Below are 72,089 nucleotides of genomic sequence, written 5' to 3'. Positions count from 1 at the left end.
AATAGAAGGATGTCAAGTTATCATCCAAATATCCTCGATTTAATCTCTAATTATGACATATTTGTAGGGACTGTTCTTTTAAATGAGGCATACAACTATATAATTCTCGATGATAAATTTCTATGGGACCGGACCGGTCATCTAGATTTAACGTTACTAGTCCAACCTACCTGTATATAAAATAACATTTATTATTTATCTATAAAATAATAATTGAAAAGGGTTTGTAAAACGTAAAGCATATTTTAATTTATCTATAAAACAACATTAATAATTTTATTTTAATAATTAATATTTATAATTTGTATAAAAAATAATAAAACAATAAACTTTGAAATTTAAAGTAAAACGTTAGATGAGCTCTAGCCATACATGTTTTTAATTTGATCAGTTATAGTATTGAAAACTCCGTAATTTGATGTTCTTCTCATTTCTCAAGTATTATTAATCTCTGTCTATGGGTGAATCTATATATATTACTATTGAGGTTCAATCAATATTTCACATTGAAAAGATTTGATAAAAATTAGGGATTAAAAGGATATAAGATATCTCCATTGACATAAGATATTTTGGAGAGAACCCAAGAACAAGGTTACAAGGGTCTAAATCTAAAGTGAATAATATCATACCATTATAGAAATATATAGAGGCACAACAATTACCATATCAAACCAGATGAAAATTGATTATAAAGTGTAAACTGATTGTCCACGACAGATTTATAAAGTGTAAACTGTGTCACGAGTCATATGCGCATGGTTTTATTTGATCAAATGTATATAGCATTTGACGGCCATAAAATATCATAATTTCTAGGCCTTATCGACTCTTATTTTCTTAATTAATCATTATATATTGTGATTACTTGGTGATTAATAGGGTCTTTGGCCGTCGATGTTGCCTGGGGGATTGTAGTTGCAGATGATGAAGATGGCTCCGTTGTTGCACGTCACGCGCGCGCACCCGATCGCCGTCGACGACCGCCACACCACCTGAGTGTAGTGCCCGCACACCTGCCCGGCGGCGCAGCTGTTGCTGTCGTAGTCGTAGTACTGCTGCTCTCCCACCCACAAGCCCACAGCATCCGCCGCCGTCCAGTCGGCGCCCGACCCCCCGAAGAGGTTCTCGCCGTAGGGCCCGCCGGAGTGCACCAGTTGGCAGTCGCCGATCCGCTGCTCCGCGTAGCTCTGCGCGTACGCCGCCACCGTGTCGTCCCACGACACCGGCCCCACCCCCACCGCAGAGCGCGCCGAGTTGTGGGCGTCCACGAAGTCCTGCGGCGAGTTCTGCGCCATCGTCGTCGTCGGCGCCGTAGCCAGAGCCAAGGCGGCGGCGCATAGCAACGCCAGCATCAACGATGACCTCATAATTAATTCCAATTAATTGGTTATCGATAATTTCACTGGTTATCGATTCAAGAGAGCCAGGGTTGGTATTTATAGAACTTCAGTGGCGTAAAATTCCTAATTTTTCACATGGATTATAAGTTGACAAAAATTATCGAGTCTATGAAAATTCCACAACGAAAAAAAAATCAGGAAGATGCTCTTTAGATTTGTCAACGTCAATCGCCCAATTTATCACTACGTGGACACAGTTCACTGGTCTAATGTTTGTATGGAAGCAGAGAGTCGAGCGGTGAATAACTTCAATTACTTTTTATTTTTAAAAAATTTTTTAGTTGATTTATGACACAAAATTTAAAGCCATGTTATTTTTAGTTAGTCCCCACCTTAGCTAATTTAAGGATCCAATTTTTATGATTTCATCCATTATAAAATCTTTTTTTCTTGACACCTTTTTCATGATAGAGAAATCTCAAATAAATTCAAAAATAAAAATACAACAAAAATAAGAAAGTAAACCTACAATATAATGAAAACCTTATTTACTTGATTTATTACTGTATGAAAATACCTTTTGTTGACTCAAAAATACAACACTTCATTTCAGAATCCTTAAGAACTGGCGTAATCAAGTCTATCTTCAAATCATCACAAAATCTCTTTTCTAGGGTTACTTTGACGCCTTTGAAATCTGAATTGATTATTTTGACACCTCTTAATCGATTAGGTTTATCCTTAATCGATTGTCATGTCAAACGACCATTCAAAAACCTACAGAATTATTTTTTTTTCCATCTAATCGATAGGTGAGTCATATCAATCGATATGGTAGCTTCTAATTGATTACTCCAATCAATTCAGAAACTTTCTTTTATATATTTTTACGAAAATATTGTCTAATCGATTGTCCTAATCAATTGACATTTGCCTTAATTAATTATCCCAATCAATTTAAGGTCTTTTGTTCATGAGAAAAACACAACCTAAATTGACCCTTGTACGTCTGCTTTAATAATTATCTACCTATTACTTCGGATAATATCTGAAGTCTATTGTTGATTTTTACATAGTGTCTGCTAAGGTTTGTTCACCAAGTGTCTGGTAAACACTTAACCTACTTAGACTTTCCATCATGTGCCAACTCTCGTTAGACTTTTGATCACTAAGTGTCCGATCAACTTTTTGTTGGTTGCTACTCGGAAAACCTATAGGTTCCACTGTACAAAAATTTTGTACAAAGGTCTGAACCTTTTCCTAGCTACCATGTGTTCTTTTAAATTAAATTTTGGATCGCCTGCGGAACTTAACACGTTTGATCCAAAACTTAATCTATTTGTTCTTTTAGGTTTTGACTTGGATCTCCTGCGGAACTTAACACGTTCGACCCAAGTCTCCTTAAGTTATTAATTCCATTAAATATTAATTTCCATAAAAGGTTCCCAGTACTGACGTGGCGAGGCACATGGCCTTCTTGGATATGGGAGCAACCACCACCGACTAGACAAAACCTTTAATAGAAAGCTAATATTTAATTTCCTAAAATAACTTTAGGTTAACCAAAGAGAACAATCAAATCACAAGGAAAAGAAAGAAACAAAAGAACACAACTTGAAAAACATATTCGAAATTCTAGAGCGTAAGCCTCTTGTATTTGGTATTATTTCCATAAATAACTAGCATGATCGGAAATAAAATTTACTAGTTATACCTTGTAGAAAAACCTCTTGATCTTCTACCGTATTCCTCTTCTAACCTCGGACGTTGTGTGGCAGCGATCTTCCGAGACGAAATCACCAATCACCTTCTTCTCCTCCTTGCTAGGTTCGGCCAACAAAGAGGAAGCTTCACCAAGGAAGAAAAACAAAATACTAACCAAGCTCCAAGAGATGCTAGCTTTCTCTCCTTCTTCTTCTTCTTCTCCGAGTAGTATCCGGCCACCACAAGAGCTCCAATAGAAGGGTAGGGTTCGGCCACCACAAGAGGAAGAGAGGAGAGGTTGGCCGGCCACACCAAGGAACAAAAGAGGGCGAGGAATAATAGATGTTGTGTCTTGTGAAGGCACTCTCACTCCTTCTTTTATATTCCTTGGCCTAGGCAAATTAGGAAATTTAATTACAATAAAATTTCCTTAATTTCCTTGACATGATTTAATTGAGAAAAATTAAATAAAATTTTCCAATTTAATCTCTAATGGCCGGCCACTTCTAGAGGAAATAAATTAGACAAATTTTAATCAACAAATTAAAACTTCCTAATTTGTTTCCGGAAATTTTAAAAATAAAATTTCTCTTTAAAAATCTCTTCATGGTTGATAAAGGAAATTTCTATAATTTTAATTTTATCAACATGTGGATAATTTTTAAAGAGAAAATAAAATAACTCATCAATCTACAAATAAGGAAAGAGATCTAATCTCTTTCTTTAATCTTTTGTAGATCTTTTACAAGAGAGATATTTTAATTTTAATTCTCTTTAAAAAATTATTTCTTCCACATAATAAAAACTAAAATTAAAATCTCTTTTTAATTTAATTTGGCCCCACTAGCTTGGGTTCAAGCTAGGGCCGGCCACCCAATAATATACCTAGGCCGGCCCTAGCTTGGTTCCCAAGCTAGCTTGGCCGACCCCTTATTAGTGGGTATAGAAAGTGGGTATAGGTGGGTATTAAACTTATACAAATAAGAGGCTACGATAGGGACCGAGAGGAGGAATTGGTTTTGGTCTCCCGATAAAATTAAGCATCCCGTGTTCGCCCCGAACACACAACTTAATTTTATCAATGATAATTCATTCCACTAGAGAATTATCATTGAACTACCGCACCAATCCCAAATTACATTTTTGGGCTCCTTCTTATTATGAGTGTGTTAGTCTCCCTGTGTTTAAGATATCAAATGTCCACTAATTAAGTGAGTTACTGACAACTCATTTAATTAATATCTAAGTCCAAGAGTAGTACCACTCAACCTTATTATCATGTCGGACTAAGTCCACCTGCAGGGTTTAACATGACAATCTTTATGAGCTCCTCTTGAGGACATTATCAACCTAGTATCTCTAGGACACAGTTTCCTTCTATAATCAACAACACACACTATAAGTGATACCATTTCCCAACTTATCGGGTTTATTGATTCAACGAACTAAATCTCACCCATTGATAAATTAAAGAAATAAATATCAAATATATGTGCTTGTTATTACATTACGATTAAGAGCACACACTTCCATAATAACCGAGGTCTTTGTTTCTTTATAAAGTCAGTATAAAAGAAACAACCTCAAATGGTCCTACTCAATACACTCTGAGTGTACTAGTGTAATTATATAGTCAAGATAAACTAATACCTAATTACACTACGACCTTCCAATGGTTTGTTCCTTTCCATCATGGTCGTGAGCTACTGTTTATAATTTATAAGCTACTGATAACATGATCTTCTGTGTGTGACACCATACACCATGTCATCTACAATATAAATTAATTGAACAACTATATTTATCATAAATGTAGACATTCGACCAATGTGATTCTTATTTCTAGATAAATGTTTATACCAAAAGCTAGGCTTTTAGTATACACTCCAACAATCTCCCACTTATACTAAAAGACTAAGCTGCTATATCTGCTGCCATACATCTGATTCCTAACCCTTCAACATGCCCATCAAAAGCTCTTGCCTTAAGGACCTCAGTGGAAGGATCAATAGGTCATCACCTGATGCAATCTAAGCGGCAACAACTTCTCCTCGTTTATACGATTTCTCGTATTGGGTGGTACTTGCGCTATTGTGTTTACTTGCCTTATAGACTTATGGTTTCTTGAGTTTGCTTCTGCACCAACATTATTACAATAAATTGTAATAATCTTTGGACAAACCAAATCATATCTAAGTCTATCTTGAGGTTATTGAGTCATACAGCTTTTAATGGCTACCTCAGAGGCTTGCCATATACTAAGCTTCTATGGTGGAGTCCAGAAAAACACCTATGCTTATCACTCTTCCATAGTTATGACTTTACCTCCTAAAATAAACACAAAAACCCTGAGGTTGACTTATTATTGTCCCTATCCGATTGGAGGTCAAAATCCATACAACCCATAGGAACCAAATTAACTGCCTTGTAAGCTAGCATATAATCTTTAGTGCCTCTAAGGTACTTTAATATATACTTTACTGCAGTCCAATGTCCTTGTCTAGGGTTACTTTGATATCTGCTAACTATGCTCTTAGCAAAACAGATTTCTGATCTCGTGCATAGCATACATTAGGTAACTGCCGAAGCATAAAGAACTGCCTACATGTCCTCAATCTCCTTTAATGTCATCGGAGACATCTCTTTAGATAAAGACACTCCATGCTTAAAAGGTAAGAAACCTTTTGAGGAGTTTTGCATGCTTGAAACGAGCAAGGATTTTTTCGATGTATCAAGCTTGGAATAAATATATTTTTTCTTGTGATCCCTTATTACTTTGATCTTAAAAATATATACATTCTCCCAAGTCCTTTATATCGAATTATTTGGACAACCATACCCTTACTTCTGACAACATTTTGATATTGTTTCCAACTACCAAAAATGTTATCTACGTATAGTACAAGAAATACCACCACGTTTCCATCACATCTTTTGTATACACAAAACTTTATCCGTTTACTCAATAAATCCATAGGTGTGGATTACTTTGATAAACTGGATGTTCCAAGACCTTGAAGCTTTGTATCAGTCCATAGACTGATTGAGCTTGCACACAAGATGCTCTTAGCGCTTTGCAATGAACCCTTCTGGTTGCTTTATATGGATGCTTTCTTCAAGACTTCCATTAAGGAATGCTGTCTTGACATCCACTTGCCAAATAGATAAAAGGATCCGGATAGACTTAAGCATGGCTACCCGGTGAAAAGGTTTCCTTTTTCATCAAGCCTTGCTTTGAAGGTTTCTACCTTCCTGTCTATCCCTCTTTTCTATTATAGACCTTTTACACCCAAAGGCTTTACACCACTTGGTGGTTCTACAAGCTTCAGATTTTATTAGAATACATATATTCTAATTATATTATTCATTACTCTATGCCAAGATGCTTCATATTTATCTTGGAGTGCTTCGTCATATGTCCGGAGATCAGGTTCATGTCCTTCAGGGATCGAGTTCAAAAACTCTCCCAAAACATGAATCTTTTAAGGTTGCTTAACAACCCTCCCACTACGACAAGGCATTTTCTGCAATTGTGTATCATTTGTGATACGTGTTGCGATTTTCTTGTGGTATCTCATCTTGTACAGTTGGTACTAGATTAGACATGTCTTTTATTATTTTCTTAAGAACAAATTTACTTATGAGCACGTGGTTCATTATATAGTCCTTTTCTAAAAATCAGTCATTGATGTTATCAATGACCTTCTGATTTTTAAGACTATAAACCTACTTTTGTTTATCTAGGATAACTTACAAACAAGTGAACTCCTATCCAACTTATCATTATCTCTTTTTAACATATATGTTGGATTACCTGAATCCGAATATGCTTCAAAATAGGCTTACGCCTATTCAGCAATTCTATATGAGTAGAGAGTTATGACTTGGAAGACACTATGCTCACTTTCATTTTCAGAGTTTATCCTTAAAACAAATTTGGTAATTTTCTGAATAACTCATCATCTATCTAATTATTCCATAAGAGTTCTTTACCTTCTTTCTACTACACCATTCTGTTGGGGTGTACCAGATGCAGTTAGTTGGGATTGAAATCAACTTCTGATAAGTGACTCCTAAAATCTCTCAAGAGGTACTTGCCACTACGATCTTCCATAGTGACTTTTTACTTTATTCCTCCACATCAACCTTGTACTCTTTAAACTAATCAAAGTACTTAGTCTTGCGGTACATTAAGTAAATTTATTTGTATCTTGAATAGTTGTCTATAAATTAGACAAAATATTCAATACTACCTCTTGTCTGGATAGTCATAGGATCACACAAATCAGAATGAACCGATTTCGACATATCTTTGACTCCATACCCCTTGGACTTAAAAGCTTCTTGGTTATTTTTCTTCCAAGTAAGACTCACAGGTTGGAAAGATTTCCACTACCAATGGACCCAAAAGTTCATCAGCTACCAATGAATCCTACTCAAGTATAACCTAGCTTTATATGCCAAAGATATAATTGGTTCATTTCCGAAGGTTGCTTTCTCTTAAAATTAGAAGATGTGTTACTAATTTCCATTTGTTGCATCGTGGGAGTTATTGGATTATAAATTGTCAACCATCATACCAGAATAGATAACTTTCCTATTTTTCTTGATAACAACTTTGTTATCAAAATAGACACAATAGTTTAGAAACTGAAATCAGGTTCTTTCTAAACTTGGTACGTAAAGACAATTACTTAAAATCCATATTTTATTCTTATCAAAGGATAAACATCTCCCACTGCAACAGCTACCACTTTTACAGTAGTGCCCATGTGGACGGTGATTTACCTTTCATTTAGTTGTCGGGTTTCCTGGAACCCTGCAATGAATTGCAGACATGATTAATGACATCTTGTATCTACACTCCAGGTTCTGGTAGATAACACCACTGGATATGTTTCAACTAATGATTTAAATACATCTAAATTGTTCTTAGTTCTAAGAAGACAGTCTACCTTAATATCCAAGTCCTATTTCCAATCATTACAATTGGGACTAATAAGTCTTTTTCTATAGTATGACTACTAGGGATTGACAAACATCCTAAGAATCACAAAAATATTTGGTCAAGATCAACTCCTTAAAATCTCCATGAATTTTGTGTATACAAAATCGAAGAAGAGATTTTATTCATTAATTTTATTATCTCGTCAACTTTACTTTATGACGAATAAAATTAATAGTTGATCTGTCTTTGATCAAATATTTGGTCAAAACTCTTTGAATTTAAAATAAAATATTGATTCCTCAAACAATATTATTTAAATTCACCAACACCTCAAACACCGTGAATTTTGCATGCCACGTTAGTGTGGACGTATACAAATTCAACATTTGTAAAAGGAGGGTTTTACCCATTAACTATCTTGTCAACGTATCTTTATGACAAATAAAATTATCTCAAACACCGTTAATTTTGTATGCCACGTTAGTGTGGACGATACAAAATCAATCATTTATAAGAGGGTTTTAACCCTTTAATTTTATTATCTTGTCAACCTAGTTTTATGACAAATTAATAGTTGGTTTCATTTGGTCACACAAATAATAGCAGTGACTCCGATGGGAGGATACTATTAGATGTGTCTAAGTGTATACCATTACTTGACACTAAGTCCATTAATAAGATTATGCCCTTCCGTTGGGGAAGATCACACGCTCTTAATTAACTTCCTATAGTCATCCAAAATGGAAGTCTGTTCTAGTGATCCACAAACAAGCTCATCCGTTATGGAGGAAGGCACTCAGAGCCAATGCGCAAGCTTGTTTGCATCACTTACAAACCAGTAATGGAGACCATGGGATTTATTTAAAAATCCCTCTCCCACTTAGTTATTTATAAACGAGGAATTTTAACTATGCTAGCCTACTAGTCATGTATACTAACATGCACACACAGCACAATATAAAAGCAATAAATAGAAAATCTAATTTTCAACTATTATGACTTTTATCTCTAGTTGTCCTCCGTGTGTTGTCATCCCAAGCTGCTGCCATATTTGGCCACCGCCACCGGGTCTAGCTGTCGCATCCATCTTGCTACTAGTTCCGCTGCGCCTCTGGTCCTTAGAAGGTTCCACGCTTTGCAAGATTCGATCCGCGACATACATAGAATTTTACATTTTGATCCTATATTCCATAAAAGGAATGTACATGTATCTAGATCAAAAATAAAATCCTAATAAAACTAAATACAGCTCCTGCTGTATTTTAATACAATCATGCACACACAGATAAATGCCCTTGACATGTCCAAGGGTCCAATCACACACATAATAACTAAAAGTCATAATAGTTGGATCCTGCATCCACAAAGTTAGCACATCCTACTATTAACCTGCCTAAATTATGTATGACATGTGCATAATTAAACTAATACCAAATACACAGAGGCAAAACCCTAGCTCTGATACCAATTGTTGGTTGCTACTCGGAAAACCTATAGGTTCCACTGTACAAAAATTTTGTACAAAGGTCTGAACCTTTTCCTAGCTACCATGTGTTCTTTTAAATTAAATTTTGGATCGCCTGCGGAACTTAACACGTTTGATCCAAAACTTAATCTATTTGTTCTTTTAGGTTTTGACTTGGATCTCCTGCGGAACTTAACACGTTCGACCCAAGTCTCCTTAAGTTATTAATTCCATTAAATATTAATTTCCATAAAAGGTTCCCAGTACTGACATGGCGAGGCACATGACCTTCTTGGATATGGGAGCAACCACCACCGACTAGACAAAACCTTTAATAGAAAGCTAATATTTAATTTCCTAAAATAACTTTAGGTTAACCAAAGAGAACAATCAAATCACAAGGAAAAGAAAGAAACAAAAGAACACAACTTCGAAAAAACATATTCGAAATTCTAGAACGTAAGCCTCTTGTATTTGGTATTATTTCCATAAATAACTAGCATGATGCGGAAATAAAATTTACTAGTTATACCTTGTAGAAAAACCTCTTGATCTTCTACCGTATTCCTCTTCTAACCTCGGACGTTGTGTGGGCAACGATCTTTCGAGACGAGAAATCACCAATCACCTTCTTCTCCTCCTTGCTAGGTTCGGCCAACAAAGAGGAAGCTTCACCAAGGAAGAAAAACAAAATACTAACCAAGCTCCAAGAGATGCTAGCTTTCTCTCCTTCTTCTTCTTCTTCTCCGAGTAGTATCCGCCACCACAAGAGCTCAATAGAAGGGTAGGGTTCGGCCACCACAAGAGGAAGAGAGGGAGAGGTTGGCCAGCCACACCAAAAAAAGGAGAGGAATAATAGATGTTGTGTCTTGTGAAGGCACCCTCACCCCTTCTTTTATATTCCTTGGCCTAGGCAAATTAGGAAATTTAATTACAATAAAATTTCCTTAATTTCCTTGACATGATTTAATTGAGAAAAATTAAATAAAATTTCCCAATTTAATCTCTAATGGCCGGCCACTTCTAGAGGAAATAAATTAGACAAGTTTTAATCAACAAATTAAAACTTCCTAATTTGTTTCCGGAAATTTTAAAAATAAAATTTCTCTTTAAAAATCTCTTCATGGTTGATAAAGGAAATTTCTATAATTTTAATTTTATCAACATGTGGATAATTTTTAAAGAGAAAATAAAATAACTCATCAATCTACAAATAAGGAAAGAGATCTAATCTCTTTCTTTAATCTTTTGTAGATCTTTTACAAGAGAGATATTTTAATTTTAATTCTCTTTAAAAAATTATTTTTTCCACATAATAAAAACTAAAATTAAAATCCCCTTTTTAATTTAATTTGGCCGGCCCCACTAGCTTGGGTTCAAGCTAGGACCGGCCACCCAATAATATACCTAGGCCGGCCCTAGCTTGGTTCCCAAGCTAGCTTGGCCGACCCCTTATTAGTGGGTATAGAAAGTGGGTATAGGTGGGTATTAAACTTATACAAATAAGAGGCTACGATAGGGACCGAGAGGAGGAATTGGTTTTGGTCTCCCGATAAAATTAAGCATCCCGTGTTCGCCCCGAACACACAACTTAATTTTATCAATGATAATTCATTCCACTAGAGAATTATCATTGAACTACCGCACCAATCCCAAATTACATTTTTGGGCTCCTTCTTATTATGAGTGTGTTAGTCTCCCTGTGTTTAAGATATCAAATGTCCACTAATTAAGTGAGTTACTGACAACTCATTTAATTAATATCTAAGTCCAAGAGTAGTACCACTCAACCTTATTATCATGTCGGACTAAGTCCACCTGCAGGGTTTAACATGACAATCTTTATGAGCTCCTCTTGAGGACATTATCAACCTAGTATCTCTAGGACACAGTTTCCTTCTATAATCAACAACACACACTATAAGTGATACCATTTCCCAACTTATCGGGTTTATTGATTCAACGAACTAAATCTCACCCATTGATAAATTAAAGAAATAAATATCAAATATATGTGCTTGTTATTACATTACGATTAAGAGCACACACTTCCATAATAACCGAGGTCTTTGTTTCTTTATAAAGTCAGTATAAAAGAAACGACCTCAAATGGTCCTACTCAATACACTCTGAGTGTACTAGTGTAATTATATAGTCAAGATAAACTAATACCTAATTACACTACGACCTACAATGGTTTGTTCCTTTCCATCATGGTCGTGAGCTACTGTTTATAATTTATAAGCTACTGATAACATGATCTTCTGTGTGTGACACCACACACCATGTCATCTACAATATAAATTAATTGAACAACTATATTTATCATAAATGTAGACATTCGACCAATGTGATTCTTATTTCTAGATAAATGTTTATACCAAAAGCTAGGCTTTTAGTATACACTCCAACACTTTTAACCAACTTAGACTTTTTTTTCTTACCTAGCCTAGCTAAGACTTCCACTGTCGAGTTCCCAACTAGGTTTTCACTACTTACTCCCGTTAGGACTTCTACTGTCTAAATTCACTCTTTAGTTTTTTTTTTTATTGTCTAACCCACTGTTAGGACTTTTTGTTGCCTAATTTCTAATTATGACTTCATGTTGCCTAACATTTAGTTAAGACTTCTCATTATCTAACTTTTAGGTGGAACTTTTTGTTGAATAAGTGTGAATGGAGAAGAGGTGGAAGAGAAGAAGTTCCATTGTGAATGAGACTTTAGTCCTACATTGGAAGTTTCAAGGCAAGTTTGTTGGTTTATATTGATTCACATACATTGAGAATGTAAACAAATGCATGGGGAGAGACTCTCTCTCATGCGTGGGTGCGCAGGGGGGTGCAAATCCAAAGCCCGGATTGCACTGAACCAAGTTGACTCGAGCATGACCTGCGCACACGAATGCCGGACCGGTTGGGGCTAAATTTGCCCAACCGGAACAACCAACATTTTGCCACAAATCTTTTTGCTGCTTGTGTAACGGATGCATTAAAGAAAGATTAATCCAGAATCAAAATGGCCAAGTGAAACGCTGGCGTTGAGTAATGATCATTAGTTGATCATTAATGCTGTCCTTTGGTCTTGAGCTCCTATATAAGGAGACTGCGACCACAGACAAAAGGTTAAGAAGAGAACACAGTGAAGCAAGCAGAGGCTCTCCGCCTTATTCGCCTCCTCTGTGCGCAATTCCTGCTCACTGGAGTGCCCGTGATAGCATTCGGGTGTCACTCAGTTCGCCGTGACCACCAGTACTTGGTGGCGTTCACGGTCGATCGTTGTATCCTGGGAAACAGACGACCCGAGTAAACCTTGAAGCACAGTCGGAGGTGGACGAATCTGTTTCAAGGAAACTACTACTCGCATGCCTCGGTCAGCTTGCCCGGTCGGAATTTTCGCCCGACCTTACTGTCTGGTCTGCTCTACCTCTCTGTCTTCCATTCTACAGACCTGGTCATTTTGTTCTGCAGACTTGGTCATCCATTCTGCAGACCTGCTCAAACAGACCTGGTCATTCTACTCTGCAGACCTGGTCTTCCTTTCTGCAGACTTGCTCAAACAGACCTGGTCATTCTGCTCTGCAGACCTGGTCTTCCTTTATGCAGACCTGTTGCTCTGGTCTGCCGCTCTGCAGATCTGTTTGCTGTTCTGGTCTGCCGCTCTGTAGATTTGTTCTGCTGCTCTGGTCTGCCGCTCTGCAGACCTGCTCTGCCACTTTGGTCTTCCACACTACAGCGCTAGTCTGCTGCTCTGCAGACCTGCTCTGCCACTCTGGTCTTCCACACTACAGCGCTGGTCTGCTGCTCTGCCTTGCCGCTCTGCCTTGCCGCTCTGCAGACCTGCTCTGCCACTCTGGTCTTCCACACTGCAACGCTGGTCTGCTGCTCTGTCACTCTGGTCTTCCGCACTGCAGCATTGGTCTGCTGCTCTGCTATGCCCTGCCGCTCTACAGACCTGCCCTGCCGCTTTGGTCTGCTGCTCTGTAGATCTGCCTTGGTCTTCCGCTCTGGTCTGCCGCTCTGCAGACCTGCTTTTCCTCTCTGCAGACTTAGTCTTCCGCTCTGGTCTGCCGCTCTGCAGACCTGCTCTACCGCTCTGCAGACCTGCCCTATCATTCAGCTCTGCTGCGTTACGGAAACCAACTCCTTCTGGCAACCTAAGATTATCTGCTCAGGTTATTTTGACTGTAAGTTGAATTTAAATTCTGTGTAAGTTTTAAATTCAATTAAGTATCCATAAATCTCCGACATTAGATTGTTTGTGTCTAACACTTTCCCAGTCAAGTATCTAGTTCTTTCTTGACCTACTTAACTTCTCTCTTATATAAGCTAATTTGAATTTAGTTAAATTGGTCAACTTTGATTCGAGAACAATTGCACCAACAATGTTAACGAATATGATTTTTTTTGAAAAATATTATTAATAAATAATATTAAAGGTATTGGTATATGTCTAATTATTAACAGATATATAAAATTCATATATATATTGTCAGAAGCTATTATTTCCATAAGATTGTTGATCTTTTTTACATGTTCTTATTCTTCTGTTATCTATTCTATTTTATCTTATTGTTAGCCGTCTTTGTACGTGTTATATACTTGACGTTTGCACCAATTCTACAAATCACAAAATCTAATTAGCGATTTGACAAGATGATTAGCATCACCTTAAAATGAATTAAGTAAAGTTTTGGCAAAGTGTTAAGAAAATAGAGTAGTGTGGGGGACAATTTTATTAATTTGATACATTTTCCCTTACTTGCCTCCATATCTCCTAATATATTTGTGAAACCGATAACTAAAAGATTTTAGTGCATGGTCTAAGTGACAACATTTAATCTATCTAATTTATAGCATTGCTCGGTTCGGCCCAGCCCGCTGCTCTTTCTCAAGTTGTGCTACTTTGTCATTAATTAATTTTGAATTATTTTTAAAATAAAAATTGTTAATTGCTTCTATATCTACCAATATATTTGTGCAGCCAGTATATACAAGATTTTAGTGGGCAAGTTAATTAATTACAACATTTAAACTACTTGAGGTGATTAATGACACTTAATTTTCTAGTCCAATTTCTAACAATGCCAAGTGGTTATGGAAGGAACCAATTAAGTGATATGATTGAGACTTCCAGGCCCCCTTCCCACTCAATTTTCCTTAATTATAGCTAGAGTTGCAATACCCTCTCTGTGATCACGGCCTCAAGGGACGTGTGCAGGAGGATGAAGCTCGCTAGGGGACTCATATTGGGCTCTGCATTCTACTTTCTACATGAGTCGAGTGATTGTCTTATCGTCCTTCTTAAATAGTTGAGATTGCTCTGTTTTAATGTACTTTTCACCATTCCAATAGATCATCATACGTAATTGGGAGCCGCTTTAGGAGGGATTGAAAGACGTCTCCCTCTCATAAGGCTTAGGAGAAAGCACTAGTAAGCACCTCGTGCGAGGCAGAGATACCTCCAAAGCAGCCTAAGTGAACCACTAGATGTAATCCTTCAACGACTCCTGCCCTTATTGCTTCAGATTGGATATAGAGTACTGAAGGTCAAATTCTAATACTTATTGTCACTAGCTAACAAAGCGAAGCAAGAACGTGGAGCTAAAAAGCGAAGCAAGAACGTCGAGCTAAAGTTGTGGAAGGATTGAATCATGTCGGACTTCAGCGTATTGAACTATTGTTGAACCGACCCGATTAGAGTGGGAATATGGCAAAGAATGGTTGAGGACATTTGGCTAGCCAATTTGTTCTAACTCAAGGTTTCACATAAAATATTATATTTGTACAAGAAAGTCAGAAAGGGCTGCGGAAGACAGTGAAAAAGTAAACAATGGCAACCTTGGGATCATATAAGGGCCATTTGGATGTCATCTCAGATGTGCTAGTTCGTCTGGATGGCCCAGAAGATACCACAATAGATATTTTTTATTTGACTGTTGACCCTGAAGTCGTCTCTTGAGTCAACCTCCTCGGCTTTTCCGTGTTTTGCACGCACCATCCCAAATTTTCTACATTTCTAAGAATCTATAAAATACCAATGAACTCAGTTTACACCCTTGGTGTCAGTATAATAAGATGGTCTCTGATGATATTTAAATTGTCATTCAAATATTTAGCTTTTAATTATGAAAATTTTTATTTTTTTTAAATAGGATGTGCAATAAAAAAATACTAAGGTTTTTTAACCGTTTACCGTGAGTCATCTCAAGATTAGTAAATAAGATTAATTGAATTTATCAAAAATAGATTATATTAATCATGAGGTTCGTAATGCTACCTTTGATCTATGCCGCTGCCATTGCGACTGCCACCACGACCACCCTTGCTCATAACTCACCACAAGACTTCCTGAACACTCGCAACTCGGTGCATGTGGCGGTGGGAGGGGGACTGATGCCCCCTCGGCGCAACTTGATTGGCCAAAGACCATGTGATTCCCTCGATAACGTTGGCGACCTTAGGCCTACCTCATTAATGATTAAAATAATAATTAAGAATAATAATAAATATGAGATTTATCCAAATACCCTTATCAAGGATTCTCTTGTCTACTTATTATGAATCAAGGATGGTCCATAATATAATTAGGATCAGATTATGATTATGATTTGACCGTAATTAATTATGATTCCTCCATAAATTAACCTTCCTATTCATGTTATAATTTAGGTTAGGATGGGAGGCCAGAGGCTGCTCGAAGGTAGCCGGCGATGGGCGGATGGCCAAGCGCTGAGTGAGGGCGGCCTCTAGCCACTCAACCCATCCCAAAACTTGGATGGGAAGATGAACTCAGAGAAGGATAACGACTAATTACGATCAAATCATAGTCATGATTCGATCATAATTACATTATGGATCATCTCTCGATTCACAAAATATGGACTAGAGAATCTGATCTCAAATACCCCCAATGAGTAAGGTTTAATAATATTTTCAAAATGCCTCATAAGATTTTATTATAAAAGACCCTCTAATAATTCAATTTTAGTGTTAAAATGCATAGAGCAAATGCATACACAACCTCTTGCATAGAAATAGGGACAGGAGGAATCAAACATGTGAACTAATCAAGAAGAAAAAAGTCATATCGACTACATGTGAAGCCATATTAATAATCTAGTTTAATTTATTTGGTTTAAAAAAAAAGTGCATTCAATATAGCTTTTAAATACTTTTTTAAAATTAATTTTTTATATAAAAAATTATTTTAAAAATAATATATAGAAATTAATTTATCATATTATAAAACTTTGATATGAATATTATAAACTTTCAGTTGTTCAAAATAAAGTTTTACGACAAATATAAATTTCATTATTAAAAGGGTAAATTTTATGGGCTTTGAATTATAATTAACCCAAATGAAATCAAGCTGAAGTTTTATCATTATTTGTTAACTCTGACTCAATTGAATTAATATGATAGGAAATATTTTTAACAGTAAAATAATATATTTTTTAGATTGGTGTTTCAGCTATTCGTTTACTCATCCAAAATGACTGTTTTCACCAATTAATATTATATTATAAAATTATTTTAATATTCAAGATTAATTTTAAAATTTTTAAATGATTATTAAATAAAATTTTATAATGCATTAATTAATTTTTATTTTTTAAAATAAATATTGTTAATTGCTTCTATATCCCCTAATATATTTGTAAAGCCAGTAATTACAAGATTTAGTGGGCTAAGTTACAACATTTAATCTACTTCTTAACGCTATTGCCTGGGCCGACCCGCTCATTCCCGGCCCGCCATTCTCCCCTAGTTGCAGCCGTTCTCCGTGTGATCAGCTCTCTCTAGATCGAGGGTAGATCTTCTGGATCCTAAAAGTGCGGTCCAGAAGATGGATCATTCCATTTATTGGTGAGATATACAGGTGAAATTTATAGAATCCCACCAATGAGCAACTCTTTTTCCAAGAGCGGACCAAAGGTAGGGGTCTAGAGGATCCCGTCCCCTCTGGACCGTGGTTCTCCATTCAACCCATTCAGGCAAGTGAGCTTTCCCTTTCACTATCTTGCGATCTGAGCTCTGTGATCTGATGCCCTTTCTCTTTATCATTATGATCTGCACTACTATCTCTAACTATCTGCCATCTGCTGCAAATTAAAGAACTATCTGCCATCTGCTGCAAATTAAACAGGGAGGGATAAGCAGAGTTCATCATCCTGGATTCCACAGTATGTGATCCCCTCGCACCAGATGAAGAAGGCTTAGGTGCTGGTTCAGGAATCTACATTCTACACAATTGCAGCATCCTTACAACTGCCACTCAAGTTTCGTTTTCCACTGCCATGAGATCATCAGAATATCATATTATATATAAAATTATTTTAATATTCCAGACTAATTTTTCCTAGCTTGATTTGAGTTGTTTTCTGATATGATGAAAAAAAAGTGTTTTGATTGATGGTTTTCTGTCCCAATGCAATCCTGTTCCATGATATTGGGAAGTAACTAAATGGTGGTGTACAATTGCATTGGTTTGTTAGATTGCATCGGTTCATAGTCCCAGGGCTTTCTATTGAAGTTGATGCTATTGACGTTAGAATTCACACATATTGTTAATAATAGTATATGCTATATATAAATATCATTATAAGTGAAAATAGAAAAATACATAAATTAAGACAATAATAAGTATTTCCTAATAATAATTATTTTCTAATAATTAGGAAATAAGTAACTATTTTTTAAAAATAATTATTCCCTAATAACTAGGAAACAAATAACTATTTACTTATAATAATTATTTTCTAATATGCCTCTCAAGATTGTGTCCCAGAAATGACACTAATCTTGCTGCAAATAGCAAACAACCGAGGTCGAGAAAGCGACTTTATAAGTACATTAGCTAATTGATCCTCAGCAGGAATATGAGTAACTCGTAGTTCGGAGGCCTATACCAGATCACAAACAAAGTGATAGTCAATAGCAGATGCTTCATCTGAGAGTGAAAAATAGGATTAGCTGAAAGATACGTGACACCCAAATTATCAGTAAAAAACACAGCAGACGTGGTAACTGGAAGAAGCAGATCTATCAAAAGTGACTTAATCCATTGGATCTCAGTTGCTGCAGAGGAATTGACATGATATTCAGCCTCAGTCGAAGAGCGTGCAACCGTGCGCTATTTGGTAGATTTTCAGGAAACCGGATTAGCACCTAGAAAAATAATAAATGTACCCGTAGAACACCGATCATCTGGATCTCCTGCCTAGTTTGTATCGGAGAAACCATAAAAAGTAAAAGGTGTATCCGTAAGAAGATGAATGTCAAGATCCCTAGTACTATTGAGATATAGAAGTAGACGCTTCACAGCACCCCAATGCGTCTCTGAAGGAGCATGCATAAACTGTGAAAGCTTGTTGACTGCAAAGGAAATATCAGGACGAGTCATTCGGAGATGTTGTAAGCCTCCAACCACTTGTCCACTTTGGGCCTAAGCCCTCATAGTTTTGCTCTTGGGCTCTCCCAAAAGGCCTCATGTCAATGGAGATATCTTTTATCTTATAAACTCATGATCTTTCCCATGTGTTTTCAATGTGGGACTATTTTTGAAACCTTGCAACCACAACAATCTCCTCCCAAATAAAGGACCACAGGCTTCCCACGTTCGATCCTTGACCCACCAGGTCTTCCTGTCCCTCGGTCCACCCAACCTACTAAGACTTCCTTGCCTAGCCGCAACTAGGACTTTTTGCTTGGTGTCTAGTCCTCTTGATCCGAACATAGGAGCCCCCACTTTCTTTGTTCGAGGTCAATATTGTACTCACATGGCTCAATCAGATCATAGCTCTTGTGCACAGTCGGCGGTTAAACCTTCTGGCAGTCCAAGCTCTGATACCACTTGTTGGATCGTGAATTCGCTAGAGGGGGGTGAATAGCGATTAAAAAATATCGTAAAAACTCGAGTCGAGTGCACAGCAGAAGAATAAAATGATCAATGCAAACAAGAGTCATTTTACTTGGTTCGGAACCTTTGTCGACTCGTACTCAAAGGCCCGCACTCGTTGAGTGCTTTCGTTGGGTAGTTTACTAGCAATTTGAAAAGATGATTACACAGTTTAAATTACAGGAATGCTAATAAATAAACAATACTGACAATAATAAGGAGCATAAAAACAGCACTTGTCAGAGAAGCCTCGTAGCGTCGCAAGAGCACAACACAGACGAGCAAGCGTTGAAAGATCTTGTTCTTAGTTGTTCTTTGCTCCAGGGTGCATCCTACTTATATAGGAGTCTCCGGGCGGTCGGATCCCTTCCGGGTGCCTGGAGTGTGACGTAACCCGTCCAACTAGAGTGCTCCACGTGGCGCCTTGTGTCGGGGATAGAATTTGTATTCCGGGCACTCCGATCCCTTCCGGGTGCCCGAACCTTTGTTTTTTCAGCAATCTGTAAAAAATATTAGTCCGAGGTAAAATGCAAAACTATCCTGCAAAACAAAGTGTTAGCATTGTTAAGTTATAAGAGTAATACAAGTAGTAATTAGATTCCGTCTCCTCGAGACCGGAATCTAGTCACGATCTCAACCTAGATTTCCGAAATGGATCTAAGTTGGATCGACGCCTAATGTTTCCTTCCCGGGAACGCGTCCTCACAGTCACTCTCTTCCAGTGACTTACCTCAACTTATCTGCCAGATGTTCGGTCAGCCCTTCGACCCGTCTGGACTTTGTGCAAGCTATCAGGTCAGCTCGTCGACGTAGCTGGATTTCGTGCCAGACGTCAAGTCAGCCCGTCGACCCGTCTGGACTTTATGCCAGCTATCAGGTCGACCCATTGACCTAGCTAGACTTCTCCTACACACTTCATCAAAGTGTTAGATCAATATGAAACTAACTTAACCTACTTTGTCATTCATCAAAACTTGAGTTAGACCATTAGTGCTAACCGCATCAACAGGAACTTAGTCGTATCAAAAGATAAAGACCCATCATGCAAAGTAAAATGAGAACCAGCATCAATAGGAGTAGAGACCGGCTTGGAATCAAGCATGTTGTGTTTGGAGAGAAGATCAGTGACATACTTTTGCTGAGATAAGAGAAAACCATTTGAGGTTAGGCGAACTTCAATATCGCAGAAGAGAGAAAGAACCCCAAGATCCTTAATCATAAATTTTGCATGAAGTTTACATACTATGACGTCAACAGAAGAAACATCACTCCCTGTAATGATTAGATCATCAACATATGCAAGGAAATAGATAACAGTATCATCTCGAGAATAAACAAATAAGGAGGTGTCAGCTCGGGATGCGATAAAGTCAAGAGAGACCAAGAAAGCGCGAAGCTCTAAATATATACCAGGCGCGCGGAGCATGCTTCAATCCATAAAGCGCCTTATGCAAACCACACACATGATCCGGATACTCAGCACTACGCATACCTAAAGGTTGCGCCATATAAACCTCCTCTGCAAGATGACCATTAAGAAATACATTGTTTACATCAAATTAGCGAATACACCACATCTGATTCACAGCCAAACTAAGATCAATCCCATTTCTTACTGGTTTACTAACATAGCTGAATCAATCATGAAATCAACACCAAGACGTTGATGAAATCCCTTGTCAATAAGTCGAGCCAATACCAAAAAACCTACTGAATAGCTCTTTTTCCATCTAATCGATTGATGAGTCATATCAATCGATGCAGTAGCTTCTAATTAATTGCCCCAATCAATTCAAAAATTTTCTTCTATATATTTTTGTAAAAATACTGCCTAATCGATTGGCATTTGCCTTAATTGATTATCCCAATCAATTCAAGGTCTTTTATTCACGAGAAAAACACAGCCTAATTGATTGATATTGCCCTAATCAATTGTTCCAATCGATTCAAGACTTTCTGTTCTCGAGAGAAACACAGCTTAATCGATTGCCCTAATCGATTGGCTTTGCCGGAATTGATCCCAATTGATTTTGACAGCTTCTGTAATCACGCAATGACCTCCTAATCAATTACTCGAATTGATTACTTTGGGCCTAATCGATTACCCTAATTGATTGTTCAACCCTTAACCCAACCCGAGTTTAGGATTCCTTTGCTCAACCCTAGAGTTATTTGTGACTCGTTGGGATTTTTTGTTGCTTAGTATTTGGTCAACCTTGACTTGTTAGGGCTTGTTCACCAAGTGTTTGGTAAACCCTGACTTACTTAGACTTTCCATCATGTGCCAACTCCTGTTAGATTTCTGATCACTAAGTGTCCGATCAACTTTTGATTCACTTAGATTTTTTTCCTTACCTAGCCCAGCTAGGACTTCCACTGTCGAGTTCCCAACTAAGTTTTCATTGCCTAGTCCCGCTAGGATTTTTGTTGTTGTTTAACCCTCTGTTAGAACTTTTCGTTGCCTAATTTTCAATTAGGACCTCTAGTTGCTTAGCCTTTAGTTATGACTTCCCGTAATCTAACCTTCAGTTAGGGCTTTCTCAGTCAAGTATTTGGTTCTTTCTTGATCTTCTTAACTTCTCTCTTATATATTGTCAAATATCAAAACTCAAACTCATGGCAACTTGAGTTTAGTTAAATTGGTCAACTTTGATTCGAGAATGATTGCACCAACAATGTTAACAAATATGATTTTTTTGAAAAATATTATTAATAAATAATATTAAAGGTCAGAAGCTATTGTCAGAAGCTATTGTTTCCGTAAGATTGTTGATCTTTTTACATGTTCTTATTCTTCTGTTATCTGTTCTATTTTATCTTATTGTTAGCCGTCTTTGTGCGTGTTATATACTTGACGTTTGTACCAATTCTAGAAATCACAAAATCTAATTAGCAATTTGACAAGATGATTATCATCACCTTAAAATGAATTAAGTAAAGTTTTGGCAAAGTGTTAAGAAAATAGAGTAGTGTGGGGGACAATTTTATTAATTTGATACATTTTCCCTTACTTGCCTCCATATCTCCTAATATATTTGTGAAACCGATAACTAAAAGATTTTAGTGCATGGTCTAAGTGACAACATTTAATCTATCTAATTTATAACATTGCTCGGTTCGGCCAGCCCGCTGCTCTTTCTCAAGTTGTGCTACTTTGTCATTAATTAATTTTGAATTATTTTTAAAATAAATATTGTTAATTGCTTCTATATTTACTAATATATTTGTGCAGCCAGTATATACAAGATTTTAGTGGGCAAGTTAATTACAACATTTAAACTACTTGAGGTGATTAATGACACTTAATTTTCTAGTCCAATTTCGCTAACAATGCCAAGTGGTTATGGAAGGAACCAATTAAGTGATATGATTGAGACTTCCAGGCCCCCTTCCCACTCAATTTTCCTTAATTATAGCTAGAGTTGCAATACCCTCTCCGTGATCACGGCCTCAAGGGACGTGTGCAGGAGGATGAAGCACGCTAGGGGACTCATATTAGTCTGGATGGACCAGAAGATCCCACAATAAATATCTTTTATTTGACTGTTGACTCTGAAGGCAGTCAACCTCCTCGGCTTTTCCGTGATTTCCACGTACCATCCCAAATTTTGAATTTTCTACATTTCTAAGAATCTATAAAATACCAAGGAACTCAGTTTATACCCTTCATCAGTAGAATAAGATTATACTAATCATGAGGTTCTTAATGCTGCCTTTGATCTGCGCCGCCGCCGTTGCGGCCGCCACCAGCACCACCCTTGCTCAGAACTCGCCGCAGGACTTCATAGACGCCCACGACTCGGCGCGCTCTGCGGTGGGGGTGGGGCCGGTGTCGTGGGACGACACGGTGGCGGCGTACGCGCAGAGCTACGCGGAGCAGCGGATCGGCGACTGCCAGCTGGTGCACTCCGGCGGGCCCTACGGCGAGAACCTCTTCTGGGGGTCGGGCACTAACTGGACGGCGGCGGATGCTGTGGGCTTGTGGGTGGGCGAGCAGCAGTACTACGACTACGACAGCAACAGCTGCGCCGCCGGGCAGGTGTGCGGGCACTACACTCAGGTGGTGTGGCAGTCGTCGACGGCGATCGGGTGCGCGCGCGTGACCTGCAACAGCGGAGCCATCTTCATCATCTGCGACTACAATCCCCCCGGCAACATCGTCGGCCAAAGACCGTATGATCCCCCCGGTAACGTCGGCGACCTTAGGCCTACCTCATTAACGATTAAAATAATAATTAAGAACAATAATAATTACGAGATTTATCCAAATAAACCCAAGGAGTAAGGTTTAATAATATTTTCAAAATGCCTCATACGATTTTTTTATTATAAAAGACCATCTAATAATTCAATTTTAGTGTTAAAATGCATATAGCAATGCATACGCAACCTCTTGCATAGAAATGGGGACAGGAGGAATCAAACATATGAACTAGTCAAGAAGAAAAACGTCATATCGACTACATGTGAAGCCATCTAAAGATTAATGATCTAGTTTAATTTATTTGGTTTCAAAAAAGAGTGCATTCAATATAGGTTTTAAATATTTTTTTAAAATTAATTTTTTATATAAAAAATTATTTTAAAAATAATATATAGAAATTAATTTATCATATTATAAAACTTTGATATGAATATTATAAACTTTCAGTTGTTCAAAATAAAGTTTTACGACAAATATAAATTTCATTATGAAAAGGGTAAATTTTATGGGCTTTGAATTAGAATTAACCCAATTGAAATCAAGCTGAAGTTTTATTATTATTTGTTAACTCTGACTCAATTGAATTAATATGATAGGACATATTTTTAACAGTAGAATAATATATTTTTTAGATTGGTGTTTCAGCTTTTCGTTCACTCATCCAAACTTGACTGTTTTCACCAATTAATATTATATTATAAAACTATTTTAATATTCAAGATTAATTTTAAAATTTTTAAAGCATTATTAAATAAAATTTTATAATGCACTAATTAATTTTTATTTTTTAAAATAAATATTGTTAATTGCATCTTTATCCCCTAATATATTTGTAAAGCCAGTAATTACAAGATTTAGTGGGCTAAGTTACAACATTTAATCTACTTCTTAACGCTATCGTCCGGGCCAGCCCGGCCCGGCCCGGCCTGCTCGTTCCCACCATTCTCTCCTAGTTGTCATCGTTCTCCGCGTGATCAGCTCTCTCTGGACCGAGGGTACGTAGATCCTCTGGATCACAAAAGTACGATCCAGAGGATGGACCATTCCATTTATTGGTGAGATATACATGTGGAATTTATAGGATCCCGCCAATCAACGACTCCTTTTTCAGGAGCAGTGGTAGGGGTCCAGAGGATCCCGTCCCCTCTGGACCCCGATTCTCCTTTCAACCCGTTCAAGCAAGTGAGCTTTCCCTTTCACTATCTTGCGATCTGAGCTCTGTGATATGATTCTTTCTCTTTATCATGATGATCTGCGCAACTGATCTCTAACTATCTGCCATCTGCTGTAAATTGAACAAGGAAAAGCAGACTTCATCATCCTGGATTCCACAGTTTCTGATCCCCTAGCACCAGATGATGAAGGCTTAGGTGCTGGTGTTGGAATACAAATAATCTGTTGGCGGAGATTTTTAAGGGATTTAGTTGAATTTAAAAAATTACACAAAATTTAAATTTAACTTACAGTTGAGCTGACCTGAGCAGATGATCTCAGGCTGCCAGCAGGGATTAGTTTTTATCCAAGTGTCAACCTCAGAGTGACTGAGTGAGCAGAGCGTCCGAGCAAAGAGATCGGTCAGACGAGGCAGACAGGCCTAACAGGAGAGGCCTGTCAGACTAGACAGATAGGCCAAGCAAGAGAGGCCGGTCGGGTTGAGCAGACAGACAGGGCGGTAGACAGGTCGGGCTGTCAAAGAGGTCGACCGGGTCGAGCAGACAGACCGGTCGAAGCAGACAGGTCGGGCTGTCAGATAGGTCTGCCTAGTCGAGCAGACAAACCGGTCGGCAGACAGGCCGGTCGAAGCAGACAGGTTAGGCTGTCAGAGAGGTCGGTCGGGTCGAGCAGACATGCCGAGTGAAGCAGACAGGTCGGGCTGTCAAAGAAACTGACCGACCGGGCGAGCTGACAGGCCGGGCGAAGATCCCGAGCGGGCAGAGAAGTCTGTCAGTCTGACAAATGTAGGATCGAAAAGAATTTAGATATCTCCACAATTACATGATATTGTCCACTTTGGGCCTAAGCCCTCATGGTTTTGCTCTTGGGCTCTCCCCAAAAGGCCTCAAGCCAATGGAGATATCTTTTCTCTTATAACCCATGATCTTTCCCATGTTTTTCCAATATGGGACTATGTTTGCAACCTTGCAACCCCAACAATCCCCCCCTCAAACAAAGGACCATGGGTTTCCCACATCCGATCCTTGACCCACCAGGTCTTCCTGCCCCTCGGTCTACCCGACCTACTAGGACTTCCTGCCCCTCGGTCCACCCGACCTACTAGGACTTCCTTGCCTAGCCGCAACTAGGACTTCCTGCCTGGTGTCTGGTCCTCTTGATCCGAACATAGGAGCCCCCACTTTCTTTGTTCGAGGTTAATATTGTACTCACATGGTTCAATCAGACCATAGCTCTTTTGCACAGTCGGCGGTTAAACCTTCTGGCAGTCCGGGCTCTGATACCAATTGTAGGATCGAAAAGAATTTAGATATCTCCACAATTACATGATATTGTCCACTTTGGGCCTAAGCCCTCATGGTTTTGCTCTTAGGCTCTCCCCAAAAGGCCTCAAGCCAATGGAGATATCTTTTCTCTTATAAACCCATGATCTTTCCCATGTTTTTCCAATATGGGACTATATTTGCAACCTTGCAACCCCAACAACAAAGAGACCGACCGGGCAAGTTGACCGAGGCCTGCGATTCGTAGTTTCCTTGAAACAGATTCGCCTACCTCCGGCTGTGCTTCGAGGCTTACAAGGGTCATCTGTTTCCTAGGATACAAAGTGTGCGTACTTTGTAACTTAGCAGATCCTCTAACAAAGTGTGTGTACTTTACCATCGGTCTATTTATATATCAGCTCCATAACCTCTGTAATCATGAGATGATAGAGAATGTCGGATGTTAGAAGTTGTTGAGCAGCGGAGTATATGTATCCTGGAAGGCATATAACCGGTTCGAGGAATCTTCCGCTACTCGTGTACACTATTTTTGTAACTGACGTCATAAATGAGCCAGTTGAAGGAATATACGAGCATAATGTGTCAGCTGAGTGGAAGCATAATTGTCTCTGAGGAGGGTTCCCTAAACCACTTCCGCTTCTCTGAGTGGAAGCATAAATGAGCAATTTTTGAGACGGGACTACTTTGCAACTGTAAAAGTTAAGAGAAAAAAAACTAAACATCTTATTAAATTTTAAAATTGATATAAAGTATAAGGTCTTATATAGTTAAGTTAAGAAACTCTAAACTCTATAAAAAAAAGGAAAAAGTCCAAATTTCCCTAAAAATTATAAACAAATAAATATATAATCTAACATCCCCCCTTAAACTCACGATGCTACAGCTAGAAGCATTGAGAGTTTGTCAGATAAGAAACGAAAACGTGAAGCGGAATGTGCCTTCGTAAATATATCAACAATCTGTAGCTTTGAAGGAACAAAAGGCAATGTGATGGTGTAAATCTAAAGATGGTGACAAGTAATGTGACAATCAATTTCAATATGTTTCGTCCGCTCATGAAAAACTAAATTGCGTGTAATTTGAATAACACTCTGATTATCACAATATAACAAAGTAGGCTGATGAAGAGAGACACCCATATCTGTAAGCAACTAACACAACCAAATTATCTCACAAGTAGTTGAGGCCATGACACGATACTCAGCTTCTATGGAAGATCTAGAAATAACATCTTGCTTTTTTCTCTTCCAAGAAATGAGGGAATCACCAAGAAAAATACAGAAGCCAATGGTAGATTTGCGATCAGTCCAATCCGCATTAGAGTATGCACGTAGCTCAAGAGATAAAGAAGATGTAACAATTAAACCAACACCTACTAATGACATAGGAGTACCATCAGCAGTCACAATAGATATAGATGAACTGGGAGAAAAAGAAACAAAAGATGACAAATTGGATGACATATGATGGGAAGCACCAGAGTCCAAAATCCACAAGGATGAAGATATACCTGAAATATCAGACGATGACAAACCTATATGAGAGGAAGCTGACATGGCAGAGGGCTGTAAAGCAAGGAACTGTTGAAATTGCTCAAACATATATGAATTAGATTTCTATGAAGCATCTGCACGACCAGACATGATGACAGAACGAATAATTCTTAGAATAACTAAATTGTAAGGATACACATTTGTATAATCCGTAAAAAACTGATATCAGTATGACCCGTGATCACACAAAGAATCGAAATCGGCAACTTAGGACTTCAGCATCGAAATCGGTAGAAAAGAGCCTTGGCGTCGAAATTGATAGCACAGGATATTGGTGCCGAAATCGATAGAAAATAGTGTCGGCATCGAAATCGGTAGAAAATAATATTGGCGCCGAAATCGACAAAAAATAGATGTCAGTGCTGAAATCAATAGCAGCAGGACAGAAAATAGATGTCGATGTCGAAATCAATAGCAGCAGTAGGAGACGACAGCGACAACAAGAAGGAATAACAAGGGGCGGTAGAAAAAATTAGGTTAAAGAAGGAGAACCGCTCTGATACCATGTAAAAATTAAGAGAAGGAAAAAACTAACCATCTTATTAAATCTTAAAATTGATATAAAGTATAAGGTCTTATATAGTTAAGTTAAGAAACCCTAAATTCTATAAAAAAAGGAAAAAGTCCAAATTTTCCTAAAAGCTATAAACAAATAAATATATAATCTAACAGCAACCAGCTCACCAACCTACGATTTGAAGAAGATGAAATGATTGGACAACTTCACTCAAGGATTAAGGAGTTCATCACCGGACTTTTGAATCTCGGAGAAAAGATAAGCAACTAAGATTCGCTAAGGTACGCTTTTAATGCCTTCCCTATAAATACAAAATATGCATCACTAGTAGATGTCTTCTATATCTCTAAGGACTTAGAATCTATTACCTTAGAAGAATTATTTTCAACTTTTGAAGTGCATGAATCGAGATGTGCAGGTATAAAGGAGCCGAAGTACAACATCACCTTCAAGGCAACGAGAGATGAACATGAGTCGGAATCCTCTCTCGACGATGAAGAAATGGTTATGTGATGTGCGTAGATTGTATACACTTATTTAGCATGTTTTGACGCACATTCACATATTTTGCGCATTCTTTATCTATGTATTTTTGTACTTCTAGCTTTGCTTTTAGAATATTTACTCTTTCTATTCGGAGATATGCTTTTGTGCATTTTCTGTATGCAGGAGTCAATTTTGGAGAAGAATTGATGTTCGAGGCAAAATCTACAATTGAACGAAGGAGGAAGGTACCATCCCTGAGTGCCACATGACCCTATCATGGGGAGTTGCCCAGGCCGTGTGGCGATCCTCACCCCTGCAGCACTGGCAGAATAAAGGAGTGTCCAGGCTGTGTGGTGGTACTCACCCATGCAGCCTCAGCAGGAAGGAGGAAGGACATGACCGTGTGAGTATCACACAACCGTGTAAATTTTTTAAGACAAGCAGATCACGGCCGTGAAGATCTACACGGCCGTGGAACATTTCCAGAAGCCAAGAAAGCCTTGGCCGTGTCCCAGACACGGCCGTGCAGGAGTTTCAGAGCCAGAGGCAGAGCAGGCCGTGTAGATCTACACGGCCGTGCAAGGGGGCAGTGGCAGAGCATGCCACGGCCGTGTGAGCATCACACGGCCGTGTCACCTGGGCAGTGAAGGGAATGGACCAGGCGATGTGAGCTTCACATAGCCGTGTCTCGGGGTCGTGTGGTGCCCAAACCCCAACTCTATATAAGGGTTTCTTCCTCATTTGAAAGGGGGAGCTCTCCCTTTTGGGAGAGGACGAGATTTAGGTGATTCCTCACCTTCTTGGAGGGATTTTCCGGTGATCTAAGGGCAGATCTTCAACGAATCGACTCCGGGAACGAGGATTGAATCCGAAGACCAGATAAGTTTTTCTTCCCTTTCTCTTCTTGGGTTTGGGATCAAGATGCTTGTAATTTTCTTATCTTTGGATCTCTTTTCTTGTTCTATGGATTAGATCTCTTTGTTCTAGGATGGAGAAAGTATTTGTAATGTGATTTGATGTAAACTCTTGTGGATTTGCTAATTTCCTATTTCTATGATATTGTCTTGTTTTGTATCTATTTGATCTTGTGTGGATGGATGTGATGGGTCTTAATTACCATACTTGATTGAATGTTTGAGTGTCTTGTCGATCTTGTAGAGGTAATTCCTCATTTAATTATTCGAGGGACGTACGTGACAGACATGCTCGTGTAAGTACGATTGAGGGATAATCTTGAGGGTGAAATAAGGTCATTCAAGAGGGTAGGATAGTTTGTATGCGTTAATCTTTTATATCTTGATTTGGTTGAGAAGTAATGAATTTTTATGTTGATTTTCCGAGGGACGCACGTGACAGGCAAGCCCGTGTAAGGACATCATAGGAATCATTCCTAATTGATCACATTTAGATATAGATTTTAGTCCTAAGCCGGTTGTCTATTGCAAGAGAGAATCAACAAACTTCTACAAATGATGGACAATTGAGGAATAAGATTTGGTAGATCATTTACATTGAATAATATTATAAAGAAATCAAAATTCCTAGAACACCCTTTTATCATAGCCCTTATTTCTGTTTTTATGTTTTACTTTCTATAGTTGCACCTAGCTTTTATAAACCAATTGATTAGTTGTTTAGCTAATTCGTGTTGAGATATCTTTAGTAGTTATAACTAGTCCCTGTGGATACGATATCTTTCTTTATTACTGACGACGTATCCGTACACTTATGGATCGTTAACAAGTTTTTGGCACCGTTGCCGGAGACTGCTATAACATTAGAGATTATCAGTTGAAGTTAGACTAAACATAACTATTCTTTTCTTTTCATTAGCATAGTTGTAACTAATATTTAGAATTCTATTTTCATAATTTTTACATATCTTTCTACTTCTTGACAAATTTGTTTTGTTGCAATTCTAATTCTAATTCTGCATTCTTGATTTCAGCATTCTAGTCTAGCTTTTCTCTATTTTTTTTTATTTAAATTTTTCTCTACTTTTCTTTTGTAAACATATCTTACTATATTGTTCTTGTGTATGAGAAGATCAAACTTCGTAAAGGCATCAAGAATAACAAGAACTTATAAATACATTAGTTGATTAGCATATGAATTATTCTAGACATTTTTCTTTTTCCTTTTGTCTTTTCTTTCTTGTTTTCATTATGCACTTTCTTTCTTGCAATCTAAATTTTACATTTTCTTTCTTGCTTTTCATATTACATTTTATTTCTTGTCTTTGATTCTTCAATTTTTTTCTTCTAATAATTTTTTTCTCTTGAATATCCATGAGCACTAATATGTCAAGCAGGCCCATGAGAAATTTTTCTACACCCTTTTCTGTAAGATTTTTATCTCCCATTGTGCAACCTCAAATTGAAACAAAAAGTTTCCAACTAGACCCAGAGTTAATTTCCATGATACAAGGTCACAAATTTGGAGGAGAAGTAATCAAAAGTCCTTATCTGCATCTTGAAACATTTTTAGAGATTTGTGATATGGTGAAGTGTGAAGGAGTGTCAGCAGATGCAGTTCGATTGATGACATTTCCTTTCAATATCAAGGATAAAGCAAGGACTTGATTATATTCTCTCCATCCTCAAAGTATCACAAGTTGGGAGCAATTGGAGAAGAAATTTCTGAATCATTTTTTCCCTACAAGCAGAACAGTGTATATGAGGAATTGCATAACAAATTTTGCTCAGGCATATGGAGAATCATTATTTGAAGCATGGGATAGATTCAAGAGTCTTCAAAGATAGTGCCCTCATCATGATTTTGAAAAATGGTTGATTTTGCACATATTTTATGGGGGAATTTCTTTCTCAGACAAGAGTTTATTGGATTCACCAGCTGGAGGATCTTTTATGGACAAAAGTGTAGATGAAGCATATATGTTAATTAATCAAGTGACATTGAACCTCCATGAATGATCGAACATAAGTTGGATGAAATTTCCCTTAAACATTCATGAAGTGCAAGCTATAAATGCTATAGAGCCTGTCAAACAAATTGTAACTCAACCATCTATGAGTCTTGAAAATCACAAGTCACAGAACAGGGAGTTCAAACATTTGGGGGCAAAGATTGAAAGTATTGTTTCAAAATGGTTTAAAGGAGATCCCCCTCCTTCGCAGACAAGATCTAGTGAAAAGTGTGATGGTGTTGGGTTATTGATCACACCAACACTAGATAAGCAAGTTGGACCTCCTCCAAAAGCTCAAAGGGAATTTAGGAAAAAGGAAGTTCAATCTTTCCCAGGACCTTCACTAAGGGTTCCTTTTCCACAAAGGTTAGTGGGGGTCAATGAAAATAAAGACTTCGGCAAATCCTGTGACACTAATATGGTTGCGTGTAGGTTTTTGAATGTATATGAAGATGAGGACTCTTCAGATGAGAATTTTATTGATAATGCAGTGGTAAATAAGTTTTCAGATCTGCCTTCAAATTTTATAGGGTGTTATAGTGACATAAAATTTTCAGATGATGAATGTGATGTGGTAGATCAATTTAAAACTGCAAGTGAAGTTATTGATCCTCTTGTTATTGATTCTCCTATTGAGGATATAGATGTTGGTTTATTTTTTGATGTATGTGTTGATAATGATGATATGGAAGAATATGTAGGGAGCTGTGTTGTGGAAGCAGCATCTCAAGGATCACCACCTTTGTCCACAAAACCCTTAGAGGTTGTAAGAATTGATCATGTTGTGGAACAATGTGTAGGGACTTTTGCAGAGCTAGCAGAGTCTCAAGAATCACAATCATTGATATCATCAACACCTGAGCCAGAGTTAGAACCATCATTTGATTCAGAGGAAGTCACATCTACATGTTTAGAAATTTCAGGCATCTCTCAGCAAAGTAAAGTTAGTATTTCTTGTGATCTTTTAAAAAATTTTATAGAGGTACCTATCATTGACTTTGTTGTATGTGATTCAATTTTTATTTCTTATTATGCTTATCTTAATATGGTTATGTCTCTATCTTATCTAATATGTTTGTGGGAGATTTGTATTTTTTTTGCATGTGCAGATTTCACTTGGGCTAATAATTGGAAGCTCACACTGAACCGTCTTCGACCACCTAAGAGAACTTCAAAGAAGACGAAGATGGAGAGAGCAATACTTCATTTTGTAATTCCTATATTGGAAGGAAGCTCCCTCCATAATAAGAGCAATCGGTAGGAGGGTGTTGAAATATCTTACCCCTCCAAGAGCGAGATTTAGATGAATCTTATGAGGTGGTCGAGCTAATGACCTTAAACAAGCGCTTCTTGGGAGGCAACCCAAGTTCTTCAATCTTGTTTTCATTCATATTTTTAGTTGCTTTCTAGTTTTATTTCTTTCTTTATAATAAATTTGTATCCTCTACTTAATTTTTGTTGTCTATTTTCTTTTATGGTACTCAAAGATTAGGAGGAGTGCAACTACATGATGGAGAAGTTCATGACATGGACATTTGGCACACATCATTTGGTAACTTCTCTTCCTTTTAATCTCCTCCACATTATTTTTAGATTTCATTGAGACGATGAAAAGTTTAAGTCTGGGGTTTTTTACATTTTTGTTTTGTTCTACAGTTTATTTTGTTTTGCATTTGTTCTTGTTTTGCTTGGATTGTTTTGATAGTCACTTGACTGTCTTTTGAAGAAACCTGTGGCATACATCTTGAGAACATCAAACTTCACTTATATGTTTTCTTGTCTTTTAGTAAAAATGTTAGCACGCTATTATCTTGATTCATGATGTTATAAATGATCCTAGTAGTATGCTTAGTGTATTTCTTTTCTCTATCTTGGGTAGCATTAAATAAGCTAAGTATCATATGGAGATAAGTTTGAAATTTGGCTTGACCTTAAGGATCTTACCTTCACTATACTTGAGCTTGGATAGTTGATATCATTGAAATAGTCATGATTCATCTTGTGTGTTTAGTACTTGGTTTCCATGGTGATTTCTCAAACTTCATTTTGTTTACTGGATGATGCTCAAATCATGTAAGCTCATTTGGAAAAAATCAAAATATCCCAACATTTGTGCTAAAAGTATATTTGTAAATAAGTTTTGCACAATGCAAATACTTATATAAAAAAAGTGAATAAGGGATATAAAAAATAGTTGTTGTAAGTGGAATCTAGTAAGTCACCGCTTTGAGACCGAGTTAGGTTACTGGGGAAATGACTACTTAGCTTCTCTTGAAATTGAGCACGCCTTTGAGACCTTGGGTCGATTGAGAAATATGAACCAAGTGTGTGGCAGGTAAGTGCCTATCACCGGAAATATTAGGAAGTCATTTGGATGATGACTTAACTAGGACATAGATTGAAATTTGAAAAGTTTGGGTCACTTTTTACACTGTGCACAAGAGACTTATGCTTGAGCCATACTTGACTTATTTCCATGATCATGCTTGTTAATGAAACTTTTTGATAGAGTTAGGAAAGTATATTAGGGATTATGAATGCATTGTAGAGCATATGAATTAAGATTTCGGCATTTTTGCTTGAGGACAAGCAAAAGTTTAAGTCTGGGGGTGTGATGTGCGTAGATTGTATACACTTGTTTAGCACGTTTTGATGCACATTCACATATTTTGCGCATGCTTTATCTATGTATTTTTGTACTTCCAGCTTTGCTTTTAGCATATTTACTCTTTCTATTCGGAGATCTGCTTTTGTGCATTTTCTGTACGCAGGAGTCGATTTTGGAGAAGAATTGACGTTCGAGGCAAAATCTACAATTGAATGAAGGAGGAAGGTACCATCCCTGAGTGCCACACGACCCTATCATGGGGAGTTGCCCAGGTCGTGTGGCGATCCTCACCCCTGGAGCACTGGCAGAATGAAGGAGTGTCCAGGCTGTGTGGTGGTGCTCACCCGTTCAGCCTCAGCAGGAAGGAGGAAGGGCACGACCGTGTAAATTTTTGAAGAGAAGCAGATCATGGCTGTGTAGATCTACACGGTCATGCAACATTTTCAGAAGCCAAGAAAGCCCTGGTCATGTTCCAGACACAGCCGTGCATGAGCATCACACGGCCATGTCACCTGAGCAGTGAAGGGAATGGACTAGGCCGTGTGAGCTTCACACGGCCGTGTCTTGGGGCCGTATGGCGCCCAAACCCTAGCTCTATATAAGGGTTTCTTCCTCATTTGAAAGGGGGAGCTCTCTCTTTTGGGAGAGAACGAGATTTGGGCGATTCCTCACCTTCTTGGAGGGATTTTCCGGCGATCTAAGGGCAGATCTTCAACGAATCGACTCCGAGAACGAGGATTGGATCCGAAGACCGTTCTTCATTATAGATAAGCTTTTCTTCCCTTTCTCTTCTTGGGTTTGGGATCAAGATGCTTGTAATTTTCTTGTCTTTGGATCTCTTTTCTTGTTCTATGGATTAGATCTCTTTGTTCTAGGATGGAGGGAGTATTTGTAATGTGATTTGATGTAAACTCTTGTGGATTTGCCAATTTCCTATTTCTATGATATTGTCCTATTTTGTATCTATTTGATCTTGTGTGGATGGATGTGATGGGTCTTAATTACCATACTTGATTGAATGTTTCAGTGTCTTGTGGATCTTGTAGAGGTAATTCCTCATTCAATTATCCGAGGGACATACGTGACAGACATGCCCGTGTAAAGACGATTGAGGGATAATCTTGAGGGTGAAATAAGGTCATTCAAGGGGGTAGGATAGTTTGTATGCGTTAATCTTTTATATCTTGATTTGGTTGAGAAGTAATGAATTTTTATGTTGATTTTCCGAGGGACGCACGTGACAGGCAAGCCCGTGTAAGGACATCATAGGAATCATTCCTAATTGATCACATTTAGATATAGATTTTAGTCCTAAGCTGGTTGTCTATTACAAGAGAGAATCGACAACCTTCTACAAATGATGAACAATTGAGGAATAAGATTTGGTAGATCATTTACATTGAATAATATTACAAAGAAACCAAAACTCTTAGAACGTCCTTTTATCATAACCCTTATTCCTGTTTTTATGTTTTACTTTCTATAGTTGCACCTAGCTTTTATAAACCAATTGATTAGTTGTTTAGCTAATTCTTGTTGAGATATCTTTAGTGGTTATAACCAGTCCCTGTGGATATGATATCTTTCTTTATTATTGACGACGTATCCGTACACTTGCGGATCGTTAACATTATGATGGTAAGACATTTTAAAAAATGATTTAAATCAAGAAAAGCTAACCATCCACAGGATAGAAAAAAAAGGATAATCAGATGCTACCACTGCAACGAAGAAGGGCACGTTAAGGACAACTACCCTAAACTAAGGAACAAGGATAAGGACAAAGAAAAGAAGCCTATCCAAACGAACAAATACAAGACTTTAAAGGCGACGTGAGATGAAACGTCGTCCGAATCAAAAGTTGAGGTTTTCTCTGGACTTGCGTTGATGGCAAGTCATCAAGACGAATACAAAGAAAGCTCTTCCGAAATGAGCATCGAGGGCATCGATGAAGGGGGAGCGACATCGGAAGAAAGCAACGGTTCAGGGGGAGCCACGGACAACTAGATCGACAACGTAAGTCATGTACGATCTCTTCTTCTGGATAAAATGTTTAAATTCGTAAAATTATTATCTAAAGATTGTTGTAAATTAGAAAAAGAAATTAAAGAATTAAAAGTAATTCTAGCAAAATCTTGTCCATTAAAAGATTTTGATAAATTAAAGCTAGAAAATGACAATTTACAAAAAAAAAATAAGAAACTTGAAAAATCATACATGCAAATGTAGTACAAGTTTTAGAAGATATAATTTGAACTGGTACTTTAAATATCACAAAGGAAAAATTAAGAAATTTTCATAGAAATATGTTCCTAAAGAATATTTAATTAATCCAGTTGGCTGGAACCTATATTGGGTTCCAAAGTCTTGTTTAACTTGAACTTTAATTTAACTTAGTGCTTTCAGCGAGAAAATTAGATATTTAATTTTCTTATGAGGTTTTGTCTAGAAGTGGTTAATGATCCAATAACCATGAAGGCTTAGTGCCTCGCCACAGTCTGGAAGCTAAATATTGAAATAAAAATATTTAATTGACTAACTGATAAAACATTAAAATTAAAATTAGATAATACTTTGAATAGTTATTCAATTTTTTTGGAAAATTCTAAATTTTTCTATGCAAATCTATTTAACTTCTTATTTTTTTAACTTAAAGTTTTTTTTTACTTGTGCTTTACCAAAATGTATTTTACATGTTGCACATTTTTTTAAAAAAAAAACTTAGAAAATTTTTCTTTAGAATTTTTTTTACTTAGAATTTTTTTTACTTAAAGTTTTTTTTATATCAGATTTACTTTACCAAAATTTCTATAAAAATTAATTCTTGAGAATTCATTTAATTGAGGAAATTTTTCATTTTTTTAGAAAATGTTTCTAAAATTATTGCAATATTAGCGCTATCAAAATTGTTTTCAATATTTCCAAATTCAGAGTTTACTTAGAAATTTTTTTCTTACTTGAAATTCTTTTTTTGGAAATTCAGAGTTTTATAAAAGTTACCCTTAGATTTTTTTTTGGTGCCTCATTTTTTTATGTGATCAAAGGGGCAGAAGTGGAGAATTAAGTCTTGGGGGAGGTAACTTAATTTTTTTTTTTTTTTTTTTTTACTTTTTGCACTTTATTGCAAAATTTATTGTTCTAAATTTATAGTTGTTTACCCTAGCTTAACTTAGGTCGCTCACATCAAAAAGGGGAAGATTGTTGGTACCCAACGTTGTTTTGATATGATCAAATAAGTTAGGTCCTGTTATAGTTAATCCTGTGTCTAAGTATGCAGGAGCTTAGGAGCACAGGAAGTCAAGCAAAAGACGCAGCTAGCGAGAAGGACGGCATGGGAGAGAGCCGACGGGCTTGGTGTCTCTGAGGGATGAGGTGCTGTGGAAGAGTACGCGGGCGGATTAGAAGGAGGCGCGAGGCGTTTCCGAAGGACGAGAAGCCGGAGTGGAAGGTTGCTCGAGAAGGCTGGAAGTTGTGTTCGAGTGAGCCTTATTCCGGATAGCTGAAATAATCCAAGCGAGTGGAGCTGGAGCGGGAGTCTCGGACCGAGGCGAGCATCACCGGAGCAGAGGGACTGGACCAAAAAAGTCGACTTTTAGGGTCTGAGCGCCCGGAACCTATTTTTATCCACATCCAACGTGGATGTTGACCGTTGCATCGGGGATAGAATTCTATGTTGGTGCGGGAAGCATCCGACGATCGAACTCGTGTTTTGATAATGGCAAAGAATTCAAAGTTAAGATGTTTGGTAGTCTAACAAGTTTACTTGAGGATGTCAGGAAAGTCCTAGCTGCGGTTAGGCAAAGGGAAAACCCTAGGGGACGGTAACCCTAGGTCATAGGGGGTGGTAACCCTATGCGGAAAGTCTTGGTAGGTCGATGTCTTCAGGCAAAAGTCCTAGGGGGTGGTAACCCTAGGTGGAAAGTCCTGGTGTCGCGAACCAGGTGAAAGACTGGATTGGCCGGGAAGCGGATGTCCAGCAGAAAGTCCGGAAGCGTCGGGTGCTGAGCAAAAGTCCAGTCGATCTGGAGGATCGACTGACAACAGGTAAAATCTCCTGAGTGGAGTAGGTGAGGACGCGTTCCCCGTAGAGGGAACAGTAGGCGTCGGGTCGACCTAGGGTTTCCGGTCGGAAACCCAAAGTCAGGCTCGGATAGTCCGGAGACTATCATTATCACTTCTATTATGCTTTATGTGCTAACTTTGTGCTGTAGGGTATATTTGGGATTAATGTATCTTGCAGGGACCAAAGTGCAAAGATTAACCTCGGATGAACAGTGTCCGAGGCGCCTCCATGGAGCTTGGAGGCGCCTCGGGTAGCCGCGAAACAGGGTTGAAGGCGCCTCAGCTGGCTCTGGAGGCGCCTTGAAGGCCCTTGAAGGCGCCCTCAAAGGTGATAAGCGCAAACTGGTCAGCGCTCATCTGCACGGTGGACTCGGAGCCTTGAAGGCGCCTTGAGAGGCCTTCAAGGCGCCTTGGATGCCCTTTATAAGGGGACTTCGAGCAGCATTGAAGAATAACAACTTCCAAGCGATCATTGTGCTGCGTGCTGCTCAATCAACGACCCTGAAGTGCTGTTACGAGTCCACGACGACCAGGAGCTTCGAGATTACGATTCTGTCGTCGGTATACTTGTTTTTAATTACTGTACTAATTGTAAATCTTGTACTCCTTTTCGTACTTATAAGTGTTGCCCACCGAAAGCGATCAAGGATCGCGGGCCTTCGAGTAGGAGTCGACCTAGGCTCTGAACGAAGTAAAACTTCTTGTGTCCCTCTGTGATTGCATTCGTTATTTCCGCTGCGTATATTTACTTTGATAGTTTTACGATTCCGATACGATAAAAATAGCCGCGAGCGCTATTCACCCCCCCTCTAGCGCGTCTCGATCCAACAATTGGTATCAGAGCGGGGTCGTCTTGAATCAGTGCAACCACTATTCGAGACAATTTTTTTTTCGTAGTTTTATTAGGAGTCGATTAGAATTTAGCCTCATAGCTATATTCTAATTTCTTTTTACGAATCGATTTTCTGCTCAAAGCTGGTCAATACCACTTGAGCCTGTTAATTTTTTCCCTCCTCCCGCACTACTAATCCAAGACTTAGTCTTGGAATAGATCTTGTTGTTTCTGTTCGTTTTATAGATCTAAATGGCCCAACAAGAAGGATTTAGCACCGTTCGTCCCCCATTGTTTTCCGGAGAAGACTTCGGATATTGGAAGGGGCGAATGGAGATTTATCTAAAGATCCAGTTCGACACCTGGATGATCGTCAAAACAGGACTGCAACTACCAACTGATACAGACGGTAAGCCTACATCCTGTGAGAACTGGGAGCCAGCATTTATCAAAAAGGTGGAAGCAGACGCCAAAGCCACCTGCACCATTCAGTGCGGTCTTACCAAAGAAGAGCTCAACAGAGTTGGTCCATTCTCCTCCGCAAAAGAGCTATGGGAGAAACTAATCGAACTTCACGAAGGCACCTCGGAAACCAAGGTAAGAAAGCGTGATTTGTTACTAAATAAACTATACAATTTGAAAATGCAGGAAGGCGAGACGGCAAGCTCTTTGCACACCCGAATTCAAGATATCCTGAATTCTCTACATGGAATCGGGCAGAAGGTAGAAAACAGAGATATAATAAGGTATGCCCTTAACTCATTCCCTAGGAGTACATTATGGGCATCAATGGTAGATGCCTATAAAGTCTCTAAGGATTTGTCCTCCTTAAAATTAGACGAATTATTTAGTGAATTCGAACTCCATGAACAAACTAATGCACAGCCATCCGAGAAAGGGATTGCTTTGGTTACAGGAACGAGTCGAACACGGGAATCAAGAGGACGGCGAAAAGTTGAATCGGAATCAGAAGACGAACCTGATTCAGAAGATTCGAAGATGAACTGCCAACGAATTTGTGAATCTTGTAAAGAAACTCTACAAGAAGAAGAAGGGCTTCAACAAGAAAGATCAAGAAGGCGTTCAATCCAAGGAGGCTCAACAGAACTCAAAGACAAAATTTCAAGTCACTTGCTACTGGTGCAACCAAAGGGGCATATAAAAGCCAACTGCCCCAATTAAAAGGAAGCCAAGAAGCAAAGAAGAAGGAAAGTCCTAAAGGCAACCTGGGACGAATCCTCTTGAGGACGAAGACGACGAACTCGACCAAACGAGTTTACTCGCATTGATGGCCCGGACCGGATCACGAATCCAGCGAGAGCGAGTAGGTCGACTCCGAGCAAAGCCACGGATCCGCATCCGCTTCCAAGGGCCGACTCCACTGTAAGTATTCCTAGGCTTAATAATTTAGTCAATTATTTACTTCGCAAATTAGCCAAGTCAAATTTAAAAATTAAGTCACTTTTAAAAGAAGTAACCATTCTTAAAGGAGTAACTAACTCAAAATCTTTAACTGAAGATTCAACTCAAGTACAACAACTTGAGAAAGAAAATTCAAATCTGAAAAATCAGTTAAAAGATTTAAAAATTACTTTAGAAAAGTTCTCTCTGGGCTCCAAGAATTTGGATCTAATTCTTGGGACACAAAGATCCGTCTACAATAGAACTGGGATAGGATATAAAAGTAAAAAGAAATACAAATCTTATTTATCCTTAATAAACAAACAAAGTAGTAAATCAGTCCAAGCATGAGTCCCCAAGTCCAAATTGATAAATCAAATTGGACTTGGCCAATACTGGGTTCCGAAGGATCAAATATACTACCTCGACAGACCATATCGAGGTCGTGATCCAGGGAAAGCTAAAATGAAAACGATCTTAATTCAAAATTCGAAATTAAATTAAAAATTAAAAATCAAATTTCAAAATTTAAAATTCGAAATTAAATTAAAAATTAAAAATTAAAAATCAAATTCAAAATTTGAAATTAAATTAAAAATTAAAAATTCAAAATCAAATTCAAAATTCGAAATTAAATTAAAAATTAAAAATCAAATTCAAAATTAAAAATTAAAAATCAAATTCAAAATTCAAAATTAAATTAAAATTTTAAAATTAAAAATCAAATTCAAAATTTAAAATTCGAAATTAAATTAAAAATTAAAAATTAAAAATCAAATTCAAAATTCGAAATTAAATTAAAATTTAGAATTAAAAATCAAATTCAAAATTTAAAATTCGAAATTAAATTAAATTCAAAATTAAAATTACAAATTCAACAAGTCGAAATTATGAAAATGAAAAGTAGATGGAGGATCCAAACTAGCTGGCACCTCCAACTGAACTACCCGACAGGGTAACTGAACATAATTTACCCGGAATGGGTAAAACAAGAATAGATTACCCGGCAGGGTAATTAAGGTTAGATTAAAACGGGATAAGTTTAACTTGAACCACAGTACTGGTGAAGTTTTTGGATGATAGTACGTTAGGGAAGCTTGGGCATCGCATGTCTAGGAAGATATGGCTTCGACCTGGTGCATTTGGCCAAGTGGAACTGACCGAAGCTATCCTTAAATGGATCCTAACTAGTTATACCAAGTTTTAGTATTAAGTTCAATGGGTAGGACTATTTGGAAAACCTCGAAGGCATGGTTACTTTAATGAGCTCCGTGTGACTCACCATAACCCAGAAGTTTATCCAAAAAATGCTTACTTGTTGAACCCAAAGCTAAACCTGAATCTAACACAAGACTAAACCAAACCCTTAAATTGAACCTCAATTCATCTCACAATAATTATAGGATTCCCTGATTGAGAATTTAGATCGGGTGAGATGACTAAGTAATTAAAACCAAACTGATAATTAATTTAAATAATTTTAAACTTAAATTTCAAAATTATTTTAAAAACTTAAATATCAAAATTATTTTAAAAACTTAAATTTCAAAATTATTTTAAAAACTTAAATTTCAAAATTATTTTTTAAAAAAAAAAACTTAAATTTAAAAATTATTTTAAACTTAAAATTATTTGAAAAACTTAAATTTCAAAATTATCTTTTAAACTTAAATTTCAAAATTATTTAAAAATCTTTTCAAAATCAACTTCAAAATTATTTAAAAAATCTTTCCAAAATCAATTTCAAAATTATTTAAAAAACTTTTCAAAATCAATTTCAAAATTATTTAAAAAACAAAAAACCTTTTCAAAATTATTTAAAAATCTTTTCAAAATTAATTTCAAAATTATTTAAAAAATATTTTCAAAATTAATTTCAAAATTATTTAAAAAACTTTTCAAAATCAACTTCAAAATTATTTAAAAATCTTTCCAAAATCAATTTCAAAATTATTTAAAAAACTTTTCAAAATCAATTTCAAAAATCTTTTCAAAATCAATTTCAAAAATCTTTTCAAAATTAATTTCAAAATTATTTAAAAAATCTTTTCAAAATTAATTTCAAAATTATTTAAAAAATCTTTTCAAAATCAATTTAAAAATTATTTAAAAAACCTTTCAAAATCAATTTCAAAATTATTTAAAAATCTTTTCAAAATTAATTTCAAAATTATTTAAAAAATCTTTTCAAAATCAATTTCAAAATTATTTAAAAATCTTTTCAAAATTAATTTCAAAATTATTTAAAAAACTTTTCAAAATTAATTTCAAAATTATTTTAAACTTAAAATTATTTGAAAAACTTAAATTTCAAAATTTTTTTAACCTAAATTTCAAAATGATTTTAAACTTAAATTTCAAAATTATTTTAACTTAAATTTCAAAATCATTTTAAAACTTAATTTAAATTTCTAAAACCATATTGTTTTTTATCAAAACTAAACCTTAAAGAATGTGTCGATTAAAAAAAAAAAAAAAAAATGGGACACGTAGCATCCGAAGGCGCCTCCATCTAAGAGGAGGCACCCTCAACCAGCGGCGGGAAATTTCCCGCCGCTCACTTAAGGCGCCTTAAGAAGCCCTTAAGGCGCCTCCAAAGGCGCCCTAAAGGGATCTTATGGCGCCTTAAAACCTCTCTTTTGTCACGAACAGAAGCATTTTTGCTTCTGTTCGTGTCTCTCCGCAAACCACCGATCTCTTCGGTTTCTTCCCAACCAAGGCGCCTTCTACCTATTTCCTTCCCTTTAAATCCAAGCTATGCCTCCTAGGTACAATCTAAACCCTTCTTTAAGTGCTTAAATCCTATATTTTTTGCTAGTTTTTGCAATTTTTCTTGCATAATAGGAAGCGTCGTATTGTGGATACCACACCAGCACGGGCCCCTTCCACGGATCCGAGATTCCCCTCGGAACAGCATAGGATAGATTTCTCTAGGTTTACCTTTGAGTCAATCAAACCTAGATATATTGGTAGGGAGTTTTTGTCATAAAATTGTCAACCCACTATCCAAATGATAAACCATTATCATTTAGATAAACCGGTTGATTGCACCACAACTGTCAATCAAGACCTATGTGCCCAGTTCTATCACAACCTTGAAAAGGTTGATGATAGAACTTATACCACCAGGGTAGGAGGTACAGACATTCAGTTCACTCCATCACTACTTCGCACCAGCCTAGAGATTAGGGAGTCTGAGTGTACATTTTTATGTTATCCGAGTAGGCCCCTACCTTTTGGTGCCCCCTATTCCCACGTTACATTAGACGACATTTACATGCATTTCTATGGGGAGGAGAGACCCTTAGGCCTGACTGAGTTCAGATCCACTCTTCTTCGAGTTCAGGATTATGCTATGTACAGAGTCCTGACAGCCTGTATTCTACCCTTATCAACTCGGGATGTCTCAACGATGCGACCGTCCCACTCGTTTTTCTTGTACGCCCTCACCCAGCACCTGGATATAGACATAGCCTTCCATATGTTTCATAATATTATCCTTGCATCTAACACAATCACATCTGGAGTAATTCATATGCCTTATTGTCATATCCTGACCCAGATATTCTCCAGCTCTAGGATAGACATTACTAGAGGGGTTCTCATCCCACTTACCCTCTATGATGAGGTCGGTCAGCGTAGCCTTAGATTAGCAGGGGCAGAGATCACTGCCGAGGGGATTCTGGCCTGGAAGGGCCGACCACCACCAGCTGCTGCCCCTGGTGCTCCAGAGGCCGAGGGCGCACCTGATGCAGATGAGGAGTGGCCAGATTTCCTGGCAGAGGACTTCTTCACAGATCCTTCCACCTCTGTCGGACCCTCCTCTTCAGCTGGGCCGTCATCTTCAGCACCACTCTCTGTCGAGGATAGACTCACTCGACTTGAGATCCAGTCCACACAGACGCATCGTTTTCTTCGGACTATGCGATCTGAGATAGCTGCTAGATTCGCATCTCTTCGAGGCGAGCTTCGGCGTCAGGGACAGCCTCAGCCACCACCTGAGCAGCACCTAGCCGATCCTCCAGCCGACGATCCACCTGCTTGATTCTATCTGTTCACCTGCCTTGACATACTATTGACATCTGGGATCTTTCTCTTACTCAGCTTTTGATGTATATCTTGGATGCTTTAAATTGATTAGACATGTTATTACTCAGTTTTATGTGTTATGAGCATAGGTTTTATTGTTTTTTTTTTTTAAATTCTAGGAAAAATAGTTTTCAAAACTCCAATTTTTTTCCTAGATTTTAAAATTCTGGAATTAGCCTAGGTTTTTCCCCCTAGATATCATGTTCCCCTAGAATTAAGCCAGAGCATCTCACAAAGCACCTAAGTTTACCTTGATTGTGATTGACAAACATAGAACGACGTGAGATGCATAGGGTATACCCTAGACTCAAGAATGCTTATATCTGTGCATCAATATGAGTCTGGGCGTTAAATATGCAATAAACATTAATCAAGTTAAGTTCTCCAGCTCTAGTCATGTCTATCTGGACCAAAATAACTTAACTTGACTAACCTAGTGAAAGATATTGTCCTGTAGACTATCAGCAAGTAACTAAAGGTTAGACAGTTGGTAAGGGATACTCAATTTTCTTCTTAAGGAATGTTTTTGCTCTTTATGGCTCTGATACCTAATAAATCAATCTATTGAACATGTCTTGTGCTTGGACTTAAGGACCAACTGAACTTAAATGAATAACCTTGTCTTAAAACTTTATTGAAACTAAGTTCCAATTGACATTAACTTTCAAACCCTGTTGAACTTAGCTAACCTGTTAACCTTAGTAAAATCATGTACAACTCAATCAAACATTTATTATTACCCATTTTTGATATATGGCAAAGGGGGAGAGTAGCAAAAATGTAAACAAAAAGTTAAGGGGGAGCAAAAGTTAAGGGGGAGCAAAAGTTAAGGGAGAGCATATAAGGCAAATTTGCTTTAGTTATTTTGGACATCTATACTTAGCAGATTTACCTGTGTTAAAAATGTCTATTCGTTTGTTTACTTAACTTTGAATTTGAGTTGCCATAATCAAAAAGGGGGAGATTGTTGGTGTGGGAAGCATTCGACGATCGAACTCGTGTTTTGATAATGGCAAAGAATTCAAAGTTAAGATGTTTGGTAGTCTAACAAGTCTACTTGAGGATGTCAGGAAAGTCCTAGCTGCGGTTAGGCAAAGGGAAAACCCTAGGGGGCGGTAACCCTAGGTCATAGGGGGTGGTAACCCTATGCGGAAAGTCTTGGTAGGTCGATGTCTTCAGGTAAAAGTCCTAGGGGGTGGTAACCCTAGGTGGAAAGTCTTGGTGTCGCGAACCAGGTGAAAGACTGGATTGGCCGGGAAGCGGATGTCCAGCAGAAAGTCCGGAAGCGTCGGGTGCTGAGCAAAAGTCCAGTCGATCTGGAGGATCGACTGGCAACAGGTAAAATCTCCTGAGTGGAGTAGGTGAGGACGCGTTCCCCGTAGAGGGAACAGTAGGCGTCGGGTCGACCTAGGGTTTCCGGTCGGAAACCCGAAGTCAGGCTCGGATAGTCCGGAGACTATCATTATCACTTCTATTATGCTTTATGTGCTAACTTTGTGCTGCAGGGTATATTTGGGATTAATGTATCTTGCAGGGACCAAAGTGCAAAGATTAACCTCGGATGAACAGTGTCCGAGGCGCCTCCATGGAGCTTGGAGGTGCCTCGGGTACAAAAGCTGACCTGGCCGCGAAACAGGGTTGAAGGCGCCTCAGCTGGCTCTGGAGGCGCCTTGGAAGGCGCCTTGAAGGCCCTTGAAGGCGCCCTCAAAGGTGATAAGCGCAAACTGGTCAGCGCTCATCTGCACGGTGGACTCGGAGCCTTGAAGTCGCCTTGAGAGGCCTTCAAGGCGCCTTGGATGCCCTTTATAAGGGGACTTCGAGCAGCATTGAAGAATAACAACTTCCAAGCGATCATTGTGCTGCGTGCTGCTCAATCAACGACCCTGAAGTGCTGTTACGAGTCCACGACGACCAGGAGCTTCGAGATTACGATTCTGTCGTCGGTATACTTGTTTTTAATTACTGTACTAATTGTAAATCTTGTACTCCTTTTCGTACTTATAAGTGTTGCCCACCGAAAGCGATCAAGGATCGCGGGCCTTCGAGTAGGAGTCGACCTAGGCTCCGAACGAAGTAAAACTTCTTGTGTCCCTCTGTGATTGCATTCGTTATTTCCGCTGCGTATATTTACTTTGATAGTTTTACGATTCCGATACGATAAAAATAGCCGCGAGCGCTATTCACCCCCCTCTAGCGCGTCTCGATCCAACATTCTATCCCACTCCAGGTGCCTGGAACCCTTCCAGGCACCCTGACTAAGGTTATAAATACAACCTTGGTCTAGAAGCTAAACAACAACAAGCAATTCTTGATACAACACTTGCGAGCTTTTCTGTTTTGTTTAGTTTCTTCTTTTCTGAGCTTTCATTATTGTAAAGAGGCTTCTCCGCCTGAAGGAGAAATTAGTGTGCATCATTTCCTTGGATTAAGCACCTCCCCGGTTGTAACCAAGTAAAACTCTCTGAGTCTCTGTCTTTCAATTTTTTTTATTTATCATTTATGCAAGTGTTCTTTTAAGTCCGAGAAGGGTTTGTTTGTTTTTGATTTTGTGCAGGGTTATTCAACCCCCCCTTCTAGCTGGCCAATGGGTCCTAACACTATTTAGTTCATCCAGATTGATTAGAAGTTATTGAGAAATTATGACAAAAGACGCAACAAATGGGAATTGGGGGCAATTGGTTTGGTTTCATTTGGGACTCTGGGGTATACCTATTTTTTTTCCTAGTTTGATTAGTTAGTGATTTGTTCATGATATACTAAGAGTTTACCATTAAACAGAACTGATCCTTATTGAACTGGCTAAGCTATTTAGAGCATTAGTGGCTTGTGATTCATTCATGGGGATGTAAGATGGAAGTTTGTACTGGAATTCTTTATTGAAGAGCTTGATAAATGCAGAACTTTGCTTGAGCATGTTATTTACCATACAGGAGACATTATAAGTACTAATGATCTTGGCTAGAGGTGTTAGACAGAAAGAAAGTATTTAATTTCCACTGAGTCATAGTTGTTTTTCCTTTTCTCTCTTAGCTCATGTTGGAGTTGTTGTTAGCCTTCATTAAACGTTTATAGACAACATTGCTTGTATAACTTTTTTCATTAAATTTGTCTCTTATCTTTTCAATAACAGATGAAGCCAGAGTTATGAAGTTTAATCTCAAATCCATGTGGAGAAGCCCCAATGGGACTATAAGGAACATTTTAAATGGTTTTCTCATAGTCCTTGCCTTTCCTAACTAATATTGTTATACTTTGATTATTTCCTTTTTCTCAGTACATATATTTGGTTGAAGTATAGTTATTTCTATTTTTTGGTCAATTTAATACATGCTAGATTAATATGCCAAAAACAATTCTTCAACACTTATTCAGATTACCATTCTTCCTTCTAGCATGTTGCTTGGAACTTTGCTATTAGAGTGATTGCTATGTTTCAAGAACCATTGTCATCATTGGTTATTTAATAAGAAATTTGCAAATATAAAAATTCTATTTTGTATATTGCTACTTTTGCTTCTTTAGTACTGTTGATCTACTCAAACAAATCAATTAATATTTTTTAAGGCATTAGCTTGAATTTAATTTTTTTCCCCCCTTTATTTATCTTAATTATATAACTAGTTCTTTGAGAAAATATGTTATTATTTTTTGTTCAAGAACCAGTTATTTAGTCAGTGTTCTCAGATTTTAGAAATAGCCTACCCTCATAATTTTTGTGAGAAATTAAAAATCTCAACAATTTATTTTTTATTTCCAATTTGATTAATATATTTTTACATTTTTTAAACTATTTTCTAGAAATTGAGAATAGAAACTGAAAAAAATCCTGAACCAAACACTTAGTTTTCTTGTAATATAAGATTATAGTATCTCAGTCAAGCTTGTTTAGTTTGATTAGGTTTTGTTATAACATCCCTGTTAGTAATTAGCCCTAAGAGCCAATCATGAGATGATTAGGTCTTTTGGGTTACTCATTGAGTTAGACTCAAATGAACTCACTCATTGGCTTGAGTCTAATCTGAATTAGACACATTGGATTAATGGGTTAGACTCAATGGATTATACTTATTGGGTTATTGGATTAATGGTTAATCCAATATAATAATCCAACCAATTAAGAGGAATACAAAGTGACAAAAACCCTTGGTATTCATGGGATGAATATAAATAGGTTTTTGGATTTATTTTTTCATAAGATGAGAAAAGTGACTCTTGATCTTCCCTCTTCTTCCTCCTCCTTCCTCCTTGGCCGAATCTTCAAGTTTGGCCAAACCATTTTTCTTGCTAGCACAAGAAGATGGTTCTTCTCCAAAGGCTTCATTCGTGTGACGAACGAAGGATGTGTTCGTGTGGATACCGTAGAGGCGCGGACGCTTGAACACGCTGAGATCTGCATCCAAAGAAAAAGTTACTATCAGAATTGTGAAGGGCATGCAACAAAGGTATACCTCTCATGTAAAACTTAATATATGATTGTTTTCTCCTTCGCATGGATCTTCTGGAGAGGATCTAGTTAATTTTTCGCTGCGCTTTTCGCGTGTTTAGCGCGCTAGATCCCTATAGTGGTATCAGAACCACTTACGAAGGCATATACTAAGTTATTAGATTTTATATGTGATATAGAAATTGCATGATAGGTTTATTGTGATTTACAAAATTATGAGTCTCGACCAGATATGAGTCTCGGCTGGATTGTGAGTCTCGGCCAAATTCTGAGTCTTGACCGAAATTAGTGTTTTGTTGAGAACGAAACATAGTTGTATATACCAACTTGGTCTCGGCCAAAGGTATTTTGTTCAGAATGAAACATAGTCTGTCTCGAGGGTCGGAGGGTCTCGGGTATAGCAGCAACGCATAAATCAGTATGCAAAATAAATTCTTTTTCGAGGGCGCTGCCCCTTGACCCCGCCCGCTAATCGGCTAGCGGGACTGCCGTGGCATTGCAGCTCATAATTTGTTGTTGAAATCATAGTAAATTTTATGTCATAAAATATTGTGAATGTTATATGACATGGTGCATGGTTATGACCTTTAACCCTAATGTGATTGGATGTGTGTGTATGTTGTAATTCAGAATATGGCCTGCGTGTCGTGCCTCATCTTTTTCATTCTTGTTGTAAATTTAGACTACCCTTGAATGTAACTCGAGGTTTATTTAGATTTTGTAATGTACAAATTAGAGAAAAATTAGTCTACTGGACGACGGTGAAAAATGGGAGAAGGACAACAACACACGACGACCAAGGAAGTATTTGGAGAAGATGCTTGGACCTAGGTTGACCTTTCTATCTTCTCATTGGCTTGAGAAGATCGTAGTGATGGGGCCATAACCATGTCACGTTTAAATTAGCATATATGTTGATGTATGCCATGATATGCCATGAATGTATGTGATGCATGTGTAGCTATCGTAATTAGGTCTTTTTTCATATGCCTACCAAAGTTTGGTGCTCACTACTACCTCGATCATTTGTAGTCAGGTTTGCTAAAGTAAAGTGGCTCATTTTATCTTGGTAGAGTGCGATAGGACAATTGTGATGTCCGACTATTGGACTTTAGGTGTGACTTAACTAAGTTGAGAACTTAGAGGCATATCCCATATGATGAAATTCAAATTATACTAGTCTTGGGCAATTAGCCAAAGCTAACTCAAGATGAGTTATAATATAGATTTCATAAGATGGACAAATGAACAAATAGTCTTGTTCACCTAAAGATACAAGAGTTACATATGATGTAATTGGTAAACGTTGTTTACCTAAGTTGTACTAAGTCTTAGGCGATTAGCCAAAGCTAACTCAAGATAAGGTATAATATGGATCTTGTCCAATTGGTATACGTTGCCTACCTAATATATACAAGTCTTGGGCGATTAGCCAAAGCTAATTTAAGATGAGGTATAATATGGATCTTGTCCCACTTGAATGTCTTCGATTTTGGGTTTAGAGCTAGTAGTGACTTGCTCCTACCAAGCTTTAGAATTCAATGGGAGAATCATTTAATTAACGACCTAATTAAATGATCTTAATATGATACCTATTTCTGCATTTTATTATTGTAGATCACCATGTCGTCTAGTACATAGAAGACACTATGTCTGCGATCTATCTTTGATAAGGACAAGATCAATTGAGCTAATTTCCTAGACTGGTATAGAAACATGAGAATAGTTCTCAAGAAAGAAAGAAAATTGTACGTTCTAGAGCAGCTTATTCCTGAAGTACCCTCTGCTACTAGAGCTGATAGGGATGCTTACAAGAAGCATCAAGATGATGCATTAGATGTATCATGCCTTATGCTCACCACCATGAACTCTGAACTTCAGAAGCAACATGAGAACATGGATGCTTATGATATGGTTGAACATCTTAGACAACTATATCAAGGACAAGCAAGACATGAGAGATTTGAGATCTCTAAAGCACGGTTTCAATGCAGAATACAAGAAGGAAGTCCTGTAGGCCCATATGTACTCAAAATGATTGGGTATGTAGAAAACCTACAGCGATTGGGATTTCCATTAGGCCAAGAATTGGCCACTGATCTTATCTTATAGTCATTGCCCGATAGCTATAGTTAATTTGTCATGAACTACAACATGAATGAAATTAACAAACCGCTGCCTAAGATGTTGAGAACTGCTGAATTCAACCTTAAGAAGGTAAAGCCTAGTACCATTTTGATGGTGTCTAAGGGCAAAGGCAATTTGAAGCCCAAAGGTAAGGGTAAGACCCAAGCTAAAGGAAAGGGCAAGACTCATGCATTGAAACCTAAAGGTGGGGTTGTTAAGGAAAGAACCTGCTTCCATTGTGGTGAGACCGGACACTAGAAAAGGAACTGCAAGTTATACCTAGAGGAACTAAAAATGAAGAGAAGTGAGACTTCTGCCTTAGGTATATATGTTATAGAAGTCAATCTATCTATTTCTTCTTCACGGGTATTAGATACCGAGTGTGCATCTCACATTTATACTAACGTGTAGTGGCAGATAAATAGTAGAACATTGACAAAGGACGAAATGGACCTACGAGTAGGTAATGGTGCAAGGGTTGCTGCTATAGTTGTAGGAACATATTCCTTATCTTTGCCCACTAGGCTTGTTTTAGAACTTAAAGAGTGTTGTTATATGCCTACCTTGACAAAGAACATTATCTCTATTTCTTGTTTGGACAAGAAAGATTTTTCATTTGTAATAAAGGATAAATGTTGTTCCGTTTATTTCAATGACATGTTCTATTGTAGTGCACCTCTTATGAATGACCTCTATGTTCTAGACTTTGAAAACCCAATCTATAACATAAACACCAAATGGTTCAAATCTAATTATTTGAACCAAACATATCTCTGACATTGTCACTTGGGTCACATAAATGAGAGTCACATATCCCAACTCCATAAGGATGGACTTTTGGACTCATTTGATTTAGAATCATATGAGGCATGCGAATCTTGTCTTCAAGGCAAAATGACAAAGACTCTATTTAGTGGACACGGCGAAAGGGCTAATGATCTGTTAGGACTCATACATACTGATGTATAGCAGCTAGAGGAGGCTATCATTACTTCATTACCTTCACTGATGATTTTAGTAGATATGACTATGTGTATCTGATGAGACACAAGTCAGAATCCTTTGAAAAGTTTAAAGAATTCAAGAATGAAGTACAAAACTAACTTGGTAAGAGTATAAAGATACTTCGATCCGATCGAGGTGGGGAATACCTTAGCCAAGAGTTTCATGACCATCTTGTTGAGTGTGGGATCATATCTCAACTCACTCCACCTGGAACACCACAATGGAATGGTGTATCAGAAAGGAGGAACCATATTTTATTAGATATGGTACGATCGATGATGAGTCATATAGATCTTCCTACTTTCTTCTGGGGACATGCTCTAGAGATGACCGCTTTCACACTTAACCGAGTTCCATCCAAGGCCGTCATAAAGACACCATATATGATATGGACAGGGAAGAGTCCCAAGATGTCTTTTATGAAGATTTGGGATTGTGAGGCTTATGTTCGACGACAAATCTAAGATAAACTAGGACCCAAATCAGACAAGTGATATTTTGTTGGATATCCCAAGGAAAGAAAGGGATATTACTTCTATAATCCCACATAAGGCAAAGTGTTTGTTGCCAGAAATGATGTCTTTCTAGAAAGGGAGTTTATTTCTAGAAAAACTAGTGGGAGTAAAGTCGATCTTGAAGAAATTTAAGATACACAAACTAGCACCGAAGCCTTGATGGAAATTGAACAAGTACCACAAGATGTTGTGGATCATGATTTTGGTACATCGCAAGAAGTTGTGGAACAACAACCTATTCAAGTAGCACAAGCTCTACACAGATCTGATAGGACCCATTGTCAACTCGAGAGATATTCTTTTCTCTTATTTGACAACGATGATGTAGTGCTAGTTGGTCTCAACGAGCCCACATCTTATTAGGAAGTTGTACATGGCCCAGATTCTGAGAAATGGCTAGAGGCCATGAGATCCGAAATGGAATCCATGTACACTAACCAAGTATGGACTTTGGTGATCCACCTGAAGGGATCAAACCCATTGGGTGTAAGTGGGTCTTCAAGGTGAAGACTGACATGGATAGGCATATGCATACCTATAAAGGTAGATTGGTAGCTAAAGGATTCAAGCAAATTCATAGTATAGACTATGATGAAACCTTTTCACCAGTTATGATGCTCAAGTCTATTCAGACCATACTTGCAATTGCAGCTTACTATGATTATGAGATCTGACAGATGGATGTTAAAATCGTATTTCTTAATGGAAATCTACTCGATAATGTGTACACGACACAACCTGAAGGTTTTGTCGATCCAGAGCATGCTGGAAAGGTGTGTAAGTTGCAACAATCCATTTATGGATTAAAGCAAGCTTCTAGAAGCTGGAATCTTCGATTCGATGATGCGATCAAAATATTTGGTTTCATTAAGAATGAAGATGAACCTTGTGTCTACAAGAAGGTTAGTGGGAGCACAGTCATCTTTCTCATATTGTATGTAGATGGCATACTTCTCATTGGAAATGATATCCCTACTCTTCAGTCAGTGAAGACTTGGCTTGGGAATTATTTCTCAATGAAGGACTTAGGTGAAACAACCTATATTTTAGTCATCAAGATCTATAGAGATAGATCTAGGAGATGTCTTGTTCTAAACCAAAGTACATATATTGACAAGGTACTTAAAAGTTTTGCCTTGCAGAATTCTAAAAAGGGATTCTTGCCAATGTCACATGGTGTGAGTCTTTCGAAGACTCAATGCCCTTCTTCTAAGAAAGAAAGGGACAACATGGGTTAGATTCCTTATGCATATGCTATAGGGCCTATCATGTATGCCATGTTTTGTACTCATCCAGATGCCTCATATATGTTAAGCATGACGAGAAGATACTAGTCAGATCCAGGTGAAGGTCATTGGACAATAGTCAAGAATATTCTTAAGTACTTGAGAAGAACTCAAGATTATTTCTTGATCTTTGGAGGTGATGAAGAGCTTGTTGTAAAGGGTTACAATTATTGCTGTAACTGGTTACAGTGGTGCAAGCTTCCAAATTGACAAGGACGATTCTAGATCGCAGTTAGGGCATGTATTTTACTTAAATGGTGGTCTTGGGTATTGGATACTGCAACGATTTTATCTCATTCGAGGGATCATCGATATATGAGATATGAGGATATGCAGAGAACCAAACAATGCTAACATTATGGATCCTTTAACCAAGGCTTTGGCACCGAGGAAGCATGATGGTCATACTAGGTCAATGGATATTAGATATTTCAGTGATTGACACTAGTAACATAAGGATATTGTTAGTGTAAGTCCTAAGCGGTAATCAAGAGTTGATTGACTTAGGACATTTTGTATCATATTTTGTTATTTCATTAGAAGGCAAAGGATATGGTTATTATATTTGTTTTAATTCAGTGTCGATTGAATAAGTATAATAATGTCCTTGGGTAGTAGGTTCTTATCTACAACATATCAATTGGTTGAATTGATAGTGAGATATTGTAGATATACATAGAACATTACTCTTAACTATCCTAGTCAAGCATTAATATACAAGGACAGTATTAATGCATTGAGACTAGCATGTGTTGGAACCCCGAGGTGTTTTGATGTGATCAAACAAGTTAAGTTAGGTCCTATTTTGTCTAACCCTTGTGTCTAAGTGTGCAGGAGCTTAGGAACACAGGAAGTCGAGCGGAAGACGCGGCTAGCGAGAAGGACGGTACGGGGAGAGAGCCGACCGGCTCGGTGCGTCCGAGGGATGAGGTGACCGCGGAAGAGTACACCGGTGGACAAGAAGAACGTGTGCGGCGTTCGAGGGACGAGAAACCGGGAAGGAAGGCTGCTCGAGGAGAAGGCCGGAACTTGGGTTCGGGTGAGCCATATTCCGGATGGCTGAGATCACCCAAACTAGCGGAGCCAGAGTTGAAGACCCGAACCGAGATGTGCTAAACCGGAGCAGTGGAATCGGACCATAAAAAGTCAACAGGGTTGACTTAAGTGGTCCGGGCGCCCGGAATGATTCAGGGTGCCCTGGGCACCTTTGAGGGTCCGGGCGCCCGGAACCCAAAACTCATCCACGATGATGTGGACGTTGACTGAACGTTGGGGGATAAAGTTTTATCCCCCCAGGGCGCCCGGAACCCTTCGGGGCACCCCGAATAGTGCTATAAATATAGCACTGATCTGCACAAATCTTTTAACTCACTTGTAATCAGTTTTCTCTGTGCTTTCATTTCTGTTCTTTTTATTTGTGCTGTCAACGCTGTAAAGAGGCTACTTCGCCCGAAGGAGATCATCAGATAGTGCACTTACTTTCCTTGGATTAGTAATCCCCTGATTGCAAACCAAGTAAATCTCTTGTGTCTGCTCTTTTCATTTAGTCTCTTCTTTTTATTATTACAAGTGTCTGTTAATTAGTCGATATATCCGAGAAAGGTTTGTGGTTTATTTTTTGTAGGGCAATTCACCCCTCCCCTCTTGCCGACCTCCAAAGGGACCAACAGCATGTAGGTCAACGGATGACTTAATCTCACAAGTCATGGATATGAGATATCAGGTTGACACATGGGTATATATTAGAGAATATATACTGAATAATCCGCCATGAGAATGTTTCATGGATCGTTATATGAGTGTCATAAACATTCTCATGTGACTATTGGTATGAATAGTCCTTAGACCTGAAGTCACTACGGTTTCCTACATAAGGAGTTGTGTACTTTGGTATCGTCAAACATCACCTGTAACAAGGTGGACAATAAAGTCGATCACTAGGTATGCAATGAATTATGCGGAGGGATGTGAGTGATGTAGATGAGATTCATCCCTTCCATATGACGGAAGCGATATTTGTGGGCCCCTTGATTAGTAGGATATAAGAATGTATGGCCATACTCGGATGAGCCAATATGAGATATTGAGCTTATTTGTTTAATGTATCTACTTAGAGATCAAGAAACACAAAGATTGATAAGAGGATGACACGGTCTATGCCTCATTGATCAATCTAGATATCAAGGATAGAAGGATCAAGTCATACAAGATAATAGTCACAGACAGGTTAGGTCGGATCTCGACTTTCTTGTCACTTGGGTAGCAATGATGCATTGCTAGATGCCACTCATTGTTTATGTATCACAAATATTAATTTGGATACATTGCCAACGTTACGAGAGCCTATTGGGTCACACACAAAGAACATATTAGTTTGGAGATGGGTATTTTAGTTTGACTAAAATACTAAGGATATTAAGAATAATGGGTAAATCCAAAGTGTTGATGCCATCTTAGTGGTGATTGGCACTAGTGCTAGTGGGAGATTGTTAGTAATTAACCCTAAGAGCCAATCATGAGATGATTAGGCCTTTTGGGTTACTCATTAAGTTAGACTCAAATGAACCCACTCATTGGATTGAGTCCAATCTGAATTAGACACATTGGATTAATGGGTTAGACTCAATGGGTTAGACTTATTTGGTTATTGGATTAATGATTAATCCAATATAATAATCCAACCCATCAAGAGGAATACAAAGAGATAAAAATCCTTGGTATTCATGGGATGAATATAAATAGATTTTTGGATTTATTTTTTCATAAGATGAGAAAAGTGACTCTTGATCTTCCCTCTTCTTCCTCCTCCTTCCTCCTTGGCCGAATCTTCAAGTTTAGTCAAACCATTTTTCTTGCTAGCACAAGAAGATGGTTCTTCTTCGAAGGCTTTGTTTGTGTGACGAATGAAGGATGCATTCGTGTGGATACCGTAGAGGCGTGAATGCTTGAACGCGTTGAGATCTGCATCCAAAGAAAAAGTTACTGTCGGGATTGCGAAGGGCACACAACAAAGGTATACCTCTCATGTAAAACTTAGTATATGATTGTTTTCTCCTTCGCATGGATCTTCTGGAGAGGATCTAGTTAATTTTTCGCTGCGCTTTTCGTGTGTTTAGCGCGCTAGATCCCTATAATCTCAGTCAAGCTTGTTTAGTTTGATTAGGTTTTGTTATAACATCTCAGTCAAGCTTCTTTAGCTTGATTAGGTGGCCACTTATACCTATTCAAAATATCTCAAAAGCATAAGCTATGGAAAGGGAATGAAAGTGTTGACAACTTATCCCATTGATTTTACTGGTACGATGCACCATACACTAGGTTTTTTTAGGCTTTTGGAAATAACACTGACTTTAGATGCTAGATTTCTTAGACATGTTGAACTAACAATGATATTAAGATGGAAGTTTGTATTGGAATTCTTCATTGAAGAGCTTGAGAAATACGGAACTTTGCTTAAGTATTTAATTTCCACTATGAGTCATGGTTGTTTTTCCTTCTCTCTTAGCTTGTTTTGGACTCATTGTATGTTTTACTATTGTTATCCTTCATTTAAGCGTTTATAGACAACAATGCCTTTTATATCTTTTTTCATTAAATTTGTCTCTTTTGTTATACTTTGATTATTTCCTTTTGCCTAGTACATATATTTGGTTGAAACATAGTTGTTTCTATTTTTTGGTCAATTTAATGCATGCTAGATTACATGTTGGCACTTGGACAGAGCTTGGACGGTCGAGCAATACGCGTAAACATTACAGAGGAGAGGACACGACATGCTTTTTGATATCGAAAAAATGAAATATTATTTGTTAGAAGAATTTTGGCGACAAGATATCATTGTATGAATTTATTTTTGGTAGTTGTTTACTTTGCAGTAATGTACTCTTTGTGGATGTGGTAAAGAGTTAATATATATGGTTTGTTACAAGTTTGTATATATGTTTTGCTACAAGTTTGTATATATAAGAAGTGATCATTTAAATTAGGATGATATATTTATGTTTGTAGAAAATAGATTATTATATATATGTTTATAGACAACGGTTTATTGACAATGATTTATTGTTCTCTAGTGTATGTTGAGAAATGACAACGGTTAAAATGACATGTTGAGAAATGACAACGTTTAAAATGGACAAACGACAACAATTTTTTAACGGTTGTCTCAGACTAAAAAAACCATTAGAATTTTATGTGTGCATTTTTGAAATAAAAATGATAAAAAACTATTTTTAAAGATCCAAACATACCGTTGTAAATTGACGCATTGTGAAAAATATGGATGCTCAAATATAACGATTAAAAACTGTTATTTTTTTACTTTAACACACCAGTTATAAATTGTTGTCGTTTTTGAAAAAAATTGTTATAATCTTTATCACGTACACAACAATTTAGCTTTAAACACAACGGTGTAAAGAGATAATGATTTTTAATCATTGTGTTTGAGCACTCCTATTTTTCTCAACGTGTTAAACGACAACCATTTATTTGGGTCTTTCACAATGATTTTTCACCGTTGTCTTTGTGTAGTTTTGTTGTAGTGAGTTTAAGAGTTCCAGCTATTAGTATTCAAGTATATTTAAAACACTTAATTTTATGTAAAATTAAAAGAGTGAAATTATGATTTAGTACCTCAAAGTAATTTTTCTTTTTAAAAAAAAAAAAAAAAAGAGAGAGTGTGTGACTTTAAAATCACATTAAACTCTTAATTTTAGTCACAGAGATTAAAGGAGTAAATGATTTCTTCTCCCTTCATATTCACTTGTTTTCTAATAATAAAATAGAAATATTTTAAAAGTTTGAAATTAGTATTTTATGAGATAATGGATAATGATCGCTACAACAAAATTGCTAAAAGACAACATCACAAAGAGAACGATTTTAGGAGAAACCATTATGATTTTAGTAAAAGACGACGGTTTTTGATAAAACTGTTATCATTTAGCGCAACAATTTTTTTTAAATAACAACACATTTTATAACAGTTTTCTAAAACTGTTGTTTTTAAAAGATTTTTTTATCTTAACAACAATTGAGACAACGGATAATGAACATTATAAATAAGAATATTTTCATAACGTTTGGAACAATAATACATAAACTGTTATCATTGTGATAATAAGACAATGGTTATAAACCGTTATAATTGAAATTAAATCCGTTGTGTTTTTTCTGCCTTAAAACTCCTGCTAGAAATTGGGACACGTGTGTGAAGACCCTAAGAATCATACACCCAAAACCATAACACTTCGACCGAAAACTCTTAACCAAGAAGCATACACCCCAAACCACAACCATTCGTTCGAAAAATCAACTCCTTCGTCAATGCAATCCCAAAGCATCATCTTCATAGTGCAATCCCAAAGCCTTCATCTTCTCCATTTCATCTTCATGATTCTCTCTCTAGGAAGTATATCTCATTCTCACTCTAGGAAGCAGATCTAGGGGAACCAGGCTTTTATTTCACCGATTCTGTGTCAGCCTATTTCGTTGGTGAGTGATTCTCCCAAAACCAATTTTGTTTATTTGTAAAAGTCAAGTTTTTGTGGGATTGAAGTGTTTCCTTTTGATGCGTGCATATTTCTTTGGTATTCTAATTCATCGCTCCCTCCTTAGATTTTGTTCTTTGATGAGAAGCTTGTAGATATGGTAAATGTGACATAAAAATATGATGAAAATCCAATTACATTCAATAACATACTCCACGATGTTGAGAAGCCTTTATATCTAGGATGTACAAAATTTACAAAGTTATCAGTCATTGTTAAATTATGCAACCTGAAAACCAAATATAGTTGGAGTGATAAAGGATTCACAGATATTCTTTCTTTGTTTGGAGAAAGCTTCTAGATGGTAATGAATTTCCTTTATCAGTGTATGCTGCAAAGAAATCCTTGGCTACATTGGGTATGGACTATAAAAAAATCCATGCATGTCCCAATGATTGTATCTTATATCGAAAGGAATACGTGAATTGTATCAATTGGCTACTTGTAGGATTTCAAGATGGAAGATATGCCAGAATTCCAAAGTAAATGAAGGAGTTCCTGTAAAGGTCCTATGATACTTTCCATCGATTCCAATATTTTGAAAAATATTTCAAAACCAAGAAACCTCTAAGGCGTTAACCTGGCATGCCAATAGTAGAGTGTGTGATGGTATTTGCATCATCTAGCAGATTCACCCTCCTGGAAGGTAGTTGACCATATGTGGCTAGATTTTACTTTTGAGCCAAGAAATTTGAGAATGGCCATATTGGTAGATGGAATCAATCTATGTTGCGTGAAAGGATATAAGGCATGTCCTATCTATGGTAAAAACACATGTGCGAGGAGGTTGAAACATAGTAGAAAACTGTCATTCATAGGTCATAGAAGGTTTCTTCCTAAGAACCATCCTTATCGAAGGCAAAATAAAGCATTTGACGGGAGGCAAGACTTTAACATTGCACCGAAACCATTGAGTGGTCATGATATTTCTAGAATAGTTGATAAAATTAATTGTCGTTAGGGAAAAATGAGCGAAAAGCTTCAAGCACTAGTGGATGGTAGTCGACCATATTGAAAGAAGAAATCAATATTTTTAAACTTGAGAATTTAGAGCATCTACATGTCCGACATGTTCTTGATGTGATGCACATAGAGAAAAATATATGTGAAAGTCTAGTTGGCACATTACTTGGCATTCCAGGGAAAACAAAAGATGGACCAGCAGCACAACTGGACCTTGTGGATATGAATGTCAAGTTGGAATTGGCACCAAAGGAGGGCAAAAGGGAAACTTTTTTGCTAGCTGCTTGTTATATATTAAGCAAAGATGAGAAAAGAAAATTTTGCAGCTCCTTCTTGGAAATGAAGGTTGCTGCAAGTTATTCATCCAAAATTAGAAGTCTTGTATCGATGAAGGAGTTCAAACTTGTTGGTATGAAATCACATGATTGTCACACTTTGATGCAACAGTTACTTCCAGTTTCTATTCGTGGTGTCTTACCCAAGCATGTTAGATATAGTATCAGTTGATTGTGCTTCTTCTTCAATATGTTGTGTAGCAAAGTGATAGATGTCTCGAAGTTAGATGATATGCAAAGAGATATTGTGACAACATTGTGCTTACTTGAAAAATATTTTCTCCTTCATTTTTTGATGTCATGATCCATTTGATTGTTCACCTTGTGCATGAAGTTAAATTGTGTGGACTAGTTAGGTATAAATGGATGTACCCATTTGAAATATTCATGAAAACATTGAAAGGTTATGTCTGAAACTACAATCGACCCAAATGTTGTATACCGAATGTTATATTACTGAGGAGGCTATAGAATTTTGCTCACACTGCTTATCTAATGTGTACACTGTTGGCATCCAATAAGGAATCATCAATTGGAGTTTACCAGACCTTTATCACGAGATCGATTGCACTCTACCAATCATGAGGAGTGAGAGCAAGCACATCATCATGTACTGCAATTAATGATGAGATAGAGAATTTATATTGAGTAATTTCTCCAACTCGTTGCTACTTTCAAGTGTGGCATTAGATTCTAATAGTTAATCATTTCATTATCATATTTTCAATAGGAAACACATGACTCATTTGAAGGCAACATTTCATCAAAAAGTAAAGTAAAAAAAGTGATTACAAGATGAGAACAATCGAAGTGTGATATTGTAAGTTATAAACAAGCTACGCACTAGTTCATAATTTATGAAGTTATGAACTTGATTAATATATAATTCAACTTTTGCATTTTTCAAATTATAGGTTACAAATGAAATGAACATTTGACACATCAAATCTCAGAACAATTAAAGTGGATGGTGCATGGACCCAGCGAGCGAATCTTCAAGTATTCTACGTATTTTAATTGATGGGGGTTACATATCACACAAAAGAGCATGATGATGTGCGGGTAGTTTAAAATTCCAGAGTAAGCTTAGTTGCAAAGATTATGCAGGTTTCTTGCATAAAGGATAGGAATCCAATTGCATCAAATATGGTATTCTATGGAGTTATTGATGAAAAATGGGAGCTTGATTACTATCTCTATCGAATTCCAATGTTTAAATGTAATTGGTTGATAATAATGGTGGTATTAAAGTAGATGAACATGGTTTCACATTAATAAACCTTAGAAGGATAGAATTAAGCGAAACATGTTTTTTACCTTAAAGACTTAGAAGATCCCACATGGTCTATTACACTTGCAACTCCTAGTAAAGATTACTTTGAAAATATTACTGGTGATGATTTGGAAGAAACTATAATCAATCATCAATGTTTTTCTCGAGAACTTCCAATAATGGATGTTCATGGAGTATTTGATAATGAACCACCATGCATTCGTTAAGATTGTATAGGTTAGTGAATCTACATGCAGTTGCTTTCTTTACTTCATAACTGACGCTTGAAATTATATTTCAAAAAATTTATTTGTTGTTGCTAGAGTTCCTTAGAGGCATTATAGGAATAATTACTAGTGTTTATATATTGTAAAGCATATATCCAGGTAATTATCTAAATTTGTCAGGCTTGTTGAAATGTTTAGCATGTACTGAGTGTAGATACTACATTATCTCTGACTATTACTGATCAGACATTAAAATTCAATGTGTCTATTACATAAAAATTGTCTTTTGATTGGATTCATTAAGATGTCGGTAGATCAATGGTTTTCTTTAGAACATTTGTGGCTTTCTTTTGTTTGTTGTAGTATAATTTAAAGGGTTGAATGTAGGAGCGAGTATATGAACCTTTGTTTTTTTTGGAATCATGCTCACATTTGGATCCTAGTTTGAATGTATTGTGGCTGATATTTTAGTGTCATGGAACATTACAGTAGCTGATATTTTAGTGCCCTGGAATATTTTACTATAATTTTTTCCTTCCCAAGTGATAGCATTGCTAAATGATTTGTTTACTAATCCTCCAGATTTTGTGATTAACAAGCAGCTCTATGGTAACAAAAAAAGCAAAAGAGGAGGTAAAAAATCTTGACAAGGAAAAGGAAAAAATAGACGTTGATTTAATAGAAGATTCAATAGACACACAATCAAACAGAACGTCAAGAGTTCCTACAAATATGGGCAGTATTTCAAGGTAAGGACAAAGGGCATTATAATGGAAGTTTCTTTCAACAATCTAGAGTATCCAATTGGTAAAAATACGGGTAAAATGCAAAGTTCCCTTGGTATTGTTTGAGAGAAAGTACCAATAACTTAAGAAACTTAGAAGCATGTTCCTATTGACATCAAGGAGCGTGTATGGGAAGCTATTAATGTAAATGATCCTGTCTGAATGAGGGAAGCTGGAAAGCCGGGGATGGGGTGACTACTAACAGGATGAAGACCTCAATACTACAAGACAAAATCAAACCAGAGAAGGGGTCCCTAGCGTTGGCCTTCCGACGCTCAAGTTAGAATCAGGAAGAGAGAATGAGTAATCAAGAAATAGATAAATCTTGCCTTTCCTCATACCTGACATACCCTTTTATACCTTTCTTTATGATCGTTCATCTGCCCTTATTTAATGATATTAATTGCCAAAGGAAGAATTTGTTATCTTGACTTCCGTACATTAATGATAGATGGAGTGTGCTTCTTTGTCTTGGCTTCTTCATATTTAATGACAGACAGAGTGTTCTCTTTTGTTTTCTCGTCTCCTCCTGTGTAATGTCATTCCTTGCGCCGGACGGGCAGTCCGAGCGGTTCGTTTTCCTACCGATTGAAACAACCGGCTACGGGTTTATCCATTCGTCTGACCGGTCCATGATGTCCATTCCTCTGACAGCTGATCCGCTCATCCACTCCTTCGCCAACCGGGATAACCAGGCAGCCACATTTGGCCGAGGTTCTTTCCGTAAGCTTTAACATTGATCGCCTTGACTTTGACCGACATCGTGCCAACTGACTCGTAATAGGTGGGCTCTCCCTTATCGCTGCATCACTAACCTTCCCCTCAAGTCTAGTCGAAGGAGGCTACAGGTCCGACTGACTGGACAACTAGTTTCCTTGGCGATTTCTATGTCCGATCAGAGTGTTCGGTCCCTAGTATCTGATCGACGCATCAACCAATGCCGCTCGATTGTTGTCTAACTATGGCAAATGGACGATCGGTCCGGTAACCCGTTCTCTATGCAAAGTGGGACGATGAGCAGCAATACTTTGAGATTTCTCCAAATGCGCTTCTTCGAGCGAGCGCGGTCATCGCAGACGTCATCCATATTTCTCGAAGCCCATGTAAATACTTGACAATATGGCTGAGCACGCGGCCATCCCTTTTAATTAAGTTCATTAAATGTTATCCGGTGACTGCATGCCACGTGCCCCTCTTTCTGTCACCGCACACCTTACAAGACAGGCAGATCTCCTCTGCTGACGTGACTAGTGCCTTTTCAAATTCCACGGTCAGATCTTCTTCTAGGTTTTCAAAACCTTGGATCAGACAGTTGAGAGCGACTGACCATGAGGTTTATAAGCCTCACATGTGCCGTCATCTTCTCCACTTCGTGCCTTCGTCTTTGAGCTTCACCGCTGTAGCATTCCGCTTCTTCGCCGGTGGTCTCCCTGTACTCCGGTGGTCTCCCTGTAAGCTTCTTTTGATAGATTTTGTGTGATCTTCCTTGTAGGGTTCTTCGATCGATTTGGTTTAGTGTTCGTTTATCGTTTATCTTCGATCTTGTTATTTTGTTCTCTCGGCCGCAAGCTCATCTCAACTTCCCGTCGTCGTCCCTGAACTCTAGTACACCTCCATTGAGTCTAGGTTCGACGTCGGTGATGCGGAGAGTTTGAGGGTTGCATATGAAATTTCGCCTAACTATCAAATTGGTCTTCCCTCTGCCTTTGACCGTCCGAACGAACCACTACCCGATTTTGTAACATTTTTTAGGGATCAATTTACTATCGGTCTACGGTTTCCGATCCACCCTTTCTTTTCTGTTGTTTGTAAATATTTCCGTATTTCTCTCCACCAACTAGTGTTGAACTCCTTTCAGCTACTGTGCGGGGTCGTCTTTCTGTTCCTCTTGCACAATATTCCCCTCACTCCTTGGCTCCTTCACTATTTCTATTACCCCAAACTGTTCGAGCCGAGAACTTTTCTCTTCCAAGCCCGAGTGGGCCTATTCTTCTTTGACAAGATGTCGTCCTCCAACAAGTATTAGAAGGACTACTACTTCTTCATTCGCTTTCCTAAGTGGCTGGATTTCTCGACCAGATGGCAATTAGAGGCGTCAAACCCTCTAGAGCTCAAGAAATACAAGAGCCGATCGAACTACCTCCACGCAACTTCACAATTGGTCGGGCAAAAATACCATATCCAAAAATTGCTACATGAGGGAGTCCTCTACGTGTTCGTCTTGAGCCTGATCTGCATAAAGCTCCCGACCAGCTTAGGTATGCTCTTTGTCGTCCTTCTCATTGAATCTAATTGATTGTTTCTTCATTTTTGCAGCTCACATAATGCTAATGGCACGTTTGGTTAGCAAAGCCAAACTTGCGGACACAGAGATCAATGTTGCGGTTGTGGCTGAGTTGGCGAGACACAGTTTGCAGTCGATCAACTCACAAGAAGACCCGCTTGGAGAGAGCGAGGGAGCACTAGCCCTAGTGAGTGAAGGGATAGTCAGCCGGACGCCCAGCAGTAGAGCGGTTGGTGCATCGAATCCTCCCTCCGCACGGCTGCCGGTGATTCTGGTTGAGGGGGTGTCAGACTCGACCTCTTCTGGGGAACCACTGATAAGACGTAAGCGGCATCGGGCGGAGACTACCTTACGATCCACTTCCTCCATGGTGCGGACTCCCACCAGAACTAGCCCGCGCCTTCCTTCCGTTGAACGGGTTGAAACCTCGACGTCGCTCCTGCTAAGGCTACCGTCCCTCCTACATCATCTGATCAGGCACCATTCTTATTCGGTTTGCCACAAGGAACTATTTGCACACCGCTCGTTACTTTCATGCCTCTGCCACCAAAGATTCAAAAGTTTAGCATCCGGCCGGCATCAACGTCTCGACCATCCAGCAGAGCGACCTCGGCCCAATTAGCCCCGAGAGGCCGGTGCCACATAATGGCGGCTATCCATCTTCCGACTGAGGAATGGCGTGAGTCAGGCGGCACTGAATCTCGAGCCCTTGAGTACCAGATAATCATTCAGGAGCCGCTCGAGCAGATATGGGCTGACGCCTGAGCCCATGTAGTGGTCATGCCTCCGGGGGAGCTCGCGGGCAGCCATACCCAGATATCCACTGGGGTAAGTTGTTTATACTTTTGTATGTTCTTAATTTATCTCTGATTGACTCTTATAATTTCTTGGTTGTTCACAGTATTAGGTAGAGAGTCTGGCCATGTGTCAAAGGTTTGCTTTTTTAGAGCAAGAAGTTAAACAGCTGAGTGCGCCGAGTGGCCAATCATCTGCTTCTCAGGCTCAGCTGGAGCAGATGAATGCTGAGATGGCTCAATTAAGAGCCGATCTGGCTAAGTGCGTTGAGTAGCTGGAGGCGGAGAAGGGAAAAAATGCCGAGCAGGCCACCCAATTAGCTCAGCTTAATAAACAAGCCAACATCTTTGAATCCAAAATCCATGTGGCCAACACTAGGAAACTCCGAGCTACTGAAGATCTGGAGATCAAAAATAAAGAGTTTCGGGTGTTGGCCCAGAACTTGAAGGAATCTGAGACTACCCTGAAGGCAGAGCGGGATGGACGGTCGGCTGAGTAGACTGCCGTGAAAGCCCAGCTCGCTATAAAATATGAGGAGCTGACGACACTTAAGGCAGAGTTGGAAGCCTCCCGAACGGCGTTAGAGACTTATCAGGAGGCCAAGTCAAGTAGTTTCGAGCTCATGAAGCGATCCTACATTTGTTCGAATGCTTTTTATGACAAGGTCACCGATCGGGCACTTCATCTGTTCGACCTTACGATCGACGGGATGCTTATCCAACTTAAGGAAGGTGGCTACCTCCCCATCACTCTGACAAGAAAGGTTATCAATCGAGATAAGCTAATTGAGTCGCTGCCTGACGATGCCTTGTATTATCTGGAGTGATCTTGCTCGAGCGAATGAGTTTTGTATTGCCCTTCATGCATGTTTGTAATCCTTATGCAAGCGTTAATGAATGATCGCTCATCCGGTGATCTTTTCTTATTCGTTCATCCCCTCATTGCCATTCGGCATCTTTTCGATTTGACTTGAATTTTAGTCGTTCATGTGTTGTCGGGTAAACCCGAGCAAAACTGTGAGTTGTTTACATTTTTCAAGTGTGACTTTATGACCCTCCAATCGGTGACGAGCAGTCATAGCAGATTTATCCACTCCTGATTACTTAATGGTCACTATATTATGAAAACTTGAGCTTTTGAGTAGAACGTGTTCCCGGTTGGCTATTTTTAGTCGATACTGTTCTTCACCGAGCTTGAGTTTAAGATCGACCGCTTATCGAGACAAGGGTTTAATGTCACCGCTCAACCATTGATGATGACAGGGTTTTAACGTCGTCATTCGACCACTAATGGAGACAAGGGTTTAAGTTCACCACTCGACTGTTGATGCTCACCCAGGCCTGTAGGATTAGAGATGATTCGCACTCCACGACCGCTCGAGTCGTCTCCCATTTTTGTCTTCCAAGTAATAGGCCCCGAGCGGAGTTTCTGTATGACCTTGTAAGGTCCCACCCATGGTGCCTCAAGTTTGGTGATGTCGCTGACCGGCTTGATTTTCTTCCAAACCAGATCACCGACCTGGAAGGACCTTGGGATCACCCTTCTATTGTAGTTCTACCTCATCCGCTATCTGTAAGCCATTAGCCGAATAACCGCTTTATCCTGAACTTCATCCACCAAGTCGAGCTCCATCCTGCACTTCATCGTAGAGTTGCACCGGTCGGATTCTACTCCAACCTCTACAGGAACCACCGCTTCTCCTTCGTACACCAGCTGGAATGGTGTTACGCCGGTCGCCTCCTTTGGAGTCGTACGAAGTGCCCACAAGACACTTGAGAGCTCGTCGACCCAGCTACCTCCTGCGTGGCCGAGCCAAGTTCGTAAGCATATGAGGATCTCCTGGTTTGTGACCTCCGCCTGGCCGTTGCTCTGGGGTAGTCCACTGAGGTGAAGGCCTGCTGAATGTCATAGCCTTCACACCATTCTCTGAGCTTCTGATCTGCGAACTGCCTCCCGTTAACCAAGACAAGTCGACGGGGGATGCCTGTAGGATCAAAAACGCTAAAGGGGGGGGGGGGGTAAATAGAGCTCGTGGCTTTCACGTTCTTTTTTAAAATTATCGAGTAATATGCAGCAGAAAATAAAAGAAACAATACAAACACCAAGATTTACTTGGTTCGGAGCCTGTGACGACTCCTACTCTAAGGCCCGCGATCGTTGATCGCTTTCGGTGGGCAATCACTATAAGTTCAGAAATTCTTTACAATTTGAAGTATAATATTAAAGTAGTAATAAAAATTATATCGACAACGAAAAACTGTAAACTTGAAGCGTCTGGTCGTCGGAATCTTGTTACAGCTTTGTCGGGTCGTTCTTTGAGCAGAGCACGGAAGGAAGATTACGATTTCGAGTTCTGTTGAAGCTGCTACTTGAATCTTCCTTAAGTAGGCCGTTGAGGGTGCCTCCAACCGCATGGAGGGTGCCCTCAAGCCCCGAGTCAACAGCGCGTGAATAAGCTCTGCACTGCTCGCTGCTTATCCTCCCGAGGGTGCCTCCAAGCACCATAGAGGACACCCTCCACCCAGCATCGAGGGCGCCTCCAAGACCCCTGGAGGGCGCCTTCTTCTCTGCTACGCTGACTCTTCAAGCACCGCACCCGAGGCGCCTCCAAGCTCCATGGAGGGCGCCTCGGGTACTATTCATCCAAGGATTTAAGGCTTATTCACTCCCTGCAAGATGTGTTAGTCCAAAATACAAAATATATCCTACAAAACAGAGTTTAGCACAATAATATAAGAAATAATAAATTATTTTGACAGTCTCCGGACTATCCAGTTCTGACTTCATATTTCCATCCGGAAACCCTAGGTCGAATCGACGCTTACTGTTCCCTCACCGGGGAACGCGTCCTCACCTACTCCACTCAGGAGAATTTTACCTGTTACCAGTCCAGTCCTCTAGACCGACTGGACTTTTGCTCAGCACTCGAGGCTTTCGGTCTTCATGTTGGACGTCCGCTCCATGACCTGCCCAGACTTCCACCCGGTTCGCGATACTAGGATTTCAACCTAGAGTCCCCGACTTTAGGAGTTTTGCCCGAAGCACTCGACCTGCCAAGACTTTCTACCTAGGGTTACCACCCCCTAGGACCTAGGATTACCACCCCCTAGGGTTTTCCCTTTGCTTAACAGCAACTAGGACTTTTCCTCACCTAGGGTTACCATCCCCTAGGACCTAGGGTTACCGCCCCCTAGGGTTTTCCACCTACCTAACTGCAGCTAGGACTTTTGCCTAAGTACACTTAGGACTTTCCTGCAAACTCATTAAAACATGTTAAATCATAAGACAACTTAACTTTAAACCCTTTGACATAATCAAAACTCAAGTTCGATCGTCTGGTGCTCCCTGCACCAACAATGCCGAACCGACAGAGGATGTTTTGTCAGATGAACTTGATGGCCATCTTCTCACTTATCTTTGCCAGGGGCTCAGCCTCCACCCATTTTGAAAAGTAGTCCACAGCAATGAGCAGGAACCTTCGCTGACTAGTCGCCATGAGAAATGGTCCCACGATGTCCATGCCCAAGATATCGTTTTGATGGACTAAGATGTGATTCCTGGTTTGCCCAAAATCATCACAATTTATTGTGATAATATCGGTGCAGTAGCAAACTCGAAGGAACCACGAGCCCATAAGGCGAGTAAACACATTGAGTGCAAGTACCACCTGATACGAGACATCGTAAAGCGAGGAGAAGTTGTTGTCGCCAAGATTGCATCAGCAGATAACCTGGCAGATCCTTTCACTAAGGCCCTTCCGGCGAAAGCTTTTGATCGGCATGTTGAGGGGATGGGAATCAGATGTATGGCAGTGTTTATGGAAGCATAGTCTTTTAGTATAAGTGGGAGATTGTTAGTGTATACTAAAAGCCTAGCTTTTTGTATAAACATTTATTATGAAATAAGAATCACATTGGTCAAATGTCTACATTTATGCTAAGTGTAGATGTCCATTTAATTATAGATAACATGGTGTGAGAAGACACACAGAAGATCATGTTATCAGTCTCTTATAAATTATAAATAGTAGCTCACAACCAAGATGGAATGGGACAAACCATTGAAGTGGTTGTAGTGTAATTTGGTATTAGTTCATCTTGACTATAAAATTACACTAGTACACTATGAGTGTATTGAGCAAGACCATTTGAGGTTGTTCTTTTTATACTGACTGTTAAAAACAACAAAACCTCTGTTATTATGGAAGTGTGTACTCTTAATCATGATATAATAACAATCACGTATACTCAATATTTATTTCTTTAATTTATCAAAGGGTGTGATTTAGTTCGTTAAATCAATAGGCCCAATAAGTTAGAAAATGATATTATTTATATGGTGTGTTGTTGATTATAGAATGAAACTGTGTCCTAGTAATCTAGGTTGATGATGTCCCCTTGAGGAGCTCATAAGGATTGTCATATAAACCCTGTAGGTGGACTTAGTCTGACATAACGATAAGGTTGAGTGGTACTACTCTTGGAGCTAGATATTAATTAAGTGAGTTGTCAGTAACTCATTTAATTAGTGGACATTCAATATCTTAAACATAGGGAGACTAACACACTCATAATAAGAAGGAGCTCATATTGTAATATGAAATTGGTGCGGTAGTGCAATAATAACTCTTTAGTGGAATGAGATATTATTGATGAACTTAAGTTGGGTGTTCGGGGCGAACATGGGAAGCTCAAGCTTATCGGGAAACCAAAACCAATTCCTCCTCTAGGTCCCTATTGTAGCCTCTTATATAAAGCCTTATATCCACCCAAAAGCCTAGCTTCTTAAGGCCCAAGCTAGGGCCGGCCAATCCTTGCTTGGAGACCAAGCAAGGAGCCGACCAAGCTAAGCTTGGAGCCAAAGCTAGGGTCGGCCAAGCCTTGCTTGGTGCCCAAGCAAGGGGCCGACCATACACAAGAAGAAAAGGAAGTTTTATTTTTTATAAAATCTTTCCTTTTATAGAGATTCATAAAAAGGATTTAAAAGGATGATTTTAATATAAAACTTTCCTTTTTTAGATTGGTCACAAAAGGAAATAAAAGGAGTTTTTATTTTGTTAAAAACTTTCCTTTTGTAATGGTTTTAAAAGAGAGTTTTAAATTTTAAAATCTTTCCTTTTATAGCTTTCTACAAAGGAATAAAAGAGAGATTTGAAATCTTTCCTTATTTGTAGTTATCTATAATGTGAAAGAAAGATTTTAATTTTTGTTATAAAACTTTTCTTTTTGTAACCATGTTTTATTTTAAATCTTTTCTTTTATAGATATCCATAAAAGAATTTAAAAGAGAGATATTTTAATTTATAAAGCATTCCTTTTATAACTATCCACAAAAGGGATTTTAAAAGAGAGATTTTAATTTTGTTTAAATTCTTTCCTTGCTTGGAGCACAAGCTTGTGACCGGCCATGTCATGGGAGAAAAGGAAGTTTTATTTTTTGTTATAAAACTTTCCTTTTTTGACAAGACCAAGGAATATAAAAGAGAAGAAGGGGGTGCCTCACCTCAGAACACATCTTCTATTCCTCTCTATTCTTCCTTGATGGTCGGCCCTTGTTCTTTCTCTTCTCTCCTTTTGTTTTCTCTCTTGGAGGTCGGCGACATCAATTGTGGGAGATCTCTTGGTGGTCGGTTGCTTGAAGGAGAAGAAGAAGAGAAGGAAGCTCTCTTGTCTAGCATCCCTTGGAGGTTAGTTGGTGGCCGGATCTTGGAAGCCTTGGAAGAAGCTAGGGTGGACTTCATCTTGGAAGATTGTCGCCCTCACGACGTCCAAGAGAAGGAGAGGAATACAATAGAAGATCAAGAGGTCTATAAGCTACAAAAGGTATAACTAGTTTTTAGTTTCCACATCATAACCAGTTCATCTTTTGTATAGATCTTTGAAAACAAAACACAAGAGGTTAATGGTTTTAATTATCATTTTTGTTATTGATTTTCGTTTCGATTTCATGTTTCGATTGTAACGACCACCCTTTTCACTACTCTCTAAAGGTGTCTATTACATAA

The 72,089-nt window shown here is 38.3% G+C and overlaps 3 protein-coding genes and 1 non-coding gene across 4 annotated transcripts; 1 reads left to right on the top strand and 3 right to left on the bottom strand.

The window, feature by feature from the left end:
- Window positions 1–661: 661 nt before the first annotated feature.
- On the bottom strand, window positions 662–1,424 carry LOC121968526 (pathogenesis-related protein 1-like). Its single transcript, XM_042518857.1, has one exon. The coding sequence runs from the start codon at window positions 1,368–1,370 to the stop codon at window positions 876–878; it is 495 nt and encodes a 164-aa protein (XP_042374791.1). The 5' UTR covers window positions 1,371–1,424; the 3' UTR covers window positions 662–875.
- Window positions 1,425–23,028: 21,604 nt separating this feature from the next.
- Window positions 23,029–24,806, top strand: LOC121967315 (pathogenesis-related protein 1-like). The gene has a single exon (XM_042517456.1). The coding sequence runs from the start codon at window positions 23,055–23,057 to the stop codon at window positions 23,643–23,645; it is 591 nt and encodes a 196-aa protein (XP_042373390.1). The 5' UTR covers window positions 23,029–23,054; the 3' UTR covers window positions 23,646–24,806.
- Window positions 24,807–31,249: 6,443 nt separating this feature from the next.
- On the bottom strand, window positions 31,250–31,355 carry LOC121968755. The gene has a single exon (XR_006108293.1). It is a non-coding gene; the product is annotated as a small nucleolar RNA R71 (small nucleolar RNA).
- Window positions 31,356–67,651: 36,296 nt separating this feature from the next.
- LOC122055125 lies at window positions 67,652–68,590 on the bottom strand. Its single transcript, XM_042616512.1, has 2 exons — window positions 68,382–68,590; window positions 67,652–67,967 (listed from the first exon to the last, which is right to left on the bottom strand). The coding sequence occupies exons 1-2, from the start codon at window positions 68,588–68,590 to the stop codon at window positions 67,652–67,654; spliced, it is 525 nt and encodes a 174-aa protein (XP_042472446.1).
- Window positions 68,591–72,089: the final 3,499 nt, after the last annotated feature.

This window comes from Zingiber officinale, chromosome 3B, assembly GCF_018446385.1.
Source record: "Zingiber officinale cultivar Zhangliang chromosome 3B, Zo_v1.1, whole genome shotgun sequence".
Classification (NCBI taxonomy): domain Eukaryota; kingdom Viridiplantae; phylum Streptophyta; class Magnoliopsida; order Zingiberales; family Zingiberaceae; genus Zingiber; species Zingiber officinale.
The sequence above is the reverse complement of the archived record's forward strand: the minus strand, read 5'-3'. Positions and strand labels throughout refer to the sequence as shown.

Excerpts from the sequence above, each read along its gene's own strand:
- LOC121967315 (XM_042517456.1), top strand. The coding sequence starts at position 23,055 with ATGAGGTTCTTAATGCTGCCTTTGATCTGCGCCGCCGCCGTTGCGGCC.
- LOC122055125 (XM_042616512.1), bottom strand. The coding sequence starts at position 68,590 with ATGGTGCTTGGAGGCACCCTCGGGAGGATAAGCAGCGAGCAGTGCAGA. Across the intron at positions 67,968-68,381 it reads AAGAACGACCCGACAAAGCT|TGGACTACCCCAGAGCAACG; the intron begins GTAACAAGATTC and ends CCTTCACCTCAG.
- LOC121968526 (XM_042518857.1), bottom strand. The coding sequence starts at position 1,370 with ATGAGGTCATCGTTGATGCTGGCGTTGCTATGCGCCGCCGCCTTGGCT.